The 72,089-nt window shown below is 40.3% G+C and overlaps 1 protein-coding gene across 6 annotated transcripts; it reads left to right on the top strand.

Annotated features, from left to right (window-relative positions):
- The first annotated feature begins 22,882 nt into the window (after nucleotides 1-22,882).
- Nucleotides 22,883-60,079, top strand: LOC126324871 (uncharacterized). Of its 6 annotated transcripts, none has more exons than XM_049995124.1 (3): nucleotides 22,883-23,163; nucleotides 29,433-29,658; nucleotides 59,382-60,079. In XM_049995124.1, exons 2-3 carry the CDS (start codon nucleotides 29,459-29,461, stop codon nucleotides 59,641-59,643), a joined length of 462 nt encoding a protein of 153 aa, XP_049851081.1. In that variant the 5' UTR covers nucleotides 22,883-23,163; nucleotides 29,433-29,458; the 3' UTR covers nucleotides 59,644-60,079. The 6 variants fall into 6 exon arrangements, with proteins under 6 accessions (XP_049851081.1, XP_049851083.1, XP_049851087.1 ...); XM_049995126.1 differs by lacking the exon at nucleotides 22,883-23,163 and adding an exon at nucleotides 24,708-25,009; XM_049995130.1 differs by lacking the exon at nucleotides 22,883-23,163 and adding an exon at nucleotides 25,001-25,054.
- The last annotated feature ends 12,010 nt before the right edge of the window (nucleotides 60,080-72,089 follow it).

The following is a 72,089-nucleotide window of genomic DNA, read 5'->3' as shown; positions in this document are numbered from 1 at the left end:
GTGCGCCGCAACTGTATTTGGAGAAATAGAGTTGGTTGGTCGTTGGTTCCTGCTGCTGTCACCAAGCTTCCGAAGTAGCGACCACGTATTTCTGCTTGATTTTGTGAAGTCCATTTCCTCAACAGTCTCTATCCATTTAGTGCGCCTGGCAGCGCCCAGACTGTGCAATAAGTCACCTGCAGTCTCGCTATTCCCATGCTCTAGGAACTGTTTATAGAGGCGTTCAGCGCTCACTCTCTTCGTTCCATCCCGGCACGTATTCTTTTCTAAATCCCCGGTGAATGCTGTTCTTAGCTGAGCTGATGAATGCTCCCGCAAATCTTTTGTAATTTTTATAAGTTGTAGGTATACATCCAAGGCGTTTATCAAGTTTTTCTGAGAAAGTAGCCCAGTCCGCTTTCCCAAAGTTCCATCTGGGCCGTGGATACGAGGAAATGAGGGGGATAGTAAGGTCTATTTCTATGAGCATAGGATGATGTTGGTAGTGAGGGAGGTCCCCAAGTATTCTGTGGGAGGCTGGTATAGGTTTGTTATTAGTGTCAGCTGGGACAAACATTTCGAAGAAATCTCGAAACTATACAGAGCAACTTAAAGGAAAAAGAACCATACCAGATTTTAATAAATGCTATAGAAGCCGCAGCGGATATCAGCATTCCTAAGAAAGAAGTGTTTACTGTAATGAAGCAACATTCCCCTCCTTGGTGTAATTCCGAATGCTCTAGAGAAGTTGCAAAACGCCGTCTTACTCTGGAAACCTATCGCCAGAATCTTAACTTCGCTAATTACTTGGAAATGAGAAAAATAAATGCGCCTGTAAACAAATTCCTAAGAAAAAAGAAAACTGGATTAAATTTTGTTTTCCACCAAATAAAGCAACCAATATGTCCAACATTTGGTATAAAACAAAGGCTATTAGAAACAGCCATCTGCCACCCACCCTTCCTACTACGTCTTGGATAGAGGGATTTACTGATACGCTCGCTCCCCCAACGGACCCATTCCAACATTATGCACCTCCAGTTGAAGATGACTATCATCATATCTGGCTTCGTCCATTCTCTAAAGAAGAACTAAACGATGATATTAAAACACCGTGTGATAGTATTGATTCCATACATTATAATACGTTCGAGAATCTGCCACTGAAAACAAAAGATTTACTATCGTTCATTTTTTATCATTACTGGATGAAACAGGACCTGTTTGGTACCCTGAAGACGCAAGTTGTAATTCTAGTTCTGAAAAATGGTTAAGATCTAAATGTCTCGTCTATCTACCGATCGCTTTGTCGTCTTGTGTAGGAAAAATGCTGGAACGATTGGTCAAAATAAGATTGTAATGGCGGCTTGAAAAGTGAAATTTATTGCCTCGGAGGCAATATTGATTCAGAAAATGCAAAGGGACTACTGACAACTTGTATTCGCTTCTTGTGGACATCATCTCATCTTTCCATACGAACAAAACGGTCGTCGCCGTTTTTCTTGACGTTAAGGGAGCTTATGATGACCTGCAGATACCGACTCTATTGAACAAGCTGACGGACGACGGTATCCCTTCGAGGATGATACATGGTATCGCTCAAAGAACGGTCTATATCAGATTTAAGGGAAACATGATCGATCCGTTTCTTGTCTCTCAGGCCCTGCACCAAGGTGCAATTTTAAGCCCCGTCTTGCATACGATGTATACTTATGATTTAGAATGAACAACCGTTCTCTCGACAAACATTTCACAATATGCAGACGATGTTTGTAATTATTCAACTGCATACTCATTACATTCAGGCTAAAACAGAGTAACTCACTTCTATAGACGACATCGATGAATGGCTGTCTAATAATGGGTTGGAGAAATCGGTGACCGTACCTTTTTATAAACCGAACACTGCTAGCATTGTTTATCACGCCACATGTGGAAAGTATACTTTACAGATAAAGTCTCACACTCGATTCCTCGCTATGATATTTGACTCTCAGCTCAGCTGGGCGCCTAACATGCAACCTATTGTTGATAAAAACGAGGAAGGATTAAATGTAATTGGGTCTCTCACTCGTGTATGGTGAGGATCACATCAAAGTATTCTACTCATGAAGTGTCGACGGATTACTCAATGTGGACAGGACTATGGTTGTATACTGTATCACAATGCGCCTAAGATTACTCTTCAGTTCGGAGGCATTCGTATCTGCCTTGGTGTCATAAGTTCGGCGCCTACAAATGCTCTTTTGGTGGAGGCAGGAGAAAGGCCTTTAACCATTAGAAGTCAGATGCTGTGAGATAAATTTTTCATTCAAGGAATGGCCTTTATGGGAAGTCTTGTCTACAAAAGTAGAGACCGCATTTACCAACTAGGGAATGCGTCTGACAGAAGATCTGAAATTCCGGCCGCCTGCGTAAGCTTTGACTAGGTATGCCGCCACACATTCTATGCGATGTTCTTCATATTTGCTTTTATTTCAATATGATCTTGACACTCACGGTTGCCGTATTCCAATCTATTATTATAATATGACAACCTCGCCGAGTGTGAACGAAAATTTTACATATCATTGTCTCACTGAAGCTCAGTGGCCTGATTATATCTGTCTATGTATTGATGGACCCAAAATTCCACAATACGAGTATACAGGTTGCGCTTTTTTATGCCTTCAGATCCAAATTAATAAAGCATGCAAACTGTCTAAATGTGATCCAAGTTTTACGGCGGAGACTGTGGCAGTTTTAGAAGCAATTAAGTTTGTATCGTCAACTCCCTTCTCGAAGATATTAATCGTGTCCAACTCCCAAAGTGTTCTTTAAAGCATTCAACGCGGAGGATGAAATATATTCGCTGTTAACAGGGAAGGCAATCATTCACTGTGGGTGCCTTTCCATGCTGGTATCCGCTATAAAGAAGAAGTTGGCATCTTTGTGAAGCATCTGCTGGAACTGTTCTCGATGTGAAATTACCGTATACGGACTACTTACCTGAAGTCAAGAGCCACGAAAAACAGCAGTGGCAAGACATGTGGAATGTGTCCCCAAAAACGAAAGGTGGATACAACGCTACATTACAACCTCAAATTATTACAACGCCGTGGCTTATGAGAAGGCATTTGGACCACTCTACGATTTCCACCATCTCTCGATTCCGTTTTAACCCTGCCTCGTTTCCTTTACATTGTAGAGAATCAACATTTGGGATTTCCCTGTATGTGAGTGTGATTCCGAGTCAGAAGCTGATGTAGACCATATTTTGTTTTCGTGTTCCAAATTTGACAATGAACGATCGAAATTTCTGAGTGCTTTGGTGGTTATGGGTTACCTTCACCCTCAATCAGCGTCTTCTCCTTTGGTATTTAAAGACATTCGTCTGTATAAAGTGGTTGTCAATTTACTTAAGAGTATAGCGAAAAATCTCTAGGATTCATATTTTCATTTATCGGTATCAGTTATTGTTAAATTTAAGAAGTAATGTGAATTGATTACATCATTCTCCGCAAGCCACCTAATGGAGTATGACGAAGGTTACTTTTTGTACCACTAACTGAGCCCTCCAACTCTGTTCCACTAGTGAACGGCGCATGTGAAGAATGATAATCGGCAAGCCTCTGTAATGGCTCTAATTTCTCGAATTTTCTCCTAGTGGTCATTACGCGAGACGTATGTGGGGGCAAAGTAATACGTTGTTCGACTCTTCCCGAAAAGTACTCTCTCGAAATTTCCATAAAAAATCTCTCCGTGACGCACAACGCCCCTCTTGTAACGTCTGCCAATGCAGTTTGTCGAGCATCCACGTAACGCTTTCGCGCTGGCTAAACGATTCCTTGTCGAAACACGCCGCTCTGCGTTCCCACCGATGTACGCCAGAGTCTTCCTTCCGAAAGATTTACTGACGATTGTTGTGACAGCTAAAAGTATGAATCCTTTCTATGTAATTCTATTGTGCACGACTGACTTCTTTGATTTTTAAGATATTACTGAAATATTTTTGTCAACGCAGATGTGTAAGATCTCCAAAGCAATATGATCAAAGTGTCTGCTACTCCACCAGCTGAAATAGCTATTAAAAAATCTTACTGTGGAACAAAAGAATGCACATATTTTAATGAATTCAAACGAGGAAAGACCAAGACAGGTGAAGGTGGACACTTGTTACAAAACATGCTTCTCCTGCATTACTCCTTTTCATTGCGGCACTTTCTTGATCTGTGCACTGCAATCGCATTTATAATCGACCAAGTTAAAATGTGTGCACTATACTTCTGTTCGGAAATCACTTGATTGCTGCTCTCCTTATTTCTGAACTGGCAGAAATTGGAAGACTTCGGACTCTTTATGTTTTGTGTCTGGCCAAAACCACTAATAGTAATAATAACGATAATAATAATAACACTGTGTACAGCACTATGGTAGGCCTTATGTAGTTACTGCAACGTTGTGCTGTCAATTAACTGATTTACCTCTTTCGAAGCAAGTAATGAAACAATTTCTTGACTACTGCAGATACTATGTACAACTTGGAGATGTTTTTTGAGATATTTAGCATTTGTCAGGTATATGTCTCACCTTTATCATCAGCGATGTACATGACAAAGCAAAACAGATGTTTGTAGTGGGTGGACTATGTGAGGAACCTGTAACCTCCACCGCATTAATGCTACTAAGTGAGAAAATGTGACTATCGATAACTTACGTAATCAGAACTAGAGAGCCGACCGCGGTGGTCTCGCGGTTCTAGGCGCGCAGTCCGGAAACGTGCGACTGCTACAGTCGCAGGTTCGAATCCTGCCTCGGGCATGGATGTGTGTGATGTCCTTAGGTTAGTTAGGTTTAAGTAGTTCTAAGTTCTAGGGGACTGATGACCACAGCAGTTGAGTCCCATAGTGCTCCGAGCCATTTGAACCAGAACTAGAGTCTTACAAAATTGTGATAGTAGTAATGCTCTTTTGAAAATAGTTCAGCTTCGTGACTGAAACAGAACTGAATCGTTTTGTTTTCATCCCTCAGAAAATTTCGTTTCACCCCTCAGTGTGTCCCAGGATTGGAGCCGCTGGTCTACGAGGTATATAATCTGCACCCTAAAGGCTGGGAAAACTCTTAGAGATTTTCGAGTGCTGCATCCCATCAACGTTTCTCATAAATATATAAGTATATCCACTCTACAAAAAATAAAAATTAAAAATAAAAAAAACTCCCCGACGGACTTGTACAAATTGGTCACAAACTGATGTTCACACAGATATCGACGGGAAATGCAAAATTGTAAACTATGACGGCCAATGGATGAATGTGTGACGCTGCAGCACAATTTTACCGCGCAGCTGGCAAGGATAGTCGACGCCAGGGCAGAAAGTCTCGGCGAATTTCATTCCGCGTTCGCAGTTGGACAGCAACTATGCCTTGCAGACAGGAGCTTGAACAATATACGCAGATGCCAGCATTTGAGGGAGGACGTGCAGTTGGGCTCAAAGAAGTCGGTTGGAGTAATCGGCGAAACGCTCGACATTTGAATAGGAGCGATGCCACTATTCTACGATGTCGGCAGGACTGGGTGAGCCGTGGCCGAACACAGCGTCTAGAACGACGCGGTCGACCTGGAGAGACGACAGTACGTGAGGAGCGAGCAGTAGTTAGACAGGCACTCACAGCCCCGGATTCATCATTATCATCGATCCGATGTGCAATTGGTGCTTCGGTGACCACAAAGGCCATTAACAGGCGGCTCACAGAAGGGGGCTGAGCTCACGGCGCCCCTTGCACGACTACAACTGACCTCTGTACTACCCACCAACAAGTCCGTTTACAGTGGTGGGATACCAAACTGCCGGCTACCAGGAATGATGGTCTAGGGAGTCATTTCATTTCATAGCACGGCCCCTTTGCTCATCTGCGGTACCCTTACAGCACAGCGATACGTCGACGATATTCTACGTTCCGTTTTCTTGCCCTTCATGGCAAACCACCCTGGGATTACATTTCAGCAAGATAAAGCCCGACCGCAAACGGCAACAAGAGTTTCTACTGATGGTCTTCGTGCTGACAATCCCTACCTTGGTCAGCAAGGTCGCGCCATCTCTCCTCAAATGAGAACGTTTGAAGCGTTATGGCAGGTCCATCCAACCAGCTCGTGATTTCGATCTAAAGCGCCAATTGGACAGAATTTGGCGCGATATCCCTCAGGAGAGCATCCAACAACTCTGTCAGTCAGTGCCAAGCCGAATAACTGCTTGCACAAGGACCAGAGGTGGGTCATCGCGTTATTTACTTCCTCAGCATGTGATGGTCTTTCTCTTGAATAAAGAATCCAATTTTTCTGAAGTTTTAATCGTTTACTTGTCTGTACATATACATCACTTCAACCGTTTCTCGTCCCATTCGGGTAATTCCTTCGTGGTGCATCGTTTTTTTTTCTATCTTAGAGTGCACAATATTGGCTGCGATCTGCAGAACTTGAGTGGCGCCGCTTGTATGCTTGGTTTACAGAGGCACCAGTGAATGCCGCGCTGCGTGCTGTCGTTCTCGGCGTTATCGCAGTCGTAACGTCGCAGTTCCTGTACCGATAAGTGGGAAATAAGTAGGGTTCGCGCGCCAGACAAAGCATCACTCCACTCCGTGGCAGCAAGCTGCTCATGTTCAGGTTACACCAGAGCCCGCACTAGGTTTCACTCTTCACCATCTCTCACATTCGACCACAACAGCATCTACAACGACGACTTAGATTAAAAAAAAAAAAATGTTCAAATGTGTGTGAAATCTTATGGGACTTAACTGCTAAGGGCATCAGTCCCTAAGCTTACACACTACTTAACCTAAATTATCCTAAGGACAAACACACACACCCATGCCCGAGTGAGGGCTCGAACTTTCGCCGGGACCAGTCGCACAGTCCATGACTGCAGCACCTTAGACCGTTCGGCTAATCCCGCGCTTCTAGATTTTAAAGACGAGATTCACACTTAACGAAAATAACATGCAACTATGCGTGAATTAACAAATCTATCGAAGTTAAGTAGCTGATATTCCTTTAAGGTCTTCTGTAAATAAAGCCGCTTGACTTTTGTACCGGGATAACCTCCTAGAAACACTAAAAGAAACGTCAATTACAGTAATGCAGGAATCAAGAAACCGGAGTGCGTAATGATGCATTGCATCTATTAAAGAATTATTGTTGACGAACAGACAGTCAAAGTAAGACAACGGTGTATGTGAGCTAATGTAAGGTGTTGTCCTTAACAGGCGATCAGAGAAAATTACCAGAGAGGAGGAGCGTATAGAATAAGTAAAGCATAATAGCGCTACGGCATTAGAAATTCGGTTACAGAAAGAGGGACGGGGGTGGGGGGTTGTTGCCGGGGATCGGCGTACCCTGGGACTGCAGCCTAGTTTTTTCGATCGCTATTAATATTGATGTTGTCAAGAATTAGTTTACCTGGAGTTTTCACTGCTGAATTACGAGGGAAGCCAATCATTCTGATTACGCGGGTTGTGGGACTGAGATTATCCATGTTATGCCAGCAACGAAGCATGAAAGAGAGCACAGTATCAGATCAAAAGTAGCGGGACACCTCCTGTGTAACGCGCATTTAACACCTAGATCTCAACAGACGCCGGCCCGTCAGTATAAAAGAGGGAGGGGTATTGCGTTGTCGGTAGAGAAGTTGTAAGAAATGGGTCAAAGTCGATCAGGAGAGTTCAGTGACTTCGAACGTGGGCTGGACGTTACCTGAGCAACAAATCCGCCAGAGATATTTTAACCCTTCTTAAGCTGCCTACGTCGGCTGATGGAGATGTGATGTGAAATGGAAACCACAGATAAACCAACACCAGGCAGGCCTCGTGTATTGACGGACAGAGACTGTCGAGCATTGCGCAGGCTGGGTGTAAAGAATCGAATGAAATCAGCGTAAGGAAACACTCGTTGTCCTAAAGTGCTACCAGCAGTCAGCTAGCAAAATGAGCCTGCGTAGGGAGTTAAAAATAATCGGGTACAAATGTCGAGAAGATCTTCATAAGTCACGTATTTCTGTAGTCAGTGCTACGTGGCGCTTGCGATGGTGTGATGGGCGACGTCAGCGAACACTGGACGACTGGAAGCAAGTAATTCCGAGTGACGAATCACGTTATATCCTGTGGCAATCCGGTGGAATAGTCTGGGTTTGGCGAATGCCTGGAGAACATTACCTGTCGTCATGTCTAGTGTCGGCAGTGAAGGTCGTATAAGGTGCGTGAGTATCGCATTATTGTGCTTCATAAAACGCTACAAGCGGCAGTAACTGGTTGGAGACGATGATTGTTTGTATCAGCTCGACAGAGCACCCTGTCATATAGCAGTAGCTGTGACGCAGTGGTTTGTGGACAATAACATTCTTGAACTGGACTGGCACGGCCAGGGTGTCGGCATGAGCCCAGTGGAACACCTGCTTTTTGGACGAGTTAAAACGTACACTCCAGCGTCCAACATCACGTTCTTCTGTGGTTTCGGATCTTGAGGAAGAATGGGCTGCCATTCCTCCACAAACATTCAAACAGCACATCTAAAGTGTCACCAGCAGAGTTCAAGCCATCTTAAAGGAAAAGAATGGACACACACTCTTGTAGATGTCCGAAAACTTTTGATCTGACGCTCTGGAATGTGCAAAAGACCTAGATTACTGCTAACTGAAGGCAATATACGACCTACGTGACAATCACCAAGCGAGTTTGTTTACAAGCATGTAAAACTGCGCACCATGTAACTAAATAAATGTAAATGTCGTGTGACTAGGGCCTCCCGTCGGGTAGACTGTTCGCCGGGTGCAAGTCTTGTTTTGACGCCACTTCGGTTACTTGCGCGTCGATGAGAATGAAATAATGATGATTAGGACAACACAACACCCAGTCACAGAGCGGAGAAAAATCTCGGACCCAGCGGGGAATCGACACCGGGCCCTTACGATTGACATGTCGCCCTGACCACTCAGCTACCGGCGGCGGGACCATGCAACTCTATGCAGTGTAAATATAGATAAATCAGAACTTGCCTTCGTAGATCAGTATTTATTTTGTAAACAGCTCACAGAAATCACACATAACAGATGTTGCACATGTTCATCACTGTCGCCAGCCGACATCCGGTTGCCATTCACCAAAACTAAAAGTACTGCCGGTGAACGTGTGGCCTACCACATCAACTCACTCTCAGATCACTCCTGCCGTCAACGCAGAATACGTTTAAAGGCAACACTCTTGCTACCTATTTAAGAAATGTTGAACTATACCAATACAGACTTCATAAAGAATCATTAAATCAGGATCTGTGATCAGGAAGCGGGCACAGTGAACCAGGCACATTTCAAATATGTAAATATCATACACAGAAATGTAAATAACAATCGTGATCCATAGGCGGATCAGTGGACGAGTGCACCAACCTAGGTGAAAAAGAAACATAACCTAGGTCCCGTGATCACGGTTAAAAGCAAACCGCGTTTAAAATGTGTCTGCGGGGCATCAACATTATTTGCCCGTCAGCAAACCATCGTCAGTCGACCTTGCGTTTGGCTTCGGTTAACTCCGTGGACTGCATTGGAAGGCGCCCTGGAGATGCAAGGATGTTAATAAGGATATGAATTTGCACACAGCTGTCTTTATACACCAGTCTTCTAGACAATCGCTTATCAGAGACGTCATTGTCACATGCTCTCACTTTCGTCAATAAGCAGAGCCTCCCTATCTGTCCGTTCGTTTACGTTTCGTGAAGTGGAAAACAAAAGGAGTACATCAAATTGTTGGAAGTACGAGATGGATATACTTTCCTCATTGGCCAGTACGAATGCATCAGTTCTTGAAAATAAAAGAAGTCACTATTGTAATATAAAAACAGTGTCTCGTTTCGGTCATTATTTTTCTCGTTTTTTCCGTTCAGTTCGAATACCTACGTCACTTAAATATAAAATTAATCAAATACATGCTAATTAACACATCTAATTGTCATTTTTATGAAAAATGCACGTCTTCTTATTCCTAATAATATACTACATTCAACAATCCAGTTCTCACTGCAAACAAAAATTCTTAGTTTCGATATTTTATTAAAGTATTTTACGCTTCATGTAAATGCTCATACAACATCCACCTTTGTTTAAAAACGTAAACCCACCTGGAATCGACTAGCATCGTCCTTATTCAAACGATTCTCATTTTATCTCGTTAAGTATCGCCATTACAGAGGATGGGCAAAAGTGTGGAAACACCAAACACACAACACATTACCACGTCTAATATGGTGTAGGGAAACAGTTTCCAGGCGCCTCGGAATGGGTAATTAATGTGCTGCATGGTTTTCAATGGAGTCTTAAACCATTCTTCCTGCAAAATAGTGGCAGGTTTAAGTATCAATGATGGAGGTGGATAGCGACCACGCACCTGTCTTTCCAAAGTCGATCACAAAATAATACGTTGTCCATGTACCAAACAACACCTGAGGAACTGCCTAAAATTATAACGGCATTACCTACAAAATATTCAGTAAGTGCTATCATTCAAGCCAGTACGACTCAAAACTGCAAAAGTAACACCTCTGCATAACAAGGGTGCAAGATATGAAACTGACAATTATAGGCGTGTTTCAGTTTTGTTAGGCTTCAGCGACATTATGGAGAAACGTTTCTTAGAAGATTAAGAACAATGTTAAACAAATATAGGCCGATAAATGACTCACAACATGGAGCAGTGAGGGTACTCCTGTCAGCAATTTCTGCCTTTTAAAAGGAAATATTAACAGCAGTATGTGATAAGCAACGTGTATTGGAATATTTACTGATCTTAGTAAACGCTTTGATGTTACTGCTCATGACACTCTCTTGCATAAGTTAAGCAGTTTTGCGGCCAGTCTGAAAGGTGGATCCAATCATACCTCAACAATTGTCAACAGGTTATGGAAATAAAACACAAAGTGAGTGAAATCTAGTTTTTGCAGCAATTAACAAAAAAAAGTATGGTGTACCACAAGGGTCTATTCTGAGACCCGTCCTATCGCTCCTGTATGGAAATGACTTGGTTGCAAAAAACATGATGAAACCTCAGTACTTTTTGCAGATGATACTAATATTATAACTGAATCACACAGTGAAGAGAATCTACAGGAAATGCGACATCAGTTATGCATAGTTTAGCACAGTGGTTCAGTAACAATAGTCTCACAATAAATTCTGGAAAAAGCTGTGGCAGCTTAATTTCACACCACACAAAACCTCTATCCTGCAAAGCCTGTTTTCACAGTTTAAGGAAAAATGTCTCAAATATGAGTCATAAAAAGTTTTAGGAGGATCTGAAGTGAGAGATGCACCTTAGCACTCTACATGAAAAACTGAATATGCGCCACTAGGATTCCCACTCAAAATGCAAGCTGCTCATTGGTGATGGCAATGTACTATGGTAATATACAGCCACTACTGCATTATAGAATAATTTTTGGGGGAATTCAACAGTTAAAAAAATTAAAATAGCAGAAAAGATTTTCAGGATGATAAAGAAAAGTAAATGTAGGGATTCCCGAAGACCTCTTTTTAAAAGTTTGAAAATACTGCCTCTTCTTTTATATATATGTAAAGGAGCATATAAAAAAAAGAAAACATCTTCAAACGTAGCCCTGATTTACACACATATGAGACTAGACAGAAGCTTAACCTATATGTAAACACAGTAAATAAAAACTTACGCAAAAGAAGAGTGTACCATACTGTACTGCAATTATATAATCATATGCCACCTAACTTAAAATGCATAGCGTCATTAAATACATTTAGTGTAAAGGTGAAACAGTTCTTGCTTGAACACTGCTTCTACTCTGTCTCTGAATTCCTGAAACATCACAATCATTCATCAAATATTTGTAATTATGTATTATGCCACTTAATGCTATAATTTAATTCGACTATGTTGACCATGTAGTCTCACTTAACAACTGTTGCTATCAATGTACAAGCAATGTAGTACTTCAATTTATATAATTAGGAGCATTGACTGTGTTGATTATGTAGTCACAAAGGCTACTGAAATCAAAAATTAATTATACTTACATCTTGTCCTATATGATATGTACGAACAATGTATTAACAATGATTTCCTACACCAAGAAAAGAAATCTAAGCATTCGCATTCCCGCTAGTCATATCTAATTCTGCTCTGCTTTGCTGTCACTACTTCATCGTTTTATAAATCATTTTGCTGAAAATTTATATTTTTATGTATGGTATACAGATTCTGGTCCGTTGTTTATAATACGAGGGGTGTTCAATAAGTAAAGCAAAACCATTTTCCTCCTGCCAATCTCGGTTTAAAAAATGCCAAATTTGTTGTGGGAGATCGAGAAATATTTCTGCTTCAGCCCGTGAAGTTTCATTAAGTTCCGATAGGTGACGGCACTGTACATAACCTTCAAAATGGTGCTGTAACGGAAGTGCGTTCCACACAGAGCGCCGCCACTAAGTTTTTTCTTTTGCCGCAAAGTCAGAGCATCACAGATATCCAGAGGCACTTGCAGATTGCCTACGGAGATCTGGAAATCAACAAAAGCTCAGTAAGTCGTTGGGTGACTCATCTGTCATCATCGGAAGTTTGCGCAAATCTTTTAGATCTCCCGCGCGCCGGCCGGCCGCACACGCTGTGACTCCTGTAATGCTGGAACGTGCAGACACTCTTATTCGAGATGATCGACAGATCACAGACAAACACCTCGCTGCTCAGATGCAATTTCCTGTTGGTAGTTCTGACATCCGCTGGGTTCCACACCACTTAAGAGAAGACCATAAAGAGCAACAATGGAGCATCTGTGCGGAATTGCTTGCACGTATGAGGCCGATTATGGCAATTTTTGCCGAACATCGTCAAGAGCAATGAAACATAGGTTCATCACTTTGAACCGGATACAAAACGGCAATCCATGGAGTGGCGCCACACAACCTCTCCCCCAAAGAAAACTTTCAAAGCTGCACCCTCAGCCAGTAAAGTCATGGTGATGGCCCACTGGGACCCCTAAGGGTTATTCTGTTTGATGTGTTCCCTCATGGTGCAACAATCAACTCTAACGTGTACTGTGCTACCCTCAGGAAATTGAAGAAACAACTTCAGCGTGTTTGTCGCCACAAAAAAGGCAAACGAACTTCTCCTTCACCATGACAACGAAAGGCGTCATATTAAGTCTTCACAGCCGACAGGAGCTCACGAAACTTCACTGGACCATTGCTTCTCATCCGCATTAGTAGGCAGAGCTTGCACCTTCCATCTGTTTGGGCCAAGGACGTCGCACAGAATGGAAATTATGTCGAAAAAAAGGGGTTTGTAGCTAGAAGAGTTGGGAATGATATAGTGTATTGAAATCCTGAATCAGACCAACGTGCTTTCAGAAAAAAAAAGTTTTGCATTACTTATTGAACACCACTCGCACACAGTGTTTACAAAAACTCAACTATTATGTTCTGATACAACTCCATGAGATCTGTCTGTGGACATTAGTTTATGAAAATCACAAAAGGCTTTATGGAGATATTAATTTTCAAAGTTTATTTTAGATGTAAAATCTTTATCATCGAATAACTTAAAAACTACCTGCTTGATAGAGGGCGCGGCGCGTTTTCACCTACGCACTCATCTTATTTTTTCTCTTTGTAACGGTGTTACTGGCTTTTCTGTACCTATTCTCGACTAGTTTTTATTGAATTTATGTTTCTTTAGTGTCTGCACTGGTTATTGAGCTTAGCCACATCAGTTACCTCTTCAGTATTTTTCGCCAAACGCCTGGGTTTATCCCAGACCACGAGGCCGGAGCGTGAGTTCACTACCCCTCACCCCTCCACCCTCATGCAGCTGCAGTATTTCTCATAGCCTCAGTGTCGGCCACTCACTGAAACTGGAAGTTGCCGCCGCCTACTCACGACGCTTTGACACTCGCTCAGCGATCTCACAGTCCAGCCTACCATGGACGGCACACCTTCTTAACTGTCGAAACATACGCGAACATATCCGTCCTTAACTCTCCTGTCACAGTAAGATGCGCTACACAACCGCGTCTGCTGTTGGAAGTTTGCAGGCCCACATTTTGCCAAGATTGTTCGACTACGCTGCAGAAGTTTCACAGGGAAGCCCTTACACATCCTTCATACAGCCCCCATCTCTCCCCACACGATTTACATATTTTTGGAGCCCTGAAGAACGACTTTCGTGACCCCTGATTTGTTTCTCACGAAGAGGAGCACGCCTGGGTACAGTCATGGTTCCGTAGGGAATTGCAACCATTTTTCCACGAAAACATTGACTGTCTTGTCTCACAGTGAGATAAATGTGTTAAGAGCTATGGAAGAGTTATGGCTATTATTTTTGAAATAATGAGTAGTTTACTTACTTTTTCCATCCGCCTCGTTTATATCTGAATACTTCTAAATAAAGAAAAATTTAAAAAAAGAAGCGCACAACGAAGCAGTTATCGGAATGGGGTGGAATGATTTACATGTACAGACAAACAAATGATTACAATTTCAGAAAAATTGGGTGATATATTTAGAGAAAGAACGTATTGAGCAAATGAACAACGCGTTGGTCCAGCTCTGGTATTTATGCAACCAGTTATTCGGTGTGGCATTGATTGATAGAGTTACTGGAGGTCCTCCTGAGGCATATCGTACCTAATTCTGTCCAAGTGGCGCTTTAAATGTTCAAAATCCGGAGCTGGTTGTAGGGCTCTGCCCATAATGCTGCAAACATTTTTGATTAGGTAGAGATCTGGCGGCTTTACTGGCCAAGGTGGGGGACTGGCAGGCACGAAGAAACTCTCGCCGTGTGCAGGCGGGCGTTATCTTTTTGAAATGCAAGATCAGGGTGGCCTGCATGAAGGGTAACATAACGGGACGTAGAATATCGTCTATGAACCACTGTGGTGTAAGGGTGCTGCTGATGACAACCAAAGGAGACGTGCTATGAAAAGAAATGGCAGCCCAGACCATTACTCCCGGCTGTAGGGCCGTTTGGCGGACGACAGTTCAGACACGCCTTCACTGGTCATCTAGGCTCTGCTCGCAGCAGACTGAAGACTATTCTACTCCCGTCAATGAGATTACACGTCGAAGACGTTTCTGAAGATGCCCCAGACAGCACTGGAATATGAGCCTAACTGTTGCCCTCCATACGGGCCAACGACCAGGAGTGATGGTATGGGGTGCCATTTCTTTTCATTGCCATAAGGGCGTAAATTTCAGAACCCGCCAGGGTAGCAGAGCGCGCTAAAGCGCTGCTTCCTGGACTCGAGTAGGCGCGCCGGTCCCGGATCGAATCCGCCCGGCGGACTAACGACGAGGGCCGTTGTGCCGGCAGGCCTGGATGTCGTTTTTAGGCGGTTTTCCACATCCCGCTAGGTGAATACCAGGATGCCCCCCCCCCCCCCCCCCCGTTCCGCCTCAGTTACACGACTCGCAGACATCTCAACACGCTCGCACTATTCCATTAATTACACTCGCCGCATACTGTAGGGGTACACTAATTCCATCAGCGGGGGTATGGAGTGGCGGTAGGAAGGGCATCCGGGCACCCCTTTCCACTAACATTGCCAAATCCGTTCCTAACAACGCCGACCCTGCGTCAGCGCCGTACAAGGCACCAGTGAAAGAAAGAATGGGCATAATTTTCAGCAAGATAATGCACGCTCGAGCACGGGGAGAGTCTCTACTGCTCTTCTTCGTGCTTGCTAAATCCTGCATTAGCCAGAAAGATCGCCGGATCTCTACCCAGTCGATAACGTTTGGAGCATTATGGTCAGTGCCCTCCAACCATCTTGGAATTTTGACGATCTAATGTGCAATTGGAGAGAATTTGTCACCATATCCCTGAGGAGAACGTTCGACAACTCTATCATTCAATGAGAAGCAGAATAACTGCTTGCACAAGAGCCAGAGGTAGAACAATGTGTTACTCACTTGCTCAATTTGTGGCTCATTAAAGTAAACGTCAACAAGTGCGAGGCAGTTCCGTTCACTCGCAAGCCGAAATTGCTGCGCAAACACCAAAATTGCAGACCAATAACACTACATGCAAGACCAATACGCTTCACTGCGAAAGTCAGATACCTCGGGGTTTAGCTCAACCCGAAGCTTACATGGGAGGACCACATATAAAACATAACCAACAGGGCAAACGCGAGGCTCAAACAACTCTATCCTATGCTCAACAGGAATAGTACACTGAATAGGAGGGCGTCTAGGACATTATACATGAAACTGATTAAACCGCTAATGACATACGCAGCTCGTCTGGGGATACGCAACGTCCACATACCTGGACAGCCTCCAGAAAATACAGAACAAGGTATAACGTATCATAAGCAATGCTCCCCGATACACACGGACAGCGGACCTTCACCGAGAATACCGACTGGAGACTCTCCAGAAGGTATTCAAAAAACTCGCCACAAGACTGTACAAGAAATCAAGTCACTCGAACAATCCTCACACCCTACACCTGGGAAACTACGATCACAACCGTAGATGGAAACAGAAGCGCCCAAAGACACTCCTTAGGGACTAACCATGTATGGTAACTTCGTAACTACGCAAACGACGCAATGAGGCGAGCCCCTGCACATCAGCCACAGACTAGCTTGCTAGCTGAGCCTCTGCCATTAGAACTGGCAATCGCAGGGAAGCCAACACGACTCACAAACAAACCCCCAACACATACCACACGGTCAGTTCCTTCAGGACCATCGAACTAACAAACCTTAAACGACATGTCTATGTTACAGGAGAAGCAGATGGCCCAGGAGACATCGTCGGCCCAGCAGCAGCAGCGCTCACCTCCTCGACAGGCCTGATCATTCCATGACAATCTGGCATCGCTTCTATGGTACTGATGCGTGATACCCAACCGCTAACATAACCTTACCTTGCACGATCTGTCGCAGATAGCAAGAAACCGCTACTGCCCTTACTACACAACCTGACACTGTCGCAGAGGTTTTTCCCTTGGCACTTGCCTTGGCACTTTTTTCCGTCTGCCCTTCAAACCGCTCTTCTTTCAAGCTTGATTCTGTCGAGCTTTTTCGACCACTTCTATCACCCAGATGCGCCCGTATTAATGGGTAATCATACCCAGACGTACGGATAACATCGCATTTCCTCGCTCCTACGATCTCATCAATTCTAAATACTAACAATGCAGAGGTGAAAGTAGACCTTTTGAGTTGGTCACCACGCTTGTGCGAGCGTGAAGGGGCTCACACCTTAAAAAAAAAAAAAATCTCAATTTGTGAAGCACTTTCTCTTGAATAAATCATTCAGTTGTTCTGAAACTATAATCATTCCTTTGTGTGTACATATACAGCACATCTACCGATTTCCGCCCCATTCGAACTATTTCTGCGTGGTACGTCTTTTTTGTCTTAAGAGTGTGTAATGAAGTACTTCCTGAAAGAAGCTGAACAAGTATTCAGTCAGATCTCACCAAGATTTCATATAGGTGCAAAGATTGGCAACCTACTTTAAAGGTTCAGTGATGTTAAGTTTTACACTTCACAGAAAAAAAATGTATTCTGTGACTAAGAGGAGTCACAGCTGGAATCAGTCACCTGTAACAAATACCTGGATGTCCGCCCCGATAGCTGAGTCGTCAGCCTGACGGATTGCCGTCCTTTGGGCCCGGGTTCGTTTCCCGGCTGAGTCGGAGATTTTCTCCGCTCAGGGGCTGGGTGTTGTGTTGTCTTCATCGTCATTTCATCCCCATCCGGCGCGCAGGTCGCCCAATGTGGCGTCGAAATGTAATAAGACATGCACCAAGGCGGCCGGACCTGCCCCGCGAGGAGAATCCCGGCTAATGACGTCAAACGCTCGTTTCCAGTACCTGAATGTTACAATTTGTAGCGATGTGAAGCGTAACGATAACACAAGCCCAGTCGTACGAAAATCAGGTGACAGACTTCTGTTCATTGATAGAAAGCTAGGGGAATGCGATCGGTCTACACAGAAGATATCTTACCAAACACTCGTTTGGCCTATATTGGAATATTTCTCATCTATGTGAAACCCGTACCAAACAGGACTAACAGGAGATACTGAAAGAATACAAAGAGGGGAGCACGAAATGTTACAGGCTTGTTTGACCCATGGGAAATCGTCACGGACGTGCTGAAAGAAATAAACTGACAGACGTTTCAAGATAGACGATAACTATCCAGCAAAAGCCTACTTTAGTTTCACGAACTAACATTAAGTGATAAATCTCGCAATATACAACCCCCTAGAGATCACGATTAGGCTGGTTACAGTGCGCGCAGAGGTCATTGTTCCCGCGCTCCATACGTCAAATGGTCGGGAACAAGTCCTAATAACTGGTACGATGGAAAATACTCTCTGCCACGCTCTTCACACTCTTGCACGTTAATGATGTTGATGTAAATGTAGACTCGCCTCTTTACTCTTACGCAAGTGGGGATGCAATGGAAAAAAGCACATGCGCAAAAGTCAGTGTAAAAGAAAAAGAAAACATACTGTTCTCAAGCGTTTCTTCGTGCCCACAAGACACCTCGTCGTTCAAGCAGTCTCCCACTCATCCACTTCTTAGCTCGGCAATTTGTGCTGCGTTTATTGCGATGAAATGCTACAGAAAAAGAAAGCGCAAAGTTAGCTTTGGGTTAAACAGCACCCGAATAACAGAGGTGCTGTAAGCGAGAAAAAGAAAGAGACGGTGACGTTTAGTTTTCACATTCAAGAGAACTTTACATCAATATTTTGATTTTCAGCTTGGGAAACTTAGAACTTTTCTTTTTGGGCAAGGAAAAAAGCACATGCGCAAAAGTCAGTGTAAAAGAAAAAGAAAAGAAAACATACTGTTCTCAAGCGTTTCTTCGTGCCCACAAGACACCTCGTCGTTCAAGCAGTCTCCCACGCATCCACTTCTTAGCTCGGCAATTTGTGCTGCGTTTATTGTGATGAAATGCTACAGAAAAAGAAAGCGCAAAGTTAGCTTTGGGTTAAACAGCACCCGAATAACAGAGGTGCTGTAAGCGAGAAAAAGAAAGAGACGGTGACGTTTAGTTTTCACATTCAAGAGAACTTTACATCAATATTTTGATTTTCAGCTTGGGAAACTTAGAACTTTTCTTTTTGGGCAAGGAGAGCGATGTCAGTAGTGATAAGGCTAGCAATAACATTTCGTTATCTGGCAGCCGGTGACTCATGAACCTGTTTGATCTATTTATCTTGGAATTCAAAACAAAGCACCTCTGCGATTATACCTGAAACTGGATAATACTTAGGGGATATTCTCAGTGGTGTTGTGAAGGTTAGTTGATCTTCATTACGTATTTGTTTGTTTAATGTTTACAAAACTGCACTGAAAAAAGATTATACATTATCCTTCTCGGAATCCATTACAACGGAGGCTGTGCTTTGGAAATTTGTATTTTTTGTGTCTTCGATGTGCTTCAATTGTATTTTCAGTAGTTTGTTGAGTAGCTCCTACTGTCCCATCTTCCTCAATTGCTCAGATATCGATCTCCTTATTTGCTGCACTGCTTAGTCGCCAAATCTAGAATATTCGTCTATAGTTTTCACATCCATTTTTCATGAACTTATAGGTTGTTTTTCCTCTGTTTCTCTACTTCGAGACTCGTATTATTCTTTATAGTAATATGGCCGGAGACTTTCTCTCTTATTTTTAATTTCTGACAGGGCAAGGCCATATTTGCTACTCACAGCATTGAATCACAAATTTATGTTTGTTTAACTTTTAGAAGCGAAATAGCATATTACTTCTCTCCCTTTGTAATCATCTACAAATAACAGCGCGCTTTCTTTGGAGTCAACGAACATCAGTGGCACATAAATCGACTGAAAACATAGCCACCACGGTGTACACAACTAAAATCACATAGCCGCGAGCTGCCTGTCGCCTGGTGAGTAGCGCAAGAGATTCCCACTAAATAGGGGCAGCGATGACACACGCTCTCCAATTCCGATTCGAACAAATTACGCATGCACAAACACGCATGGGTGCATGCGCTGTGGGGAACGTTAAGCGCATGCGCAAAGTTGAACAGAAACAAGGCATTGTGCGGACGCGTTTTTTATATCGCCAACGAACCCTCTTGCTTTTCAGACTTGAAGCGTGCGCGGGAACACGATGGCACCCCAACTTTTCCGTTGTGTGTGTGTGTGTGTGTGTGTGTGTGTGTGTGTGTGTGTGGCTGGCGCTGGTGTGGGGAGGGGGTAGAAGGGAGAACCTCCTTAGAAGGCTCACCGCACCAGGGAGAAAGATTGGTTGCTCCCTCAAGCGTTACGAGACCTGCAGTGCAGTAGCTTCCGCCCATTGTTCTTCCTGATGGCACTGACGGCACTTCGAGAGTAGAGGCACGTTCGCACTGTGATGGTAGAGCAGCCCTGCAGCAGCACAGGGCGACTAGCCTAACTCGTGGAGTTACAGAGAAAATACTGGCAGCGAAAATTTTCCTCCTTAGAGGATTCGAACCGGCTTACGTTCGAGAAGAGCATCACTGCACAGGCGTGCGTCAATGACCTAGAGGTGGGGAAAACCGACCGGTTAAAACAGATATCGGTATTTTAGTTCTGAATAACTAGTATTTTTGGTGTTTGGTCTCGGTTTTGAGAGGTGTAAAAAATAACGAAATATCAATTAACCATAACAGCAGTGCAAAAATACTTGGTTTTTAAGCAAACTTTTTTAAAGAACGAGTAATTTTTATTCGTAAAATTTGTATTGGTTTGAAATGTTGCGTCATTATAGAAAGTAGGGAAAAGCGATCAAAAAATGGATTAAATGGCTCTGAGCACTATGGGACTTAACATCTGAAGTCATCAGTGCCCTAGACTTAGAACTACTTAAACCTAACTAACATAAGGACAGCACACACATCCATGCCCCAGGCAGGATTCGAACCTACGACCGTAGCAGCAGCGCGGTTCCGGACTGAAGCGCCTAGAATCGCTCGTCCACAACGGTCGGCCGAAAAGCGATCAGTGATAATTTAATAACGGTGTCGACATTAACGAGCAACAAACACATGACAAAAGAATTGGTACAGCATTGCTGAGACAATAACGTGCCTGTTACCATGTGGTATGACCTGTTAGATCCTATGCTTGTACATGCAGTGTGTAAGACTTGTGTCGCCTGTGGTAGTTTATGACTGTCGTCATCGGAAACCACTTGGTTTACAGAATAGCACCATGCCTAGCCTGGAAATATTATACGGAAGTGTGGTATCATTGAAGTACAATGTTCCATTTGCTTTAAAAGATTAGAAACGATAGGAGCCACAACACGTTTGCGACATAATATAAGGAGAAAACGTAAAACTTAACAGTTCATTCATAGTTTACGATAAAAATAGAAAGCAGCTGATCAGCTACCTGTCTCTACGTCAACATACCTTTATCTCTTTTAGTCCTTTGAAACGGACAAATTGACACGAAAACTAGAGCTCTCCAAACTCAGTTTTCACCCTTTAACACTGTTTGCAATGTCGGAATAGTGGTATGACCGACGATACAACATGGTTTTTGAGTAGAGTTTCAAAAAATTAGAATCAATAGGAGAATACTGGTGACTATTTGTAATAGTCAGCAAGTTATCACTTTTCGTGAAAAGCAGCGAATGGAGACCGGACTGTTTTCTTTTACTTGCCTATTTCATTTAATACTTCGGTTCTCTTCATCTTGAAACTGACAGAGTCGAAATTTTTCAACTTTTGTTCGATTTCTACGTTTATTGCAGGATATAATGGGAATGAAAAACCGAAAATCGGTTGTTTCAGCAACCAGTTATTTTCAGCGGTTTTAACTATCTGGTTAACTAGTGTTGAAAAATAATAACGATATAACCGAAAGCCTATTATTTCATTCCTATAGCTACCTCGGCTAAAGAGGTGCTTTGGAATTAAGACTAAGTCAGTTCAAATGAAATAATTGTATCTTTCGCGCTGCATACCTTTTATTTTCAATTTTAAACTGTACTTGGAACTTTTTTTTTTCAAGAAACATTTTCTTCTAGTCGCTAAATACTCCTTAAGCCTACAAAAAAAAGCAAAAGGAAAGAAAACTTGATACCCAAGAGTGTCTGGATGTGGGAGTAGATTTCAGTCCTCATACCTCAAGTAAAACCACCAAGTGTATAAGTATTGTGTCCCAAATCACACAGCTTTATGACCGTACCTTCTCTTCAGTGAGACGATCCCTAATGTTCCTTGAAACTGCCGCCAGCAGACACTGATGGTGCCCAACTCCAAGTCTGCTGTAAGTGAGGTGCGGAAAATTGGTTTTATGACCGGTCAGTTGTTCACAAGGCATGCATTACAAAAACATTTTATGTACACACAACGGGTGTCTCCTCAAGTAGCGAAACTGAGCGGGATAGCTCATTGGTTTAAGGTAATGGATTCGCTAACGGGTTACAAATTCCAGTCCAGCAGTGAAGATTAAGATGTCTTGTTTCTTCATTGAAGTAAATGATGCAGGTCGTTCCTCTGAAAAAGCCAGGTCTATTTTCTTCCTCAGCCCTACCGAAACGCCGTTGGGACGTTCGATGCTGACCATTCCTTTTCAAGAGTTGAGAGTTTGGTGGAGTTTAGCTCGTGGACAAATCTAAATATACCGGTATCACATTTATATAATGGTTTGCAAACACTGATAGTATCTACAAGCCTACTTTGAAGTTGAGAGCGTTACAGTGTTTCGTAGCGGCAAGACAGCAACAAGGTGCGTTGGCATTTACCATTACAACGGAACAGGATTTCCCCTCTTCCAGCATCTGCTAAGAACGCTAGGCAGACGTAAGCGCGAGGGCGCCGCCGACAGTATCCGAAATAGCGCGACGGAAATAGCCGAGGGCTGCCACACTGTTGAGAAGCAGATGCACAGACGCGCAGGAAGTAGTACGCTCCGAGCCTCACGTGTGAAATGTTGTTCGTGCTGTTTGTGTGGCTACACGGCGTGCTCCTCCCGTGATTCTCCACTTCATCCGTTATTGTTTTCCTCTCCAGTGTGCTCTTCAACCAGTCAGTTGTGCTAACGATAGATACATGCATGTCCCTACTTTAGTGCTTTCAGTATCATTTGCCACTAGCAATAGAACCATTCATAACTTGTACTGTTTACGAAGAATACAATTTTAGTTGTCAGCTGCTTTTCTTCAACCAAGAGACAGGTAAACAAACATTAAAACTATTTTCCAATAAATGAAATGGGGTGACCGTGGTTACTGGCTATATTGTAAGATAGTAGGTGTCAACAAGTGGAGGAAACATTTAAATAAATTTAGTCTTTTATTGCTGTATGGCTTTCGAGCAGTCATGTCATCAGATGGCTGCATCACACGTTTAAGAGAAGTAGCAGTGATTGCCAGCTACAAGTTTTTCATGCTACTGCACCCTACAGAAAAAAAGTTTGACGACTATTTCAAGCGTAATTAATTCTTCTCTCGCAGTAAATCGACAAAATAAATATGTAATCCAGTTTTTATAGAGGTTCTGTGTACCATGTGTATATCTTAACAATAAAATAATGATATTCAGTGATGTATCATAGAATTATCTGGTCGGAGAAGCACAATCGCAGAATTTTTCAGCTACAGAATAAAACGCTGCTTGGTTTCCGAATGTAAACGAGCCCTTACTGTTTTTGCTTACTAACAGAGTCACTACAGTTTAAGCCCTTGCTATATAAAATTATTTTTTACCGTAGAGCAATTTCACACTATGAGCTACTTCTTATACCAGTTAATGTTGCAGACATTTAATGTTATTGGCAGCAAATAATACACTAGTTCAACAATTTCATCAGTTTAATGACTTGTAGCTGTTTTACAATAATTTATATCGATGGAAGAAAATAAACAAAATGGTTAAAAAGGCTCTGAGCACTATGGGACTTAACTTCTGAGGTCATCAGTCCCCTAGAACTTAGAACTACTTAAACCTAACCAACCTCAGGACATCACACACATCCATGCCCGAGGCAGGATTCAAACCTGCGACCGTAGCGGTCGCGCGGTTCCAGACTGTAGCGCCTAGAACCGCTTGGCCACCCCGGCCGGCTGATGAAAAATGCATTTTACTTTACCTTGCTTGCTATCCCTGCAGTCGGCCTACATCACCCATTACTGTGTTTCATTACAGAATAGTAACTGAGTATTACTGTTGGATTAATTAATTTCGTTAAGCTTTGCGAGCACTTTACTTTACAAACATGTCTGACTTTTCATTCTTCTGTATTTAACCACGGGTTAATAGTGTATTTAAATATAAATGCTCATATAACGATGTTTGCTGTGATTGTTTCCACGGTTCATTTTTAGAAGTCTTTAGTTCGTTCGGTGCAATTTCTTTTGCCATCCCATATCAGTTGTCTTCCTAGCAGGGTCGATGCAGCTAAATCGGTGGTATCGTAAAGGTTTAAAACAATACTTCAAACCAAGATTTCAGTGAGTTTCAGTTACCGGTAGGCCTATGTCACTTTTTAATGTTTTAATCGGTTTTTCTCGTGATGGTTCGGATTATCGTACTTATCTAGAATGTTGCAAATTGTACAATCTGTTACCCTTAGAACACCCAATGGGTCATAATTAGCTGGGAAAATAATTATCTTAAATTGATAACTTGAATAAATAACAAAGTGGTATTTTTTTGTTGAAAGTCATCGAAACATGTCTTCTGCATGCTACTGTATTGTTGGGCAGATTTAGGCACAGATGTTATTCTGGCTCCAACATATTTTTCCAAATGAAACTCAGTTGCGCGAAAAACTCTGGTGCTAATCACAAAATACAATTTGTATAAAAATTTACGTAACAACACGCGCGACTGACGACTGTAATTCTGATACAACTTGGAAATTTTAAATGTTTGCCACCGACATTTCGAAAATCGCGCTCAAAACAGGCGTCGTCCAGGCACCGCGAGAGCTGCCACTGCATATCGATCAAACTGTTGGCACGCAGTTATTCCCAAGCTGCTGCACGCACAAACGCGACTCGCTGGTGCTGCCCTCAAGAGGTACGTAATTACAAGGGTTGTTAGGAACTCTTGCTAGGCTGTGAGGTTTGTAATAGTTTTAGTGCACAATGCGTAGCCTCTTGGTTTCCGTCACTTTCCGAACTTTGCCCATCGGCGTAGTGCTAACTCTGTGATAACGACCTGCACACGCTTGCCGGCAAGGACCAGGCTCACTGTGTTCGGCTCTTCTCACGCTCGCAGATTCTCACGATACACCAGCTTGGTGAATTACGACGGCCTTGGCCTGCGTTGATTTTTTTTAACGTGTGGTGGCAGGTCAGTGCATGCCACTTTTTACATTTCTCAGTACGATGTCTGATGTACTGACAGTTTAATGCAACAATCGCTGTCTACGCGTATGCTGCGACAACATGGACTTCAGTTAACACGGTATTTTAATTATACATAAATCGCAAGACGTACTGAAGTAACGCCACTGACGCTAACAAGCACGACTTTTAATCAGAAGTTACATTAAAATTTAGAACGGAACGCATTGATTCGCAGTAGACGCCAGACTTGAATGTTTTGTGGTGTTATCGATTGTTACGTTTGTGGGCTGAATGACACCAGTAGGAAAATGTATTACGATTTGACGGTAACAATAATTTGTGTCAATTAAAAACTAATCTCGTACTAAATATGTATCTACTGTTGATGTTACCACTCATCAGACTGATAGATAATTATATTTGCTAATTTACACAACAAAAATTAGCGTGTTATGAACAAATTGGTTTACTCGCAGCCAATCAGTTGAATCTTTAATGCAAGTTATCTGAATAAGATAGTGCTGTGAATATCGTTGACGAACATTAGAATGCATTATGTACCGTGCCGGTATTTCAATCGAGAGCAACGTTGCAGCAGTTGGGCGTAAGAAACTATCATCCTTAGTAAGTTTGATGTTGGAACTACCACGTTTGGTGTTAACAATAGTTGGGAGAGTACAACGTACACAAACTGCTGCTGAAATCAGTACATGTAAAACGAGAATGAAATACCAGTATATTAATTTTGCAATAAAAACGTAAAATAATTGGCATTAAACAATTTCACACTCAGTCACACTGATGTAGTAGGTACTGTACTGTCACTTTCGTTTTTCACATGATCATTCAGTACCGGTATATTTAATTTGGTAAAGTAGTTACAAATGTATCGTAAAGGCTACAATTTGAAATTGTTTGTGGGTATATTTTGCGTGGGTATGTAAGGTCTTTGTTTATTAACATTACATGGTACATATCCTTCTCCACACCATGTCATCATCGTATTTCCTCCCCTCCCCTCCCCTCCCCCCTCCCCTTAAACATTACATGGTACATATCCTTCTCCACGCCATGTCATCATCGTATCGCCTTACCCCCCCCCCCCCCCCCCCCCCCAACAAACACACACACACACAAATTGTTTTTTCGCATCAGAACAAGAGTTATCATTTTGTAAAGGAATATGTTATAACATGTAAGACTTACTTTTTCCGTTGATTTATTTATTTAATACACCAGGGCAAGTGTATTGAAATGTCCAGTATCTATGATACATGTTGTTGTCGTTAGCCCAAAGACTGGTTTGATGGAGCTCTTCATCTCAGAACAATTATTTCAACCTGCATCTATGTGAACATTAGGGTTCATACCTAGGTCTCCTGTATATTCTAATCCTCCCCCCCCCCCCCCCCCCACACACACACACGTCACCCCCTTATCAAATTTACAGATTGACTATGACACTAAATTCTAAAAGCATTTATTGTTTTCGCATATCAAATAACAATTATCAATGTCTCCCTTCTGTACAAGGCTACATTCCAAACCCCCTAAGAAAAGTCTGCCAAGCACTTAAATATATAATAGATGTCAACATTCTGCAGGGTGATGATTCTTCTGAAAAACCTGGAATTCTCAGGGAATTAAATTTTACATGGAAAAGCCAGGGATTTCAAAGTCTCAGGGAATTTTGCATTTTAACTGAGCATTCCAACTGAATTTTATTGAGTTTAATAAGCAACAAATTTTAAAATACTTAATGTCTCAAAGTGTATTAATTATGTGAAAATTGTTCCATATAAATTACTAATGTTCTGAAAACTGCAGATAAATTACAGCTTATGGCTGGTATATAGCTCAGTTGAGAAGGAAGAGAAGTCATTGTGGTTTGCTGCTCCTTCCCCCAGTTTTTGTATCTCATTTCATAATCAAATTTCCTCAGCATTACATAGGCCTGTTGCTAAAATTGCATATCACCAATCTAAACACACCAGTCAGTAATTGCTTTTACAGTGTTGATACACACTATACTGATTGGTATAAAAGTTTGGCCGGACTATACACAAATCACTACTGTCGTAAAGCCCTAAACCTTCAACTGATTCAGAGCTAAAAAGTGCAGATGCTGAGATAGTGCACTTTGAACAAAATTCATTGTTTCTATGCATCCACCATTGATCCTTATGCTACAGCAATTTAAATGTTCTGTACAGTAGTACTCATATGCTATGTCCACAATATTTTGGAGAGATGTGGCTTTTAGTACCTTTTACTATTAAATTTTTACCATGCTCACTAATGAAGACTTTTTTAAGTGTGTGCAGAGGACTTCCTTGCAATTAATTGTGTAGGATTATTCTTAACTGCCACATACACATATAAGAAAACATTGAAGCAGGAAGTATTTATGGTACTGTACCATCTGCTAATAAGTCTCACTTTGATCAATTCAGTCATTATCTGAAAACCCTCTCAAAACTGAAAAAAAAACCTCTGATCCTTTGGCTAAAATTCAGAGGTCACTGAGGCACTTGCAGCTCTTGTGACTGATACATAACGGTTTTGGGTACTTGACAGTGTGGTGAACATTGTTTTCACAGAACAACAAAAGCTATGTATGTGTTTGTGCAGTATATTGAGCCATTTGAGATCCACTGCTGGATAAAAACCACTTCTAGTTAGTGATGTGTCAGGCAAATTCCCAGTGACCAGAACATGTATAAATGGGCATTTGCCTGAGAATTTGCTCAAAGCAGCTTTAAATACCCAAAATCTGTGAATTAAAAAAAAAAGGACTTTTTAAAGTTTTTACTCCTAGAATGCATAACGTACAAACTAAAGCGAACGCATGCGCGCGCGCACGCGCGTGCACACACACACACACACACACACACACACACACACACACACACACACACACACACACACACACTCTCTCTCTCTCTCTCTCTCTCTCTCTCTCTCTCTCTCTCTCTCTCTCTGTGTTTATATATACTTACGACATCACTTTGCAATGTAACACACTTTATAATGTGTGTCAAATTGCTGAATACTACTGAAATTGATAGCAAAATTATTACTGAATGTATTCAACAGCTGGCGTGTGTTTCTTGATAATAAATGTATACTTAAAAGTGAAACTTTTTTCAGTGAAATAGAAAGCTTTACTGTTAGATGTAGTGACATTTGAGACTATAGTTTTCCATTTACCTACTTTTTCTATCTACTTTCGTACAACTGTACTACTGTGGAGATAAAATGAGGACACTTACATATAAAAGATTTAATAATAAAGAATCAATGCTCAGTATCCTGGAATCATTCTATTTTGATACTAATAGATCCCTAGAGAATCGACAGTTCTTGGGTTGATGGAATTGGAACATGACTCATCCGTAATTAAAATCATTATGGAACAACCTTTTTTGTACTCTAATTTTTTTGTGGTAGCATAGTATAAGTAAAAATACTACTGACAGGTTACTTACTTAGTACAAACTATCTTTAGGTCAATAATTACATTTAAATTTGAGTTTTGTTTTCTTTCTTTTTACTATGTACCACTCCAAGAATTGACCTCATTAAAAACTTATGGTTGCATGTATAGTATAATTTATTTCCCCTAATAACTTTAAGCAGCTTTTTACCAACTACTACAGAAGCAATGTTTCAAAACACCTTTTCCAGTACAAAACATCGGTTAATTTTTTTTTTTTACTATGTGCCACTTATCAATTAATCTTTAAAATGCATAAATCTATTTGCCCAGATATTTATCTTGGGCCCTTGCCCCAACTTATAAGTGTCCATGCATTTTACATCACCACCTCTAGTGCATAGAAAAGTCTAAAGCAGACCTTTCTTCAGCAAATAGCTCCTTATGGATACTAACAATTCATAATCTTTTCACAGTCAGTAGTTTTAGATTTTTCTTTTTATGAATGAGTCATTTTCCTGCTCTTGTGCGGGCATCACAGTTTATAAAATTCTCATTTGTTTATTATGCTCTCTCTCTCTCTCTCTCTCTCTCTCTCTCTCTCTCTCTCTCTCTCTCTCTATATATATATATATATATATATATATATATATACTCAGTTACAGAGGAATGTTATTTCTTGTTCTCCTTTGATTGAATGTGTAAAATGTTACAGATGAAGGTGTTTGACGAATATATTCCATGGCATCATGCAGAGGTGTTGGCTGCAAGGGCAATGTATCACCCAGAACACTAATCCGCAATCCATTGGCAACAGAAGCTACACGGGAACGTTTGCGGCAGTTTTTTGAAGATTGTTCATTAGACTCTGCTTTAGATGAGCTGGCGTTTTGGGAAATGTGTACTGATGTTGTTGCAAAGTCTGATAACTTTTCTAATGGGTGAGTACTAGTTTTGTTGTGAGGTTCTTTTTTCTTATTAGTTGATCTCATGGTGACATTAATCTGTGTTAACAGTAGAAGTAATTGTGGCAAAAGTTCTCCTTCCGTTTATTGATTGACCAGTCTATTACATAAGTACAAGGATTTTCGTGTATTAGAGGTTATTACACAATGATGTGGTACGGCATAGCATGTTGACAGATAATGCTAACAAAGGAAGAGTTTATATGTAACCTGTATAATTGTTCAGTTTGGCGTATTAAGTGATGTCAACTCAGTCTAATGTGTGGTCATGAAAGCAAGTAGAATAAAACTTGGCTTCACATATAACAGTAATTGGTACAGGGAAGTTTAAAACTTAAACCTCAGGTAAATATTTTGATGAAACAAAATCACCATCCGATGGAAACAGAGTGAACAACTGCCTTGAAATGATTGAACTGCTCTGATTGTTTCCCAGCAGGCTTATGACAACTGAATGTGCACTGTGTTTCTTATAATTCAGCTTTCCACTCTTGAACCCTCTATTTTAAAATAAACTCATAATTGGAAGAAACAAGTCAGTCATAACTATTGGAAGTAGAGTTTGTCTGCATCTACGTCTACACCCTGCAAACCATTGTTAAGTGCGTAGTAGAGTGCAAGTCCCATTGTGCAAGTTATTGGGACGTTCTTGTGTTCCATTCATGTGTGGATCGTGGTAAGAACTTTTGCTTAAATACAACTGTGCATCCCTTAATTAGTCTAATCTTGTCTTTGTGATCACTAATGGAGCAATAGGTAGGTGATTGTACCACATAGCTAGAGTTATCATTTGAAGTTGGTTCTAGATGCTTCCTAAGCAGGTTTTCACAGGAAAGTTTGTGTCCAATGCCTGCCAGTTCATTTCTTTCAGTATCTTGATTATACTCTCCCATGGGTAGAACAGACCTGGAACCATTCATGCTGCACTTCTTTGTACATATTCAATATCACATGTTCCTTCTGTTTGGTATGGCTCCCACACATTTTAGTAGTCTTCTTGCATTTTCCTAGTATTCTGTCAATAAACTACAGTTTGACACCTGCTTTTTATCTATGACTAGGAATAGAGGTGATTGCTCCATTTCATTTCCCTAAGAAGCGTTACCCCAATGTATAAAGCAAGCTACTAATACTGGCAGTACTATCAAATCTTATCAATGTCTGACTGAATATTTGCGTAGCTTCTTTCAGACAGTACTTCATTATAGACAACTGCTTCATCTGTAAATGTTAATGTTGTTTGCAAGGTTGTTAATATAAAACATGAACAGCAAGGGTTCCAACACATTTATCTGGGACCCATCAAACGTTACTTCTACATCTGTCAGTTACTCACCAACCAAGGTAACTTGCTGTGTACTCCCTCCCAAAAAAATCCACAATCAAGTCACAAATTTTGCTTGGTACTACTTACAGTTGTACTTTAGATAGTAAGCTCAGATGTGTATTTACAAGTAAGATGTGGAAGTGGTCACTCCAACACAGTGTAAACTTTACTTTGTGAAAGAAGTGAAGAAAATAAAAGGCCACACATTTTGTCTAAAGTGCCAACATGCAATAGTTATTGAGAAAATGACATTCAAAATTTTAGTGCTATTGCATCAGTTCACATGCATTCTGTTATGCCAAGCGTGTTGGTAGCATAGTTGCTAAGAGTAGGGTTTTGAATTTTTGTGTTCCTTATTCAATTCTAATATTATGTCATTATTTTTTCTTTTTGTTGTTGTGGAAGTTTGTGACCCCAGTCTCATCAATCTTTTTGGGTCATTGAGAAATACAGTGGAATTATTTGCAAAATAAATAATCATTTCACATGTTATTAAAATAAAATCTTACAGTGTTCTTTGTGCAGGGTCCTACAGCTGTCGCTGCATCCCACATTTCCGCCACCGAATGCCTCAGTCTTCCAATTCTTCAACGTCTTTTATTCATCTTGTCTCTGCTGCTTGTTGGATATCACTTTATGTGGTCTTCCTCTTCTTCTCCTTACAGGATATCTGCATGAAAATACTCCCTTGGGCCATCTGTCTTGACCATCCTTTTGACACACCTAAACCATCTTAGCTGTCTTTCTTCTGTTCTGTCCACAATACTGTAATTAATCTGCCTCCTTTCTCTTATTTCCTCATTTCTTATGAGGTTAAGTCACAAAATTCTACATGCTGTTCTCAAGTGGTCCATTTCCAAAGCTCCAGTCTCTTTTTATTCCTTTCTGTGAATTACCAGCACTCTCTCCCATAGCTTTTTATTGGTTCCACAATGGATTTATACAAATGCATTTTAACCCTTAAATTTATTTTTGGGGACCTAAGTACAGGATTTAATGTGTGGATGGCTGTCCTTCCCTCCAAGATCCGTTGTTGAATCTCTTTGTCACACTTGCATCACGTGGTCAGGGACTATCCAGGTACTTAAACTCTTTGCACACTAAGATGTCCATCAGTGTCAAGTTACTTTCCTGCCCTCCATAAACATTGATATTCTGTCTTCTCAAAATTAATTTTCAAACCCACATTTTTTACTCTTCCATCAACTTCCTAAGCGTGCGAGATATATCCTCTTCATCATTTGCTGCAACGATGTGATCATCAGCATAAAAAGCATGTACATATGCTGGATCCCCAATCCAGTTCCCATGCCCATGCCCGTTCTGCACCATTGATCCAATGTCTTCTGCACATTCAAGAGTGTGGAAGGGAGATAGCATCCTTACTGCAGTCCTTTATTCTCAAAGCCCCTCTTGAAATTTCTTTCTACACTTTGAAAAATTTGGTGACTTGGAGATGTTTGACACCTCTTAAATATTTTTTTGGCATTTTTTCTAGTGGCAGCACCTTGAACAATAGCTTTAGCAAAACTGTGTCATACGCTTTCTCAAGAGCTGTGAAGGCCAAATGATCATTTAGATTTTGTTCCAGTTGCTCCTCCATTAAATGTCATAGGGTCAAGATATTATTTACACATGACCTGCTTCTTCTAAAGCCACTTTGTTCTTCCACTTCATTTACAGACTACTACAATCTTGATTTTAAAAGTGCTAATTGAACTTGACACTTATGCCATGATAACTGCTACACACTTCCTTGCTTCTTTATCTGCAGGTCTTAGATACAGTAAATTCCACTCTGCTGGAATTTCCTCCCCATACCACGTACATTTATTGAATAACTTGCTTAGATGTTCATACAAAATGCTTGGATCATTCGTCATTAATTCTAATGGTACTTTTCCAGGACCTGCAGATATTCCCAAATTTCATTTGTGTAGCCACATTCTGTACCTCTTTTGTAGTTATCTTCTATACATCCTCACTGTCCTGATTTTCCTGTATTTCTCACTTTATTTCCTTGTACACCTTCCTTTCTTCTGTTGGCAAGCCTTTAAAATGCTTCTGCCACATTATCAGACTGATAAATGACAGGTTTGCTCTTTCTTTTACTTCTCTTTTGAGCCCTGCAACCATTTTCCATGCTACTGCCAATTTTGTCCCCTCCACACATCGATCAGATTCCTCACATTTGTCCTCACACATTTCATATTTCCTTTTGCAGATGTCCTTTTCTACTTCTCTATTCATTCTGACGTATAAGGCTCTACCATGTTTGTCCTGTGTTCTCATTCAATTACTGTTTAACATCTTTTTTAGGTTTACTTTTTCATCTTTGCATTGAGTCCACCATTGTGGGGGCTGCTTCCTTTTTTTCTCCTTGATGCCCCTGTGTTACAGATGCTGCTTCATATATGCATTTTGTAATTCCTTGGTATACATACTTAGAATAAGTGCCTCAATTGGTTTGACAACCATAATTTACAAAGAGATTGTACCAAATCTTGTTTCTAGCTCGCTGAATTGTTTCACAGCATCCACTATCCTTGTTGGAATATTTGCCTCTTTAATTTGTCTTTGGCCCACAGATGTTACTGTCATCTTTGCAGCTAACAGGAAGTGGTCTGAGTCACATTCCACACAATATTTGTTTTTATGTTGGAATGTTTATTTTGAATAGAATACTTTGCTATTGATCTGGTGTTTCTGGAAGGGCTCTCCCTGGTACACTTTTGGATCTGCTTCTGAGGAAAGAAACAATTTAAAATTTGCAAGGACAATATGTCACACATACTCACTAACCTTTTCCTATTGCCATTTACTGTGCCATCACCATATCTTCCCACTACTTCACTATCAGTGGCCAGCCCTACTTTTCCATTAAAATCTCGCATTAAAATAATTTCTTTCCAGGCACGTGTGCACTCTAGCACACTTGCCAATTTTTCATAAAACTTATCTTTGACTTTGCTGTTACCATCGTTTGTAAGTTCATAAGACCCCACAATAACTTCATGGCCATATTTTGAGATTTCTGCTGTCATCTTCTCACCAGTTTCCTGATTTCCTACCAGCAGTTGATCTCTCTTCTATGCTTCGTATGGGCAGCTATTGAAGTTCCTGTCTTGTCCCTTTTCGACACCACTGTGAAAATGAATGTGAACTACTATATTTTCATTTCCCTTTTTTTATCAGAAGATACACACATCTACTTTCAACCTTCCAACCTTCCTTGTTCCTGGTATAAAGGCTACCTTGAAAAAAAAAAATAATTATTTTGTTTACTACTACTACTACTACTACTACTACTACGAGGCTAATTACTGTTTAGCTCTACAGGATCTTTATACTAAAATATTTCCCACACCACCTTGTATTGTCTTTCTATGTGTGTGAGTAACTGTATGCTCACTGTTGTGGGTAAATACAGTGTACACAGGGCGGTGTGTGAAACTGAGAGCGATTACATGCTTCCACTGTTGTAGAAATCTGCTCCAGATGCTGCAGATACCGTGTTGAGCTGAAAGTGGTAACCAAAGCACAGAGAAATATTCTTCGAGGCTCTGTTGCATAGCAACCAGATTGCTTTCAGTTCTGAGTAATGTCCAGGTACTATTGTGGATTTGAAATGATCCATGAAGTGACTTCTTTTCTGAAGAAAACATTGAACTGTTTCACTAGAACTGAACGCTCCCGTCGGAACTGTTCTCAAGCTGGTATTTATTATTAAATCACAATAGAAGTATACACTGGGTGTAGAATAACACGTACCTTCGTAAAATGAACACTATTTTATTGTTCTATTAACTGATTTCCTTCCATATAGACATATATTTTACAATGTGAATCAAAAACTCGCAATGGCGTCCATTTTTACTTCACAAGAATGGCTCTCTTCTAGTAAAAATTACTCTTAAGAAGAAGAAAAGCTCTATAACCTAAGAATAATTATGTGAGCACTTACCACCACAGAGTAATAAACAATACCTCTCTCTCTCTGTCTCACACTGTCACAGCAAGTTGCACTGCCTGATACATCATACTGGATACTTCTCTCATCTTTGTATCCACACCCTGCATGTTCCACATGATTGTAACGAAGTCCTTTTCCATAGCCATTTTAGTCTCTGTGATGCAATCCCATTGTTTTACTGAGGCATATAAATTTTTGTATATCAGTCTTTGTTTTTATTTTTACTTATATGCTTAGAGAGAACCATTGTATTACCCGGGATGATATCTATCATAAAAACTTTCGATGACAAAAAATCAAAGGACCACCAGTTTCATGCAAGTACATATATACCACAGTTACATTCATTAATGTGAATATCATTAGGAGAAGTAATTTTTTTAGTGTTCTAAATACTTTGCGATCTGGCGATAATTTCATACCAACCAAGCATATCGAAGCATTTACTTGAAAGCTGATGCCTGCAATTGATTACAGACGTGTGTGTATATTTTATTAATTCATTACATCTACTTGTGATTTCTGTTTGCTGTCTCATGAGCATGTAATGGACAAATGTAATTCTTCACCTGTCACTAAAAATACACGTTGTAGGGTTGACAACATGGCATAAGTTTTGACGAAATTACTTTTAATGAAAGTGTCGATATTCGAAATTCATAAACAACCAGACCATTGTAGAAGGAGGGATAACATTGCACTCCCTATGACTCAGTTTCATGCAGAAACATTCCAATTTTTGCATAAGGTCACAAACCTTTGTCCAATTCTGACAAAATATTTCTTTGTTTCAATTGCCTGACAGCTATTTATGAAACTTTCTCACATCAAAATGATAACATTCTCTTACTAGAGCTGTGATAGAATATGTTTAATCCATAGTCATAGTGAAATCAGGGTTACACTCACGAATTATAGTGGAGGTTTGAAGTTTTAAAGAATCTTGCTGTTTCCAATAATTCACCAAACATAATTTCTCATTGGTGCTGATGTAGTTGATGACACGACAGTGCAAACTTCAGTGTTTGCCCTTGAATGAATCGCACCAAATTTATGAGGCTTAAAGTTCAAAACTTTTTGACAGCAATGAGGCTGCCATAGCCATTACCCACTGCCATAAAGCTTGTCTAGTAACCTCTGTGAAGCAAACACACACCTACAAATCAATCACTTTATACCTATGTTTAGTTGATCCTCTTTGCGTATATATATACTGTTACTAAATATTATAACAGATTTTGTTTGTCCTAAAGAAGTCTGTAGCTAATTTGGTCTTAGAGTCCAACAAGGCATAGAGTCCAGTCAAATTGCAAAAATACCATGCGAAAGGTGGGGTAGAAGAATTTATTTTGTCGACTCGTTCATATGGTTGAAAAAATTAGAAAACCGAGTTTTGCCAACAAAATTTTGCTTGGGAAAACTTTCTGCAGTCAAAAAACTTGGAAAATTTCGGCCTTTTTTCCGTTTTTTCAAAATATCTGTTTCATTTGCTTCTATCGCTTTAACGTCTAGTTTCTTTTTCAAAGAGCACAAAATTCTCTACAAGTTTGATTATTGCCATTTTTTCTATTCCCAATATCTAAGGCGCTACAGCGCCTCAAAAAATACCAATTTTTCAAATTTTGAACATAGTGGTAAGATACCTTATCTTTGAACACTATTTTTTCAGTTTCTGTTTGTGTAGTATAAATACATTATACATCATGTTATATGCTGGAATTTACTACCTCACTTTCAAGTATTCAATTTCTCTGTATGCAATATGAGGATTGCTGGGCACCCAACTATTGTGATTCTTACATCACTACCTGAAGTTCACTATGGACCACCTCAGCCCTGGTATTTGTAAAACTATAAATATAAAAATACATCATTAACACACACACACACACACACACACACACAAAATAAATTGTCTCGGGAAACTGAACTATTATTAGCTGCAATAGGCAACTTAATTAGATAGGTAATTATTCTTGTATATAAAAGCCACACAGTTGACATTGAAAATAAGTAGCTTTATTACAATTAAAATGCATTGTCAGTTACTAAAAAATGTTCACAATTCTGGGTGTGTAATACTTGTAATATTGCACATTAGCGCACTTGAGACAGATATGAGCATCACTTCCAACGTTTTGATGGGGCAGGTTCCTCAGTGTCACCAGAAATACCTTGAGTTATGGATTCAGGGTCTGTACCTAGAGTTGATCCCAGATTGACCTCTTCTTTCAACAGTGAGTCAGCCTCAGCAAATTTGTTGATTTCGTCAGCAGTTCCCCCAACATCCTCCATAACATCTTCTTCACTGTCTTCATATAAAAATTTTGGCACGTTTTTACAGTTGACCTCAATACATTTCTTGCAAATTGAAGAACATTTCAAATGCACTTTTCTGAAGGAGCATGCTCCGCCACAGTTCAGCTTCCATGAGCAAGAAACAATGCGAAGAAGTGCTTCATGTGCTGGATCTTGGCTCATTATAATAGGTATTGGATCGTGGTCATTGTGATTCCAGCCCCATTTCTCAGGAGGTTTCCAGTTTCCTATCCAACTTTGGACTTGTTGGTAAGTCTGCAACGAATGATGTTGTGCAGCATCTAGTGTAGGTGGCAACCGTGCAAGATTCAGTTTGCTTTTTGTGGCAGACTTGGCGAATAGCTGGTATCGCAAATGGTCTAGTGTGTGGGAACTGCTGACACCTCCACTATACAATGCGATAGAAATCTGTTTTGTTGCTCTTATTATTTCTTCACGGGTAGCATGAGGTTTATTGAACGTGCAAAGCGCTGAGGTTAGGTGTTCATATTTTGCAACAATATTGCAGCACTTAATTTTTCCTTGACCAAAAAAAGCGGATGTTGTATCACATCCGCTAAAGGCGTGAGTGAACAGAATATATTCACTATAAAACTTGTAAGATGCAGTGGAAAACCACTTGTCTTCCTGGCTTTAATAAAAATAAGTTTTCAATGCCTTGCCCCAAACTAGTCATGAGCACAAGCAGGTCAACATCTTCTCCTACAATGAAAACACTTCCAAAATCTTTGGTTCTTGAAATGACAGATGTTACAATCATAACGACAACATCTTCTTGTGGCTGGTGCACTTCAACGCTACACTCCAGAAATTCCTTTTTAAGAAGTGTGATCAAACGCATCTTGTTTCGTTCGTTGTACAAGAACTTGTCCTGAGGGACTTCGTTCACCATTTCTGATTCAATCAGAATGTCAACCGAAGAATGTTTTTTGGACCTACGAATCCTCTCAGCACTCTTTGTGCTACATTTGTCTCCCTCACATGGATGCCCATCAAGTATAATAGCAAATTGAGATCCAAATTGACGTTGCAGGTAAGAAACATAGCTTTGGGCTATTGACTTGAAGCAAACATTTCGAGTCCAAGTCACTTTGTGGATAAGGTACCCTCCATCAAAATTTCGTTTGGCATATGGCAGTCTTAACTGCTTGGTTAAAAAGTCATCAGAATTCCCTTTTGCACATAAGAAGCATTTCTCTTTGAACTTTAACTGACCTTTTTCCTACGACTGACGTAGCACGCCTGTTGGTTCCTGAGGATGTTGAAGGCTAGCTACTATCATTCTCTCATTAATGTACTTCGTGTAGCATGCATCATGCACCATCACTTCACTGAGCATATTCAAAAAACGGAGCAGACTCCCTGTGTTTAGCACTACAATCGATAAATGTGATCAGTCCTTTCTTTTTCACATTGCATCCACCACTCACCACAGTTTTTTCGCAAATGAAACACAAATTCATGTCAGACATACTCATTTTCAGCACCACAACATATACTGAATGGAAGCGACTCCAATCTGTAGGACCCTTATTGATGTGTACTAATAGCTGTCGGCGCACTGTGAACAATTACTAGAGATAATTGCCTCCCGCCCGCCAAAGAATAAATGCGCTTTTGTCCAATAAAGAACAATTCTTACATACCTTTTTTTATAACTGATCATTAATGTCAATCAACTGTAGAAAATGTATGGCACCTGCATGCAATCGTATTACATACTGTAACACAAAAAAACTTCACGCAATCCAACGTGAATGTGTTCGTAGTTACTGAATATGATGCTGTTTGTCCTGGCCCTGCAGCAGAGTGAGATGGTAAATTCCAATGAATAACATGATGAGTAATATGTTTATACCACATAAATGGAAACTGAAATAAGTGTTCAAAAATTAGGTAATTTGCTACTTTGCTCGAAATCTGAAAAATTGGTATTTTTTGATGCACTGTAGCGCCTTAGACATTGGGAGTAGAAAAAAATGGTAAAAATCAAATTTGTAGAGAATTTTGTGCTCTTTAAAAGAGAAAATAGACATCAAAGTGATAGGAGCAAATGAAAGTGAGATATTTTGAAAAAAAAAACTGGAAAAAGTCCGAAATTTTTGAAGTTTTTTGACTGCAGAAAGTTTTCCCAAGGGCAATTTTGTTGGCAAAACTTGGTTTTCTAACCTTTCCAACAATACGAACGAGTTAAAAAATAAAATCTTCTACCCCACCTTTTGCAAGGTACAGCCTTTTTTCTGACAGTTTCACTGGACTAATAAACCAGTCAGTGGAACAGCGCCCTAATGAGTACACAACAGCCACAAAATCTGGAAAACTAACCTACTATCAGCCCTTGTATGTAATTTTGTGATCTTACGTAAAAATTGAACCGTTTCTGTGCATTATTGTCTCGTTTGATGGGTGACGCTATCCCTTACCCAATGGCTTGGTTTTCGATGAAATCAGAATGTTGATGTGTTAAAAGTAATTCCATCAAGGTGTGTGCTGTTTCAATCGTATGATGTGTACTTTTGCTGACATATGAAGAAATGAATTTGCCCATTACAGAAGTACACTATTTTCATCACGCAGCAAATGGAAATTGCAAGTAGGAGTGATGCAATTAATAAAATACAGACCTGGATCTGCAGTCAATTTCAGGCTGCACCTGTCAAGAAAATGCTTTGATGTGCTTGGTTTGCTGTGAAATTATCATCAGATCATGATGTATTTAGCAATGTTTATGAGGTTGTATTCCCTAATGATATTCACACTAAAATATGTGACTGTGGCATACGTGCCACCCCATGTTGCTTGTGGTGCTCTGATTTTCTATACATTGAATGTCTTTATGGCATATAGGAATGCACTGGTTCTCTTGAAGCAGAAAAAGCAAAAAGTGAAATACTAGAATTTATATGTTATTCGTATAGAGTTAAGATTTGTGATGATAAAATCTGTTTTTAATGAAATGCTTATTTCTTTTCTCATTAATTCTATTGTATTTCTTGATGTCACAAACAATACCGCTGTCATTGAAGTCACATACCGTACTTACTTGAATTTAAGCCGCACCTGAATCTAAGCCGCACCTGAAAAATGAGACTCGAAATTGAGGAAAAAAATTTTTCCTGAATCTAAGCCGCACCAGAAATCTGAGACTCGAAATTCAAGGGGAGAGAAAGTTTTAGGCCGCACCTCCAAATCGAAACAAAGTTGGTCCATTGTAATATGAGACACAATTTAGGTCGAATGAATGACGATACAGCTATAGTAGTTTGGTTCGAGTCGTAAGCTTAGCAGTTAAGCTTTACCAGGTAGCCGTTTGCTATGCGTCAGGCGCTCCGTCCATATTTATACGGGTACCCTTCGTTTTTCACATGCTTCGTTTGGTTTGAATTGATTGCTTATTTTTCTTTGATCTGATAAGTGCCGTTCTCTTTGTTATAGGTGTTTACGTCACTCAAACCTGAAAATGCATTACTGTACTGTGTCATACATTGTTTGTCGCATTCTGATAATGAGTGTTTACAACCTGTCACCGCTCACGGCATGGCTTGCTTTGTGCGCGCTACAGCCGCTTTAAAAAAGAGAGAGAGAGAGAGAGAGAGAGAGAGAGAGAGAGAGAGAGAGAGAGAGAGAGATATAATAGACTGCATATGATAGATGTTCTGAATGAGAGTTTAGCGAAAAATTTTCTCCGTTTGAAAATCTTTGCAGACACCTCTTTAGTACATTACATTCTGCACAGAAATTATAGTCATCGTAGATTTAAAAATCTAATCAATTCCCGTGCTTCATTTCTGACTGTATCACTATTCAGCCTAAGAATATAAACATGACATGTTATGTATATTCTTCCAAGTTTGCTGTTGTCTCACTCTAGTTTCGTAGTTTATTAGGCAGACAGGATTAAATGAAATAGCAGCAAACAAGAAAGAATACATGGCAAAATGTTTATATTTGTATTATTATTATGGTGAAGAGAATACTACATGTGATTAACAATTCATAAAAGTTCCTATTAGCAACCATCTCTTCTCACAGGTAGGAAAGAATTCAGAACGCAGAGTTGGCCGTATTGACAAACATCCCAAACAGTCTTGCCAGTCGGATTTTTGTAGTACATTGAAATGCTGCTACATTCGAAGATGAAAAATACGGAATTTGTATTTACTTCGTTAGATAATGTATGAAAATGCAGTGGTCGAAGCTCAGGGTGGTGAAAAAAAGCTCATCTTCCACCTTTTTTTTTTAAATTTATTTACTGACGCAGAGGTTTTGTTGCCAGTATTTATCTTTGTGCTTGCGAAGCGCTACATATATTTGACGACAGAAGTTAGTTGTGGCGGCACCTACCAACATTTTTCAGAACTTCCGCTTTGCACTCGATTGTAAGCCGCAGGCGGTTTTTTGGATTACAAAAACCAGAAATAAAGTGTGGCTTAGATTCGAGTAAATTTGGTACTTCAGTGGAAACCAAAACAGCTTAAGATTGGATCTAAACACAGAACAAAAAAAATTTGGAACTGTGCTATTAGCCACTATATCACAGACTTATTTAGTTTAATGATGGTTTTGCTGATGAAGTACCATAAAAAGTCATTTTCTGGGAAACTATTGAGTGTTGGCACTTAAGACAAAGCAAGTGTCCCTTTATTTTTGTCCTTCTTTTACCAGGCAAAGTTTACACTATGTCAGAGTGTGATACATTGCATGTCCCTCTTGTGAATTAAGTGCTTTCCAGAAATTAAACAATACTGCATCTACCTGACTGCCTCGATTCATGACTTTCAGTATTTTATCTGAAAAAAAGTGAGTTGGGTCTCACAGATCTGGTTGGCATGGAGGAAGTTATTCTGTGTGAAATGCCTCATTTCATTTGATTCTACAACAAATGAACGAGAAGGATTATGAAAGGTAGTTCTGTGGAATCACTTCTGCTACCACCTCCAGGTGCTCAACATTCATTTGCTGGGTACAGGCTTGGCGACCCCAGGGTTCCTGAGCTGTGGGGGACTCCTAAGCGCGGCCAGTCCCCTGTCACTGTAAGCTCTTGGCATGCTTCAGTGACCAACGTACAGTGCAGCGGTGGAATGTTCTCTCAGGAAATGGGGACCTTGGCTTCACCACCCGGATGGCGAGGATGGAATAAAAGTCTATAAAAAAAACCTCTATCTCAAGGTGTGTTGCGTGCTGGTGAGATGCATGGCTGTTGAGGTGGAACAGTCATTAGCAGGCAACGTTTGGGTAACCTACTGCACCTCAGTTGTAAAAGGCTTACCTAGGCATGCGGGGCTCTGTCTAGGTGACTTCTAGTTCCGTAGCTGCTTGTGGGACCGAGATGGATCCTCCAAAATCTTCTTTGCATCCTCCCAGCGGAAAGGGTGGGCCGCTGGTAGGTTCCAACATCCAATCCAACAAGGGGGCTCCTGTAGCCAGCCCTCCTGACTCAGGAGCGAAATCTGAGAGTATCATGACTATTAACAGAACATATGTTGTGTTTTTAATCATTAAAAGTAAAGAGGGCAGCTTTGGGATAGTTTACCCATTGTATATTCAAAAAGGGCTCAAGTTTGGCAGTTTTAAATCTGTTAAGTGATTGCATAATGGGATGCTGTTGGTGAAAACCGATAGTTCCCAACAAGCTAAGAATCTCCAGAATCCACACTCCCTCGGGAATATACCATGTAAACTGAGCTGCACATCACCTTGTTGTGACGTATAGGGATCTGGTGGACATTCTTAAAGAGGAACTGAAAGGTGAGTGGGCTACAACAGGAATAGTTGATGTGCAAAATATCATGAAGAGGGTTTGCGGGGTTCTTGTTAAGTTGACTCCTTTATCCTGACAGTTAATAGCACGAAACTCCCTGAGCATACTAAGGCAGGTTTCCTTTGCTTAAGTGTGCGGCATTGTGTACCTAACCCAATGCAGTGTTTCAAATGCCAGCACTTTGGGAATACTATTCTTGGGTGTCGTGGAGAAGCTACTTGTGGCAAGTGTGGTCAGGCCACCCGTAAAAGTGTGCATTGTTTGTCTCCACTGAAGTGAATTGCTCTAGACCTCATCCTATCTAGAGTCGGAACTGCAGCGTGTACCTGGAAGAACGGAAGACACAGGAGCTTAAAACAATTAAGTGCATCCCGTATACAGAGGCAAAAAAGCTCTATAAAGCCATGCTGCCCCCGTGTTTTGCTACCTCCTTCACTTCAGTTCTTAAGCAGCCCACATGGAAAGCTGATGCTGCTACACAAACGGAGGTTGCTAGTGTCGGCACTAATACCTGCATGTGTCCATGTACTTGTGCTGCTGCAGTCATTTGTATGCCTGTCCCTCCCCCGAGAACTTCAGAGAAAGCTGTGGTTGCTGACATTGTAAAGCTCCCTGCCCATCCAAAGGTTCCATCTGGTACACTGTCCAATGTTGTCACACCCGCAACCACAATTGTGGCTGCAAAGTTTACCCAGGGAAAAAATGCAAGGCAAAATGTCAACCACTGGTAGAATTTGGCAGAAAACAGCCTGATGATATGAACATTGACCTCTCTGATGTCTCTGTCGATTTTTCTTCAGAGGCTATGGATCTTGATGTGCTCCAAATCTGAACCTCTACCCATTGTGGGTTCCCCGCCCCTGACAGTCAGTCAAGATGAAAGTTCTACCACCCCTGATAAATGGCTCCCATTATACAGTGGAACATGAATGGATTCAGGGCGCGCTGGCCGGAGTGGCCGAACGGTTGTAGGCGCTACAGTCTGGAACCCCGCGACCGCTATGGTTGCAGGTTCGAATCCTGCCTCGGGCATGGATGTGTGTGACGTCCTTAGGTTAGTTAAGTTTAAGTAGTTCTAAGTTCTAGGGGACTGATGACCTCAGAAGTTAAGACCCATAGTGCTCAGAGCCATTTGAACCATTTTTTTGATTAAGGGCACACATGAAGGAACTGAAACTCCTGGTGCAGCAACACCCTCTGTGCTTGTGTTTGCAGGAAACACATTTTGAAGCATCTGATGCCCCTGCACTATGGGGATATACCCTATATCGCAAGGATGACCTGACTGGAGAAAGAGACAAAGGAGGGGTTGCAGTGTTTGTCAATAATGAGCACCACTTCTCTGCTCTTCCCCATACCGACCTGCAGGCAGTTGCAGTTGAAATTTCTGCCCATCAGTGGCTTACTGCTTTTCCTCTCTGTTTACCTCCACTGGATGCATTAAGACTCTGAGGTTCTCAAAGATCTCATCGCACAACTCCCCTGACCATTTCTCCTTCTGGGCGACTTCAGTGCCCACCATGTCCTGTGGGGCTCAACGTCTACTTGCTCTCGGGATTGAGTTTTGAAGAGCCTCCTGACATTTTCAGTGCTGTACCTTGTAAACTCTGGTGCTCCGACCCATTTCTGTGCTGCTACTGGGTCATTCTCAACAATCAACCTATCTTTCTGCTCTCCAGCCCTCGTTGACTGTACACTAGGTCATTGACGACCTACATTCCAGCAACGACATCCTGATCTGCCTTCAACTTCTTGATGGTGTGTTGCTGGAACAGAAGCCACCAACATGGATGACTGGCAAGGCTAACTGGACGCTGTTCAGCCAGTTGGCTGTGTTTGAACACTGTGTCAGCGACCAGAAATGGATGGTCACATTACGTATGTGATCCATCATGCTGCTGATCTAACCATACAAGAGTCTTTCGGCCCTCTTCAGACGTGACCTGTCCCTTGGTGGACAGAAGGGTGCCATTTGGCTATCTGAGACAGGCGTGTGGCTCTTAGACGGTTTAAATGTCTCCCGACAACAGACAATCTCACAACATTTTGAATTGAGGGCCAAGGCTCACCATGTCATTAAAAAGCGGTCATGGCATGAGGTCCTGAACTCCATCAGTTGTTCCACATGTTGCTCTAAAGTATGGGAAGCCATCCGGAAGATTTCCAGTAAGCACAGCCGTTTACTGATAGCTGCAGTGCTGAACCAGGGGTGCCTTCAAACAACACCTAGAAACATTGCTCAGACGCTGGCCAAGTATTAGGCACCAACTACTGCCACTGCGAGCCAGGATCCATTGTTTCATCATTACCGTGTGATTATCGAGAGTCAAACAGTTCTGAGACCTAAAACTCCCCTTTCTCCATGTGGGAGCTCGAATCAGCACTGAATGAGACTTCTGACACAGCACCTGGTCATGAACACATCTGGTACTACATGCTTAGACATCTGCCAGTGGTGTCAAAGGAAATCCTCCTCGAATGTTTTAATCTAATATGGCAGACAGGTGTCTTCCCCAACTCGTCGAGGGAGGCAATTCTCATCCCTCTCTGAAAATCAGGAAAGGACTGCACATGTCCCAGAAGTTATCGGAGTATCACCTTGACTAGCTGTGTCAGAAAGACCTTGGAACGGATGGTTAACCGTTGTCTGGTATGGCTGTTAGAGACCAGGACACTCGGTGGCCGCTCTCTGTGTGGATTACAAAATTTTGGTCTATGGTTGACAATCTGACCCTCCTAGAGGTAGCTATTCAGCGGGCTTTCCTCCACCAGCATCAGTGTATCACCATATTCTTTGATATCAGTAAGGCACACGATACTACTTGGAGACACTGTATTTTCACACAACTGCATCAATGGGGCTTTTGTGGTCACCTCCCCATTTTGATTTGGTCTTTCTTGTCTCAGCGGTTTTTTTGGACCCCGAGTTGGTGACACATTGTCTGATCGATTTGAGCAGGAGAATGTTGTCCCCCGGGGCAGTGTTTTAAGTGTTACCCTCTTTGCCATAGCCATCAACAGTATAACATCTACAGTAAGGACTCCTGTACAGTGCTCCTTATTTGTGGATGACTTTGCTGTTTTCCGTTCCTCCTCCAGTGTTACGATGGTGAACGGTCAGTTGCAACTTACAGTGCGGTCGTTGGAGGAGTAGGCTGCAAAGACAGGTTTTCAGTTTTCTGCCGATAAGAGTGTGTGTGTGTGTGTGTGTGTGTGTGTGTGTGTGTGTGTGTGTGTGTGTGTGTGTGTGTTGATTTTAATCGTCCTTGTTGTCCTTTTAATCTGCGTGCCTTGCATATAGGGGACACTATCCTACATTTTAGCGATACAGTATGGTTTCTGGGCCTCATTTTTGACCCCAGATTGTTGTGGTTGCCACACCTGTGAGACTTGAAAGCCAGAACCCTGAAGGCACTGAACATAAAGTGCCTCAGCTACAGGTCTTGGGGAGCGGACAGGGCTTTTGTGCACGGTGTATGGGTCAGTGAGGCCCTCTTATTTGTGGATCCTTGATGCTGTCCACCATGCAGGGATTCGACTGGCCACAGGTGCTTATCAGACCAGTCTCATACTCAGCTTCTGTGCTGAGGCTAGGGAACCACCACTTACCACCTCGTGGCTGCTCCTGCTGGTGCGCCAGACTTGTAAGTTTTTTGCAGCTCCAACCTCACCCGCTCACCGTATTGTTGCTCATCCACCTTGGGGGGGGGGGGGGGGGGGCATCTTTTTTCCCACCGTCCCCGAGCCACGATGCTGTTTGGGATCTGTGTGCAGTGTGTCTTGGAGTCCTTTGGTGAGGAGCCCGTACAGCCCCAAATCCAGGGTTTTAATCACCTGCCTCCCTGGTTACTGGAGAGGCCCAGAGCGATTTTAGATTTGGTGCAGTACAAGAGATTGCACTCCTGCCACTGTCTTTTAGGCAACATTTTCCGCCATTTTATCTGAGCAACATGACTATGTAGCTGTTTTTACGGATGGGTCGAAACACGGGTTCTGTTGGCTGCTCTGTTGTTTTTCTGGATCGTTTCCTCAAGGTCCGACTGGCTCAAGCATTTACTGTCTTTGATGCAGAATTGTCTGCGATCTTGCGGGCACTGGAGCAGATGAGACGTTCTTCCCATCCTAACTTTCTTGTCTGTTCCAACTCACTAAGTGACCTTCACTCATTGCAACATTTGTATCCTGCAGATAAAATAGTCCAGACCATCCAGGACGCCCTCCTCCAACTAAAAAGACTGGGGAAAGAGGTAGCTTTCTGCTGGGTTCCAGGGCATGTTGGCATTGCCCATTGTTCATTTTATTTTGTAAATAATTTTTTACTCACCCTTTTGTAATGTGACTTGTCAAAACAATCACCTGAAAACTGTGGACTGATTGTGGTACCTCAACTAAAAAGTAAGCAACAATTAATCTCTGTTGTGTTAACACGTAAGGATCATATGAAATGTGCTTTGCAAAAGCTAGTGAACGCAGCAGTAACCTGAACAGTGTGTTTGGCCTAGATGAGTTACACATTTGGGGTAGTGAAAGGGTTAAATAGAATCCAGTTGTCCTATGTGGGTCTTACGTGTGCCGACTGCCTAGACTACAACCATCACATGCCTCACTTGGCGTGAACAGGTCAGTTTCAAAATAAAGTACATAAAAATGACTCTGAAAGGTGTACTCTATTAATCAAAGTGGGGAAAATCTTTGAAATAATTTGATAGTCCATCGTAGCATTCTGATCACAATCCATTATAACGATCCACACATGTAACATACATTTGCTGGTCATACACCAGCCTGCTGTATATGAGTTTTTAGTGGAATGCTAATCATACACAAAAAATAGAAACTGTGTGAGGTGACACATGAAGAAGAATAACAACAGCATATCATTTTAAAGCTTGTTTTTCCATTGACATGAATTTTTCTGTGTGGCAGTATAATTTTATGTTTCCAATATATGTTGTCATCAGTGTTAAACAAGGCCAATGTAAGTTCCTTTCCAAGTACATTAAAAATACGCATGTGATATATTTCTGATAATGTTCAAAAGGCATTAACATAGTATGTGGACACTTTTGTATAGAGATGAAAATGTGTTTAAGGTCATATTGAAAGCAGAATACCTACTGTCTTGATCTAAAAAAGAAATGAATTTTTGAAAATGTAATTCAGTGGATAGAAAATCTACTCACCCAGTGGTGGCAGGAGAAAACATGGGTAAAAGTTAAGTACTTGCTGAATGGGATAAGGAACGACTGATTATTGGGGACTGCGCTGTATGAGATTTGAAAACCTGAGAGCTTAAAGGTGAAAGATACGGCACTATGCAAGATGGGGATTACTGAGAAAATATTGTGCAAGTCTTAATATGAGCAGAAAGCTAAGTGCACTGTAAATGATAGTTGGGTGGGGTTTAGTTCTGCGAAACTGATGTCAGTGTGGAGAATTCACATGGCACATGTGTTGAAACAGGCAACAGGGTTACAACTGTCATATTTTATAGCATGCTCTGCAACAGGATATTGTGTGTTGCCAGTATACACCCTCTGTCTGCACCCATTCATCCTAACTGATAACTTAGTGGTAGTCTTACCAATGTAAAAGACAAAACAGCATTCTCAATTTTGAAATGATACATGTTGAGAACCAGTTGTTACATAAACACTGTTTGGCCTTCTATGGTGGTATAACTATCACCAAGGTATCAAATAGAATGAATGGGCATAGACAGAGAATGTATCCTGGCAACACACAATATCGTGTTGCAGAGTGTACTGTTCAACATGACAGTTGTGTGACCTCATTGTCTGTTTCACCATATGTGCAGTTGTTAGAGAGTTTAACTAAGGTGTAGATAAAGGAAATTATGTATAATACATTGCAGAAATATGGCACATAGTTCCACAGAATGTATTGCTGACATTAATATTGAGGAGAAATGATCTCATTTTCTCCATTTTGTAGGAGGTGCAATACAATTAAAATAGTGTCTACTTTTCAACTCTTTTAAGGAATTCATTTTGTAGCCATTGACAACTATATCCAAAATTTCCATATAAGGCAAAAGTGGGGAAGTTGACTTCCATGAATTTTCACTCTCTTTGCTGAGCAAGTGTTCTTGAAAGCGTGTCTTAAATGTTTCTTCTGCCTGTCCTATTTAAAAGTATATATGTCAGCTTTTGCAGAACATTTCAAAATCAAGAAACGCACACTTCCTCCTCCATCTTTCCTTAATATAGAAATTTTGCATATACTGAGAAGTGCACAAAATGGAAGTAAAATAAAGAGTTTGAAAAACATAAAAGTGTATGGCCTAGTTATAATGGTTTGAAATATCTCAAATTTTGTAGGCTTCTTGGGGATGACAGGTTAATCTCTGGAAATGCCAAATCAAAATAAATTTCCTAATTGTTCAACTGATAGCTGAACTTTATTTTGGAAGAAAAGAAAGAACTACCCAGAATATGTAACATTCTCTCTGAAGGTAGGATGGAGGGGCACTTACACTAGACTCTTGCTAATCTGGCCATTCCTGGCACATATGGGCGCCAGATTAGCGGACGTGGCGGAGGATTATTGGGTATCTGAAATTTATTTTATTCATTTTTTTTATTTTGAAAATGTAGGGGACATGGTGTACTCTACTTTATTAAACCAAGGATACAATTTTAAAATATAGAGAATATACTTTATTAAATCCAAAAATACATTAATTTTCAAAGAAAACTTAGTTCTTGGGTGTAAAATATACTGCACATAATTACCCAGTCATGTCACTCACAATGAAACATGTCCCTAATTTTTAACTTTCACAATGATGATACGCGACAGTAGCATGCTTTACTACGCATCCGCTTTACAAGCATTACATTGGTACTGCATGTATCTGGTTGGCTCAGAATGTACTCCAGGAAGACCTCGGCAGCTTCAGCTCTGGCAGTGTGAGAAATCTTCATGCTGTGTCCTCCTGTATCCTATTCTTCATCACTTTCATCATTACTTTCTTGCACACTTTTGGTTATTTCTTCATCTGTTAAAGTTTGGTCCGTATTACAGTTTTCCTCATTCAGCCACTTAGTAACTTCATCATCAATTTCTTCTCCTCCTGGGAAGGTTGTGGAACATGTCAGTGTACAAAGTAATTGATAATTCCGAATTGACTGGCTTATTGCTGTCACTCACTACTGGATCCAACTCAGCATCAATGGATACCCACAATTTTCTCCAGCTCTTCATTATGGTAGTGCTCTCCACCTTATCCCATGCTTCGGCTGTTTGGAAAACATCATCACGTATGTTAATAGCTTTCCATGCCTTCAGCATAGTCTCAATAGAGTTGTTTTCACTTTCGTTCAGCAAGGAGATAAGCGAATGTCAGTAATGATGTTTAATTGATTTAATGATGTTTAATTGATTCCAAAATTCCCTGGTCCATGAACTGAATTAAGGCTGTCACATTGGGTTGGAGAAAGAGTGCTTGTATACCATTGGGCTTTAGAGAAACATCTGAAGGATGACTGGGAGCATTGTCAATTATAAGGATATCTGACAGTGGAAGCTTTTTCTTCGTAGCTCTTTTCTCACTGCTGGTACAGACGTTTCATGGAACCACCGAGAGAATATTTGCCTGTCCACCCATGCTTTCTTCTGAGTGCAATAGTGTGTTGGTAGAGTATTTATGACAATGTGTTGAAAACAATGTTGATGTTGGGATTTTCTGATCACCATGAGCGGTAGTTTATAACTCCCATTTGCATTACAGCATTTGCATTGATGCTAGGCGCTGTTTCTGTTGCTTGTAACCATGAACTTCCTTCTCATTGTTGGCAGCTAATGTTTTTGAAGGAAGCATCTTGTAAAAGAGTCCTTATTCATCAGTATTGTACAAGATATCAGCATTTAAATCTTCTACCTCTATTATCTTTCGTATCCTGCTTACAAACTCATCAGCATCTTTACCGTTAACTGAGCGACTTTCCCTGGTGACTGTTTTTATTTATTTATTATTACTTTTTTTTCAATTTCCATGGATCCTTGATGCGAATGTATTGCTAGGATGCTGTGATGTATGGTACATACATCAGGCTAATTTTTCTCTGCACTGCTTTTTGTAGAAGGTTCATGGCTTCATCCATAGACCCTTTACATCTAGTTTGATCTGCTGCTGTCAGAAAATGATTGTTGAAGATAGTGGCATATATTTCCCCTTCATCTACCATGCTTTCATTGTGACAGACTTGGATACTGTCTGTATCCTCTGAAACTTTTCCTGTCTCTCTTTTTACCACCATCCAGATTGTTTTTATTTTATTATTGGATCTGTCATTTCAGATTTGATAAACATACTCTTGGATTTTTAACAATATTCTTTAGGATGTTACAGTACAATCTGTAGTGTTCCCTATCCTGAGGTTTATCAGAATTCTGAGTGAAATGTAAAGCATTCTCTTTTTTTTCTACATGAAGTTTTTATTCCCTCAGTGAGCCACTGTCTCCTACAATCATTCCGGTTTGTGCTTTTTGAAATTCTCTCAGGAAATACAGCTTCAAAAAGGATAACAAATTCATTTAGGAAAAGGTTCAATTTACCATTTACATTTTTAACCTTATCTACTGCCTCCAAATGTAACTGCTCCAAATGCCTACTGAAGGTTTCCAGATTCTCACTGTTGATTAACCTGTATGGTTTACTGATAGAACTGCTCTTGTTAGCAGGGCTTGCATAGTGTATTTCCAACAGCTGCCCATCATGGTCAGAGAGACCATTTAAGATTTTTGCTACAAATATTTTTTCGATTCTATTATTATAAAAAAAATTGTCAATCAGACTTGTACAGTTCTTTGTTACCCTATTGGGAAAGTCAACAACTGTTCTCAGATTGAAAGAATTCATTACATTCTCAAACTCTATTCTATCATTGTTACAGGTAAGAAAATGTACATTAAAATCACCAACCATTGTTATTTCTTTGGTCTTTGAATACAAGTAAGTTAAAAGTGATTCTACTTGTTTGAGGAATACAGTGACCTTTCCTGAGGGAGCTCTGTAGACTGCAATAACATAAATAGGCAGTGCATTGACAAGGACTTCAATGCAACAAGCCTCAAAATTCTGGTCAACACAATATTTTTTTTAATCTATAGATTTGTACACTATATTACATTATCACTCCTCCTTTGTCCATTTTACTTCTAATATAAAAAGTTGCTAAAGTGTACTTGTCTAGTTGCAGCATTTCAACCTTTTCCTTCATATGATGTTCAGTAAAACATAAAACATGGGCATTGTTTGTTGCATCACTGTCATAAATGCAGACAGACATCTGGTCCAGTTTGTTCCGTAGACCCATTATATATTGATGAAATAAGCAAAGTTTGTCATTTCTTAAACTCTTTGATTCAATGGCACTTATTTGTTGTGAACTGCAATTAGAGATTATAACAGGTCTACCTGAAGGTTTCTGCCTTATGTTAGTCTTGGAAATGAGACCGGGTACCAAAAATCCTTTAGATTACATTAGATTAGATTAATTATTCATTCCATAGACCGATAAGAGGGAATGTCAGATAAACACATTGCAAAAATGTAATTAGAATGTCAGCTGCTGAACACCATGTTGTTTTTTCCAGTTTGATAGCCAGCCTTTGCTCGCTGCAAATAAGTTACTACCACCGTGTTCTTTGTCAAATGCAGCTGCTTTTTCCCTTACAATCAGGCCACTGACTGGAATTCCTTTACTGCACTGTGGTATGAACCATCTATAAACTGCTGCCTCCAGTTGTACATTCTCACTCTTTCGCATAACCTTCCGTTTTACCAACTCACTATCCATTTGTGTTGAGTACTGTTGAATAACATCTTTTTTTTTTGTGTGTCATAAATATTTGCTTGTCCAACAATGAACTCAGCAGCAATGGCTTTCTGTGAAGAACCTTGATTTAACTTTTCTAAAATTCTGAGTTTCTGCTTTAGGTCTAGCGTAATGTGTTTACTTTTAGGAGACATGATTCCGAACTTTAAAGAAATCTTAAATTTCTCATACAGTATACAAAGCATTCTGCGCACGATAATTCATTGTGCATGTGTTTATGGATGTCTGCCGGATTACTGAGAGGCCAGACTACTGAGGGCCACTTTAGGGAGAGTCTAGAGTAGGTCAGTATATGTAACTGAAAATATGATCACTTGTGTTTATGGAGCCTTTGCTTTCATCCATGGTAAAATTTACATAGAAACACAAAAAGCCATGAACCCATAACACTTGTTCCTTTTAAGAGAGTGAACAATATCTTCTATTAGTTGAGGGACATATCTGCGTACCATTGTAACTTGTTTCACATTCCAACATTAAATTGATATTGAAACAGCAACTCTTTCTCTGTGGTCTTAAATGGTATAGGCTTAACTACAATGTCAGTACAATAAAATTACAGAAATTTTATTTAGTGTTCTGTAAATAAATAAAAATAGATCTATCATGGAATGGGACTCTGAGAAGATACAAGAAATGTGTGGTAACATAGTCTGAAAATTTTCAGAAACAACATCCAATTAGAATCTGAATTTTTTTGTGCACATCCAGTGTTCATTAATAATTTTTCACTCCCACCTGGTATTTTAATATTAAAATTGTGAACATGATGGAATGAAATATTCATAGTGATGGAACAATACTAGTACAAAACAGAAGTTACAATTTCATTTTAATCTGTTTTATTTTGGAAACAGAGGTTTCTAACATGAACAAATAAACAAATTTTAGATTTAGCAAAAAATACATCAGCCTATGAAACAAAATTGAACTCCAAACCAGGGGATGAAAATCTTTGTTGTTGGTCAGTATCACTTTGGTACCCTAGCAGTATCGTCAGCTTTAAATTTAAATGTTTGCAGCAACAACAAAGCAACCCACATGAATATCATCCCTTTCATCACCCATTTGACAGTTGACTTCATTATTTGGAATGTAATCAGGAATCATAGTTTTAATTATTCCCGAGACAAGGTTAAATTCAAAAGCATTTCTGGCGATAGCATGGTCTTTTTAAATTATTGTGTAAGGGTACAAGGCTTTCACACAGTGTCAGGTATTGCATGGATCAGTGACAAATCTAAAGTGTGCAGTGAGAAAAATTTACACGTGCAACAATAAGAATGCAGTGGGTATGTATTCACATCCATTGCATGAATGTTATGAAAACAAACACTCCTAACTGACATTTCACGACAAGTAATCTGTAAAAAAACACACAACGTGTTATAAGGAAATCGTGTAAACCGTCTGACGATGAATTACGATGATTCGAAACCGGTAACGGCACCCTTTGAATAAAGGAACTGAAAGTAAATTTGTGGCTGGTTGCTGTCCCAACACAACCAACATTTGTACTAAAGAATTTATGAAAATTAAAAGCACAAGAAACTAATCACAGCATAATGTAGAAATCACCTCTTATGAAACTGTTGTTAAAGAGCTGTCTTTCTTATTGGTAGATTCCTAGATTAGCATTGACAATTTTAAAGAAATTAGGGTGTTACAATGTGTACTTCGTACCATGTACACAACTTTGAACTTCACTGCAACAAATTTACCCACATTAATCAAGGATTTTTTTTAAAAAAAATGAAAGTTCTGTTTGATCTTTGGTTATATGGCCCATAACATGTCTCTGAAGAGGTAGTAAAGTTAAAGAATGGCTTAGAATTTCCCTATGTAACTACAGTAAATGGTTTAGACAAAATGTGATTAGTCTCAATTTTGATGATCCCAGCAGAGACGGTGTTTCATAATATCTGAAAAAAAAAAAAAATAGCATGAAAAAGTGGAAAAATACACCTCGGAATTTTCCAAAAAGCACGGAGAGGTAATGCTGTAGATATCTGCTCGTTATCAAGAATGAACTGCAATGCCGTGAGGCAGTAATCATTCTGCCACAGTTCATGAGGATACTGTTAGTAGGAATAAAACTTTTGATTGAATCATTTCTTTCCCTACTGAACTTTTTGTCACTTGGAAATGTGTATTTTTGAAACTGGAAGAGGAACAGCAACACACACACACACACACACACACACACACACACACACACACACACACACACACACAGAGAGAGAGAGAGAGAGAGAGAGAGAGAGAGAGAGAGAGAGAGAGAGAGAGGGGGGGGGGGGGGTGCATGGCCGACTTCCTTCTGAATCCCGAGATATTGCTTAATATTTTTGGGAACTGCATTTTTTTGTCTTCACCATTATTACAGCAAATAATCAATAACAAGAGTAGTTAACATTTCCACAAGTAAGTGGTAAAGGCATATCTCGATATCAACATACTTTCGATCGTGGCTACATTGGGCAGGAATAATGAACAGCCTTGGGAAGTTCACTTTCACCAGTAGTCACCAACATACTGTATATATGAACATTTAGAGGAGGACGCTCAGTATGCAGCCCATTTATTTCAATTGCCAATTTATTTCAGTATGTAGATGGCACCTTTGTCATATGGGCACTTGGAAAATGCAAAATGAATGACATAAATCTCAATTCCATACATGAGAACATCTGTTTTACTATGGAAGACAAACTGGGTGGAGTGCTCCCCTTTCTGGATGTCATGGTAAAAAGCAGAGTGAACAGCATATTGGGTCACAGTGTGCACTGGAAGAAGGTACATGCCTACCTACGAGGTGTCTTCAAAATGTTTCGGTACTTTGTCCACAAAATTTTTCTGTGCTTACCTTTTACTTGTTGTACATGATCTCCTTCGAAATACTCTCCTCCAAAGTTGATACACTGCTCCAATGCCAGTAACACTTCTGAAAGCAGTCGTGGTACACCTCTGGCTAGATTTCACAAAGCATCACCTGCGAATTGTCTTTTATCTCATCTAAAGTTGCAAGTCTCTTTCTTTTCAGTGGAGTTTTCAACTTTGGAAATTAAAAAAAGTCTCAGAAGTGAGGTCTGGAGAGTATGGAGGATGAGGCCGCACAGTGATTTCATTTTATGTTCAGTAGTCACGTACCAACAGGGATGAATGTGCGGGTACATTATCATGATGCAACAGCCATGAAGTGAAGTGTCTTGCCCACATTTCAGGCTGTTTCCTTCTCACATTTTCTTGCAACACTTCCTGATAGTACCATCAATTAACAATTTGCCCCTGTGGCATGAATTCCTGACAAACTAACCTTTCAAAGTCAAAGAAAACTCTCATGGCTTTCACATTTGACATTACCTGATAAGCTTTTTTTGTCTTGGAGAACCCTTCCTGACCCATTGTGAAGATCGAATCTTGGTCTCAGCATCATAATCCTAAATCCATGTCTCATCACCAGTTATGATTCTTTTAAGGAACATCTCATTCGCATTTGCACAGTCCAGAAACTCTTCACAGATTTCGAGGCGAGAAGGACTTTCTGGTCTTGACTTGAGAATTGTGGGATGAACTTGTCAGTGATAAGATGCAGTCCAAGATGCTGTGTCAGGATTTGAAGGCATGGTCCAACTGAAATATTATATTCTTGCACAGTCTCTCTGACAGTCAGTCTTGGACTGGGATGCACATCATTGATGTTTCTGACATGAGGGTCGTCGGTAGACAAGGAAGGATGTCCTCAACAAGGATCATCTTAACTTCCATCTGGCCTTTTTTAAACACGGTGAACCATTCATAACACAGAGTAAGGCTTAAGCACTCGTCACTGTAGGCTTCTTGCATCATTTGGTGTGTTTACATACAACAATGAAACTGCCAGTAGTTACATATTAAACACAGGCATGTGCAGTGTTGCCAACTGCATTTCGCTCGCTCCAACACACCATTGACGTGAAAGTATGAATGTTCTGGAGCTTTTTGAACAGACCTCATATACTGATATACAAACAGTTGCCACCACTTAGAGCAAAGGAATGGTGTGCTCAGAACCTCGGTACATAGGGCTTATGTCCTCTCTGCAATGAAAGTCTCAATTGAGGACTTGAACACCTAGAATGACATTGTAAAACAGCTACAAGGAATGGCAGATTCGGAGAAACTTATCCTACACCCACTGTACAACTGTTGGTGCATTATCCGGGAAGATAGGACAAATCTATGTCTACACTACTCTGCAATTCACACTTAAGCGCTTGGCAGAGGGTTCTGCGAGCCACCTTCAGACTATCTCTCTACTATTACATTCTCAAACACTGCATGGGATAAATGAAGACTAAAATCTTTCTGTATCTGAGCTCTGATTTCTCTTATTTTAGTATGATGATAGTTTCTCCTCATGTAGGTTGGCAATAGTTAAATATTTTTTACATTTAGTGGAGAAAGATGGTGATTGAAACCTCAGGAAAAGATCTTGCAGCAATGAAAAACAACTTGCTTACCATATCTGTGACATCCTCCCCTATTTCGCGACATCACAAGAAGAGTTACACTTCTCTGGCCTTCTTTGATGTCCTCCATCAGTCCTATCTGGTAAGGACCCCACACCTCACAGCAGTACTCTACCAGAGGACAAACAAGCATAGTGTAGGCAGTCTTTTTAGTAGACCTGTTGCTGCATCTTCTAAGTGTTCTGCCAGTAAAGCAAAATCTTTGCTTTGCCTTCCCTACAACATTATCTATGTGATTGTTCCAATTTAATTTTTGTATTTGTAATTGTTAGGTATTTAGTTGAATTGACAGGATTTAAATTTGCATGGTTTATTGTGTAACCAAAATTCAGTGGTCTTCTTTCTGTATTCATGTCGATGACCTCATACTTCTCCTTGTTCAGAAACAGTTGGCACTTTTCACACCATACAGATATTGTCTCAATCAGTTTGCAATTGTTTTTGGTCTTCTGATGACTTAACTAGATGGTAAATGACAGCACCATCTCCAAACAATCTGAGGGCACCTCAGATGGCCTCCTAAATCATTCATGAAGATTATATACAGTATAGTGCCTGTAATACTTCCTTGGGGAATGCCAGATATCATCTCTTCTCTCTAGATGATTTTCTGCCGATTGCTACATACTGTAACCTTCCTGACAGGACATCGTAAATCCAGTGTACAACTAAAGCAATACCCATAGGTACATAATTTGATTAGAAGTCTCCTGTGAGGAACATTGTCAAAACTCGTGAAATCTAGAATTATGGAATCAGTTTGATCCCTGTCAGTAGTACTCACTATTTCATGTGAATAAAGAGCTAGATGTGTTTCACAAGAATATTTTCTGAATACATTGCTGACCATGTATCAGTAGACCATTAGCTTAGAGGTAACTCATAATAGAATTCTCTAGAAACACAAAGTGAAGACAATCTTGCACCCACCAGCTAAAACATGGGCGTTGCTTGGTAGTGCCGAAGACTACCCTGATCTATATATATCAAAAGTCAGTCAGATACCCTGCTAATGCGGCAAAACATATAGATCAGACTCTGCATACTGTTGAAGATTGTATTGCGGAGAACACCAGCAGCACACCGAATTGCAGCAGCATAACAAATTGGCAATAATGGAAACTTACCTGGTGAATTACACTGAATGAATTAAGAGTGTATTAAGGTTCTGACACAGACATGTAACTTCTGGGCTGTGTCATTAGAGAATTTATCAAGAAGCAAGTTAGGGGACTGTTGATCAATTGCAATAATGGCTACATCCGTAGTAAGGCATGGGGACCTGCCAGGGACAGACGGAGGAAAAGCGGACGTGCCATTCACACACATATCTGGGTGCAAAACCTAGAATAGTGTTTCAGCTGGAGGAATTTGGGGCGAGATCCTGGGCGCGTTCAGCAGATAGAATGACAGATTGGAGGAAGAGGGGAAGAGAGAAAAGTGTTGCATGTTCCGAGCTGCTAGAGACGGTCATGTGCGTGTGAGATGTGCTTGTTGGGGTGTGTGTGTGTGTGTGTGTGTGTGTGTGTGTGTGTGTGTGTGTGTGTGTGTGTGTGTGTGTGTGTGTGTGTGTGTGTGTGTGTCTCCTTCCTTTCCTTTTTATAATGCATCATGTTTCTTATTCATCACTACTCCCGGACACACTTTCTTTTTAACCCACATTACATTTCCAGAAGCTGTACTGCATGACAACTTTGCAGTTAATATTGTTGTTCTATTTTTTAAAAGAAGATATTAGCTTAATATGGAAGCTGACTAATTTAGTGTTTGTTCTCATTTTTTGTCTGCAGTGTCATTCACTCTTTGCTGAGACTTCATTTCCTGTTTTCTGTGTTCTTAAGTAAATCTTCTGTCAGCTAAATGTATGCTTTCTACTAACTAATTATTGTTTCACAAATTCCTACAGCAGCATCACATACTAATACATACATATGTAATGTTGTTTTAGGTGGCTGTCTCGTTTGAGGGGTGCTGGCTACCGTAGGCGAGACTTAATGAGAGATGTCAACGTGCTGGTGCGCTTTGCGCAGGACCATGCTCTCAACTTTGATATGGGCCAATTAGATGATTTGGAACAAGCAGCAAACTCTGCCCGTTTACCTGAAACAGTAAAAGTTGTTGAGTCTTCTCGTCGGCATGTTGAAGTTTTGCTGGAGCCAAAGCTGGAAGCATTTCGGAAAGAAATGAGACGTCAACATAATATGACCTAATTGGTTCAGCCAGAAGATATATTCTTACTGGAATAACGCCACCCATGTTCCTATGACAGTCATGTATTTCGAATGAAGACATTACATGTTGGACTGCTACAAATTGTCTGTGATATTAACCACAATGGAGAAAAAAGTGACGAGTTGGACAAGTTTAATTAACTCATGTATAAGATGTTATTTGAGTGACACATTACCACTCAAAACCATGTTTTGAATATGTTGCTTCATTTGTAGCTGATTGTAGTGTGCTGTGATCTACAATTTGCTCTTAAATTTTATTGTGCCTTTTTATACGAGTATGTACATCATAAAACATAGTCTAATGCACAGCAAATGACAAATCCTACAAGATATTACTTTTGAGAAAAAATTTAACTGTTAAATTACGTTGGATTACAAACTATTACAGAAATAAATTTTTTTGTGCTGTTAATTCCAGGTACCTACGTTAGACTTTTGAGAAGCTTTCTTGATTTGTAAATCACACTCACATGCATTCAATCCATTCATTTTATATTGAAGGTTGTGTACCCAGGACTGCATTGCCTAGTGGTGCATATGAGTTTCACCCAGTCTCTTAATTTTTTAATGCGATTGGTCATACCATTTAGGAGGTTCAAGTTAGTGATGATTGATAAGTTTTTGCAACAGCATTGTCTGCTAAGACAGGTCATATTGTGAAATATATCTTGTGATATCATACCGTAAAGTACATGTAATAATAATACCTGCACAGGTAATTTGTTATGCACACAACACCCCAGAAACTCTGGAATCAACTTATACTCTACCTGGTCTCACACGCAAGTTAATTTTGAAAGACATAAATCACTGCTGTTAGTACCTTGTGCCCTGTTAAAGAAGCCAGCACTCAATAACTGTGTGCTTGCTGAGAATTTATGTGAAACAGATTTGTGGTGTCGGTTCATGAACTTCATGTAGACCATTGTTCAGGTATCTCTAAATTCTAAGTCTGCTGTCTTTCACATCTGTTCCATTATGGGATTTGTTGTTGACAGCACTGACTCATTCAGTGAAAACTCAATGGAAAAAATGATATTTCCTTGGATGACACTAATGGCGCATTGTGCAAAAAGGTGTGTGCTATCTTTTTAACATGCTTCCAACTGCACAGAAAAAAAATTTAGTAATAAATATTCATATCCAGATTGAAAGGTTTACCTGTGGCATATTACTATCCTGCACAGGAGTCCTCTCAGTAGTTGGAGACTTTCGTCTGTAACATGTCCTTCATTTGCATATTTTCTGAAGTTTTTTCTTGTTCTATCAGTTCGTTCATTTATAAATTTTCTTATCAGTGTGGGGGGGGGGGGGGGTGCTCAGTTGGTAAATATCAGGACTGCTGTTGTAAAATAAATTTTCTCTCATGTAATTAATTACACATAAAAACAACAACAACAATGTAGATAGCAACAGCTGTGAAACATTAGTATAATTTGGTAGGACTGCCAACAACATTCAAAGATAAAGGCATTACTGAGTCCATCACAAGGTGATTTTACACAAAATATACAGAAAATATTTTGCATTCAAGAGTAAGCACAAAATAAAATATACTTCTGCACACAGTAGTCCAGAAAAAATCATAAAAATGAAATGCCACGAAAGAGATCCAGAGACCACGCTGATTGCTTGTAAGTGGAGGTTATATTTTGTTCATCCATAGAACAGTCAACTTACATGGAAGCTCTTGTGTTACTTCATGTGACTTTTTGGTGAAAGAAGCTTGGCCTTCAGAGGTTCATCTCACAGACTGGAGATCGAAATAATGGAAAACGTCTCAGATCATTGGAGCATTTGAGTCGTCATGCTTGCAAAACCCATTAGCGAGGTGAGGGACAGACAAGAAGCTGGAAAGTGTTTACAACAAGTGCATTATCTGTCAAGTGATACTTGCAATGAATTTATTTCTAGTTGTGTCCATGATGTAAGAAGTGCACCTTGGAACAGATAGAAAATACAAAGTATTATTCAATTATTGTTGGTGCAACTCGTGATTCAATTCATGTTGAACAAACAACATCCATCCTGCATTAGCTTATTTCATTAAAGACATTGATAAATATGAAATAAGTGAACAGTTTTTGGAATTCATAGATTGCAATCAAAAAACAGGAGTTGTATATTTAATTAAATCAGTGCTTATGAAACATTCATTCAGTTCTTATCAGTGAATTTTGTGGACATAATTATGGTAATGGGAGTAATATGAGAGGATCTTATAAAGGAGTTTATACACATTTTCTTCAGTAGAATCCACTTGCAAAATTTTCTGTATGTATTTGTCCTAGCCTTATGTAGAGAACATGCAGCTGATGGTCTTTTGGAACAATTCTACTTCTTTACAACCTGTTCAGTTTCAGTCCACAGTGATGGAAAATTCTGAAAAGTGTCTTGGAAGTTCTTTGTATTCCATGTCTGATAGCTATCAGAGCACGCCAGTTAATGGTGTAAGACCAGTTGCAGCTCACTTGGATATAACTGACTTTGCTGTTGACGTTCTCAGTAAGTTAAACTTGTCAGTTGAAACATGTTCTGTGGTACACATATTATGTAAGATGTTTCAATTGTTTAATTATGGCATCAGTTTGGCAAAAGTTAAGAGTACCAGTTGACTAAAGAAGCAAAGGACCATAAGCTTGAAATACTGTTGTTGGTGTTGAGGTAAGGCACTTTGAAACCTCATTAAATGACTTTGAATATCTTCGCAATTAATATTGATTGTAAATCTCTGGAGGCGCTCACTAAGAAGAAATAATTTCATGGTGAAACCAGAAGTAAATGGAGATGAATAGAGATGACTTATTCAAGATAAATGTTTTTATATCATCATTCACAATGTAGTGTCTAATTTGAAAACCTGATATGAAAGATTTCAGTAAAGAATTTGGGTTTTTATGAAAATAATCAAAGATGACTGATAATCAGGTTGCTGAGTAATGCAAGTTATTTGTCATAGAATACCATAATATTCACATTAAATACTTGAAAACAATTCATACTTAAATCTTTGAATAAATTGCTTTGGAACCATTAGACCTCTTGAATAAGATGCTTGAGCTTAAAATTTCAGAGTTATTTCCAAATGTATGTGGAGCTATGTACACTCTTTCAGTACCAGGTGAACATTACACAGAAGTCAGAGCCCCGAACTGCAACAAGGCCACATACTTGAGTCAGGCAGGCACTGGTCAGTAACCATCGAGCTGAGTGGATGTCTATGACTTCGATATCACTGCTGTCCGCGTGATGAAACCAGGCCGGTAACCAGGAAGAACTGCAGTTCAACTCAATGCCAGTTACGACAGACAATCATTGTCTTCACTCCAGATGATTTGGTGTGACACATTGTCACACTTCAGCAAGTTTCAATGCATGGAAGCAGTATTTAACCATGGATGTACCAGCTAATCATTTTTTGGCCAGCTGGGCAGTGCATGGTGCATAGTCTGTGTGTGTCTGCGTATTGTCATAACTCTGCTGTGACTGAGGGACTTCTGCATATCTGCCTAGCCCAGGTAACCAACACCACTCCATCTGCTGCCTCCCCGGGATTGCTGGCTGTCGATAGCAGTTTGGAGTCAGATTCTGGGCAGCACTGTGACCTTCTGCTATGCCGGGTGATGTCACCTGGTGCATGCTTTGTGCTGCAATTGGATCATGTACGGTGGCTGTGCCATTGCCACCGAGTCAGTGCCCTCTGTCAAATTTCCTCCAAGCAAGCTGCTTGCATCCTTGCACTTCTGGCAGTTACCCTGCTGGTGCCCTATAGTACCAGAATATTATGTAAAGAAGAAAATGCACATGATTAATGTAGTAGCGGGATAGAATAATTAAAGACTTGTTCATGTTAATGGAGGAATAAAGTTGAATGACAGGATAAAGAATGATGTATATGTCCACCACTGATTTGTCTGCAGCTTTCCCACATGCCACACCTGTCTCTCAAATCATCTGTGCACCTTACCATGCCCAGAGTAAGACTTGAATCCATTGTGGCAAGCAAGAACTGATCATATTTCACTCAAGTTTCTCTGCAGCTATCATGGTCTGCTCTATTTTGGCACCCAACAAAGGCGCCAGTTATATTTGGTATCAGTATCGAGATGGTTTGGAACATCGGTGGATCAATGACGACCAAGAAGATACATAAAATGTTGATGACAGAAGACTGCTAACAGTGAATAAACAGGTGCAGCAGAAGATGTTTACTTTCACTCCTGGGATTCTGTACATTCTTTGGTTTGACGTCCTCCCAGCTTCTTACCAACATGTCGGGGTTAGATACTGCTGTAGTGTTTGGTGAGGAAGTGAGGGCTGAGCTGTTAACTCCAGTAATATGCAACAAGTGTAATTTACCTGGATAGTCCACCCCATGCACTGAGTCAGATCCTGTTGCATACCAGCCAGTGCATAGTGTGTGTCTGGCTCAGTTGTGGAAAACCTCTGGTATCCTGACAAGTTCAGTAATTTCATAAGGATAAGTCGGAAGAGGAATAAGGAGTTTTGCTGTCATTAAGGAATTGTATAAAACAAAAGTTCCAGGATAAGAAAGAATGATATCAGGGTTGCCACAAGTTACAGAAATTAGAGAATTTCAAACACAACAGGAAAATCAGGGAAATTTGAAAAAAGATTGGAAAAATCTCATTTTTGCCTCAGTAGATGAAACGGTTTGTTTACTGAGGTGTCATGCATCGTCACAGGCTGGGTGCAGCTGAGTATGTGTGCCGCTTCCCTACTCCCTCAGTCCTACTGCTTCTCCTAACCCTACTGTTCCCCTCAGCTTGCAGTAAGTGCCACCACTTCTTGCCACTAGCCTAGTAGCTACCGAAGAGAGGCAGGGACGCATGAGGAGTGGTTTGTTTGGATCTGATTCTGAGACAGTAGATGCTGCGGCTGGAGATGGCGGTCATGTGTGCATGAGCTGTGTCAGAGTGATTGTGCGAATGTGTGTGCGCTCCTGTTTTCTGACAAAAGCTATGGCTGAAGAGTGTGATTGTCTTTCCTACATGCCTGTGTGTGGCTCAGCAGTCATCTTTATGGTGAGTAGCTTCTACCTATCCTCATTATTATTGATTCTCAGAGTATTTGAACAAGTTATCTGTTGCATGGATTGATCACTGTGGTCTCATTTCATCAACATGCTGTCTGTGGCTTATGAATAGTTGGCCACACGAGTGGATTTCAACGACGGGCTAAAACCGGAGGCCTTTCTGCGGGTATCTGTAATGGATCGAGCCTGCTGATCTGAAGCCATTTGGTTCCCGCCAAAGTGCAGGCCCTGCCCGTTTGATCCAGTCTCACCAATCTGCCCACAGGCCATGTCTGTTTGTGTGTGACGTGATGGAGTAAATTTTCGTGGTTTATCCATGGACCTAGGACTGTGGTATTCCTCAACAGGCCAGAGACCATGGATGATAGATTTCAGGAATTGCAAATGTCTCACTGCAACTATGTTGTACAATGTGGCGTTTTGTAGACATTTTATTTGTTCTGGTACATTTTGGTACTTCAAAAGTAGTTTATATGTTAGAAAGTATAGATGGTAAGAAGTAGTAAATTGTTTCAGTTGCTGGCAGTTTGTACACTACATACGCATATATTTCTCGAAAGAAAAATCACGCAATACCTGTAAAATAATAGCTATAACACAATGGGTAATAACAGACAATAGCGAACATAGTAGAACTGACATTTTATTGGCAGCCACCTACAGTGTTGGTTTACCCAATTCTTCCCTGCCTTTTACACTCCTTTCAAGAGGACTACTTTCTTTCTGAGGCTTTTTCTGAAATCAGTAAAGGTATTTTAAATCAGTCTTGCGACTCCAAGGAAATGCATATTTTTGTCACCAATTGTTTCGTTTTATTGAAATAAAATAACATCAGTGGTCTTAATGAAACATCCATCTGGTTTGATTTCTCCATCTGAAGAACAGTTCATTACAAAAGATGTTGGTGTTAGAGTACTTAAGATTTTTTGCTCACATCAGGAAACACTATCTGCTTGCAAGTTTCATTAGATATTTCTTCGTTTGCGCTATTGTTTCTTGTACCTTAGCTGCAAAGACAGATTGTCAACTTAAGATTTTAAGTTACCCTTGAGATCTCAAAATTTGTCAGAGGAAAAATGCTAAAACTTGTCTGGAAATCAGGGAAATATCAGGGAATTTCACTTGGGGGAACTTGTGGCAACTCTAAACATGTATATCAGTAATTAGAGATGGGCATAATGCAGGATTTAGGGCTATGGGTACGCCTGGAATACTGGGAAATGTAATCTAGAGAATGTGACGCCCAAGGAAAATAGTTAACAGGTATCACTTATTTTGTTAAGATAGGTTTAAACCATGGTACAATGATGATAAGGTAGAACAGAGAAAAAGGGGTTGCAGTGGTATTGTTGGCTAGATTTTACTGCCTTCACATCATGTGGTATTGTCTCGAAACAGTCAAAGCACCTGGATACCACACGGATGTGAGACGCAGCACTAACTGAGATGTCATCAAACTGCTCCCATTCTCTCAAGAACTGGTGGAACCACCAGCAATAGACAACCAAGCAAAAGAAGTGACTTAACAGGAAAATCTATGAGGTGTTGCAAGAGGTGTGACTGGAAGGGAATTAAAGGGACTTTATTTTAATTGTACAGCACAGGTGGGGTTGATTAGTGCATGTGGCTGGGAAAATCTTTCGGTTTTCTTCGGAAAGATAGCCAAGTAAAGTTTTTGTTCTCTTTTTGTATTTTTCTATTAATGGCTCAGTGCTTCTGCTAGTTGGTGAGTGAACTGCTTTACTCCTAAATACTTGTGAAACATTGACACGTGAGGGCATAATTTGGATAGAGAAAGTTGATTGTTCTGGTAGTGCAGTGATATATTCTTTTTTTCCCTTGTGAACAGTGATGAGGTTAAAGTGCTGGAACAGATTTTGTATCACAGAGAGCAGAGCAAAATTGTGAATGTAACACATCACAAAGCCAAAAGAAAAATCTCACAAATTGTTAGATAAGTCAGTAAAGCAGTTTCAGGGGTGCTCAGTGGCTTGATTATTACCTCCCAATGATTGGTAGAGTATGGTCAGTGTGTTAAAAGTAATCAGAAACTGTTATAAAATAAAAAAAGGAAATGATATGACAAAGTGCACAAAAAATGTGAAAAGAAATCTGAAGATATTGCAAGTGAAAATGGTTTGTTCAATGAACCAACTTTAGGATCAGGCTTTAAAGTGTGAAAAACTGAAAGATAAACAAACTTTTTGGTAAGTGTTGTTGACATTTTATGTGCTGTTGCCTAAAATAGGGAATGAGATAGTGGAGTACCCTATCATGTGCAAATTGAGTGCACTATACTGAGGCATACACTAGTCTGTGGATTCCCTCACCAGAGATGAAATCCAAACTATAAAGGACTCTGCTCAATCCAGAGATGTGTTAGGAGCATCTTGTGTCACCACTTTGTATGCAAGGAACTTTGTCATAGACTGGAAGTAGCTTTCAGTGATCACATTTTGTTCTCTCTTCTTTCCAGACCCTTTTCCTCCCAACGGCACATTGCTTTGTGCTTCACCGGGAAGGACATTGCACACTGGGGGATGAAACATTGGGATACCACCGATATTGGCTGCTGTATTAGCTAATTTGTTTCCTCTGATTTCCATGTACCTTAGTATGAGCAGAATATTACCTCCTCTTCTGGCTATTGTAGCAGAGGGAAAGTGTCCTGGATGGAACGGATTGATTTCTCTGTTAGACACAAACACTGGATGGCTTGCAGTGTATGAAAGGGATAGGAGCACATGAGGAATTTTGTAGAATTACCCCAAGGTCACATGCACTTTATTGTTATATACAGTTAATCAATTAGGTAAATGGCTCTCACGATAAGGAGAACTGCTACATCTCAATTGATACAATGGCAAATATGCACTCTGGCAGGTGCCACGGTGCACGGTTAAATGTCTCTGGGCAAAAGACTGAGGTTTACAGTGGCTAGTTTTCAAGCCTGAACCCGTGAGGAAGCTGTTAATGAGGAGTATAGATGTGATCAGTCCTGAATTCCTTGCCATAGAAACCCAAGAGGCATATTGGATTTTCTGATGACATGTCTGAAGAATGTTGAACAGTAATTGGCACACAGGGGATGTTATCCAAGATTGAGTCATTTATGGAAGTTGAACTTTTTTTGTTTTTAAATCTCATGGTGTGATTTTATTGCTGTGATCCAATAACACTTTTGGCAAAGGGTATAATAAATGAATAGTGATACCTCAGCCTATTGTGCTTAGTGAACTTCACCTATCCAATCATTAAATAATATTAGTGATGAAAATGGGTCACTGACAAGGAGAAGATATTCAACAAAGGGGGCTTTGTGAGGAAGAACCTTACACTTCATACTATTTATGAATACACACTGCAAAATTAGGTCAAGTTGTACCCTTATCAGTCATCTGAAATGGCTTCACCCCTATGTTACCATTCCAATGCTGAGGAAAGCCGACCACATCACAAATGGGGTTAACACATAGCTGATAAATAATCTGTTCTTCCAGGAACATGAGGATAATAGCTCCAGATTGCCCACTGGGATGGCTCCAGCTCAGAGAACTTAACCTGTAGACAACTGCAGCCATGCTACCAACTTTCCATTCAGCCAGAGCTGCTTATGAGAGCTGGCTGCATGGAACTCTGATATGATGCTGTCAATAAATGTATTGGTTGAGTCTAATGTGGAGTTTGATTGTTGGACTCTGTTTGATGCCGCCACTGTGAAAGAGGCATGCAGTCCACTCGGGGCCCTCTGATGATGCAATCTATTGCCGATCACCTAGGTGAGGTAGGTAGGTGGCTGTCTTGACTACACTTACAGTCTCCTGAGCCATTATAATGTAGTCCAACTAAGGGTGCCACTTTGTTAGACCGGTGAGTGTCTGCAGGCATATGAATGAGTTATGGTTATAAAATGATGAACTGAAAAATGTTTATAGAGTGCTATATTTAGTATGCTCGAGTAAACTGAAAATTTAGCAAGCACATTGTTGTTTCCCACAACAGAGTTCAGTCAGCAAAATAATACAAAAATCAAAAAATAAGTCAGCAGGCATAGAAGAGGTTCCTGTCTCTGTTCTGAAGGTGTGCACATATAGTACACAAGCCTCATTAACAGATATAATAAATGTATTCTTAGATCAGGTATTTTTCTAGGGGACCTAACCGATGCACAAGTTGTGCCCTATTGGAGGAAGGTAATGCTGAAAGCATTGAAAACTAAAGGCTATTTTCACTGTCTTCATTCCCAAAAATAATTGAAACAGAGGCTAATGAATTACATGAATAGATACAGCCTTTTTTAATGAACCACAGCTTGGTTTCAAAATTGGGATGAATACAGTATTGGTCTTAGAGTTCACAAAAGTGATACTTGAAACTCTTGACAAGAATGACTGCGTTACAGGCAGCTTTTTAGACTTGGCCAAGGCTTTTGACACAGTTGACAATTAAGTACTAAGCTAGTTAGAAGCACTAGGTATGAGAGAAACGATGAAAGAGTGAGTACAGTCTTACCTGGAAAACAGCATGCAAAAGATAGACATAGTTCAGACCTCTGCTGATAATAAATTTTTATAAAAAGAATTATCAGACAAGAAAAATGTAAACATCAATATTCCTCGTGGTAGTGCATTGGGTCCAATCCTGTACTTAATATATCAATGACTTACCAGATAGTATAAAGCATAGAGAGAAAAAGTTCTTTTTGCAGGTGATAGCAGCATCATAGTCACTGTTGAAACATTAAAACTCCTTTTAGAGAAAACAAAGGAAACCATCAAGGATTTTTGTGATTTTGCAGTACATAATAAATTAATGTTGAACATAAAGAAAATAAACAGTAAACACTTCCGCAAAAAGTGGGGAAACAACTCTGTCTCATTAATCAGATGATAAATTTATAGACTGTGTAGCAAGCACAAAGTTTTTAGAACGAGCATTGTCAGATATCCTGAATTGATATCCCAAAGATACTGGGAGAAATAATGTAATCACCATGTTATGCTCTTAGGGTTTCAGTATCAGTTTGTAACAGCCAGTTGTGGTGACATATTATGTGTGTGTACCCTCAGTTCTTAGCTCTGGGATTATTTTCTGGGGACTGAAGGCACAAAACATGGACACAGTTTTTAAACTGCAGAAAAGGCCTGTAAGAACAATAGCTGTAAGTGGTAGTAAAGTTTACTGTTAAGAGCTTTTAAAAAAATTGGGCATCCTTACTGCAGCAAGTGAGTACATCTACCGATATGTGGTACATACCAGGGAAAACATTATACCACTACTAGATCTATTCATAATCATGGAACCAGAGATGGTCTGAACTTAAATTTACCACAGGAAAATAAACAACAAATGCAAAACACCATTTTTTGGGGGGGGGGGGGGGGATAAAATTATATAATAAAATTATATAATAAATTTCCAAGGGAAATGAAAAAGATTACTGAAATATAACTATTTAAAAATCAGCAAAACCATTCTTCATAAAAATTACTTACAGGATTCAGAGTAGTGGTTAATAATGAAGGGGGATAACTACAACACCCTGTCACATTTCCATACATGATCACTGTTTACTGCTGTCACAAGGAAACCATATGTCAGGATGTAAAATACATGGTAGTAATGTCTTGTCATTTTCCTGTGTTAAACATCTCACTCATCATAGGGGGATACTGTCTAAGTTTTTCTATAGAACAGGATCATAATTGAATGTGTGCAAACATGGACTCTGCTTTCTGAACATACTGTAGTTGGTATAAGGGACACTGCGACACTGCAGCATCATATCTCTCTCTCTCTCTCTCTCTCTCTCTCTCTCTCTCTCTCTCTCTCTCTCTCTCTCTCTCTCTGTGTGTGTGTGTGTGTGTGTGTGTGTGTGTGTGTGTGTGTGTGTGTGTGTGTGTGTGTGTGTGTGTGTGTCCGTTGATGGAGAACAGAACTGTGTTTTCATATTAAGAGACACCTGAAAAAATGTGTTTAAATCGAGGAATGTTGTACAAAATGTACCAAGTGAATGGGACAGTGCAGCTTTTAAGACACTGGCCACATATTCCCCATATTCAGAAGGATGTAGTTGTTCTGTCTGCCCATCCTGATTTCTGTTTTTCTTGGTTTTCTTAAGTCACTAAGGCAAATGTCATGATGGTTCCTCAATCAAGGCCATGGGCAACTGCCTACCCTATCTTCATAAACCACCTGTCTTGTTCTGATAAAGCTTGTTATGTAGTCTCTGTGTTGTATATTTTGAACTTTTGATTTAATAACAATATTATTGATTGTTAGACAATCCTTGGATGAATAAGAATAATAAAGAGAAATAATAATAATTCTTGGTCTCAGAATGAATCAGAGAGGCAGGCTGTTCCATCACTGGGTAAGGGCTGACACTTTGATTATATGATGGGCCAGTAAGTCATGCATGATGCAAATCTTGCATGATTCATGTGACTCCTACATCACTTTGTAGTGTGAGGACAACTGGAAAAATGCAGAATTTTTTTTAGTCAGATGGAATGCAGCTGACAGAGGATCATACAAGAACCTCCCCACTTAATACACACCGAGGAGTTGCCAATGCTAATCTGCTCGTCTTGTGAAGGATAATAATTTGGTTTTTAGTTGTTTTGGTCTTGCTCTCCATAAACTGCCATCAGTTGTGTATAAACAAATTAATCTACTTGGAACAAACACTTTTTTGCTAACCAAGATTATTTTTGGGCTACTACAGGATAGATAGTGTCATAGGATCTTAGCTCATTAAAGGCCTTAAATGTAGCAACCAAGTCAGCTTCTGTAATTGGAAGTGAGGCTTGTGTTATTGAGCTGAGAAGTGTGTTACACATTTTAAGTAGAAGTGTACATATGAAAAAGGTTTGTGTGAGCAGTAAAAACAGATGCACACTGTTTGTCTGAGGAGAATTTAATGCCAGCGCTCTCCACCTGCTCCTATAAATGCATTATCCCTAGTTGCAACTAATAATAGTCATTGCAAGGCTGGAAGAGGAACAGAAAACAGCAAAGATGTCTATGAACTACATTAGCAAGTAAATGTAATTAATGATGGATGGCTTGGTACTGAGCGCAATACGTTCAATGAGCATTTAACACTTATGACTTGATTACTGAGGGATCTTGTTTGTTATCTATGGGTGGAGTATTATTCTCTTGTTTGTATTGATGCCTGGAGTATCACATACTCATAACCCAAAAAGGAACATCTTGACAGAAAGGACTGTAGGGAGATGGGAAGGTGTGTCCAAGCTGCCTTAGTATGTATTGCCTCCAAATAGTTTGGCATGCCCCCTAAAAATAAATTTTTTTTTACTACAAGATGCTGTCTGCATAGGAATTCCTTTTAATGTGACAC

This window comes from Schistocerca gregaria, chromosome 2 (genome assembly GCF_023897955.1).
Source record: "Schistocerca gregaria isolate iqSchGreg1 chromosome 2, iqSchGreg1.2, whole genome shotgun sequence".
NCBI classification, from domain to species: domain Eukaryota; kingdom Metazoa; phylum Arthropoda; class Insecta; order Orthoptera; family Acrididae; genus Schistocerca; species Schistocerca gregaria.
The sequence above is the reverse complement of the archived record's forward strand: the minus strand, read 5'-3'. Positions and strand labels throughout refer to the sequence as shown.

Excerpts from the sequence above, each read along its gene's own strand:
- LOC126324871 (XM_049995124.1), top strand. The coding sequence starts at position 29,459 with ATGGCATCATGCAGAGGTGTTGGCTGCAAGGGCAATGTATCACCCAGA. Across the intron at positions 29,659-59,381 it reads TCTGATAACTTTTCTAATGG|GTGGCTGTCTCGTTTGAGGG; the intron begins GTGAGTACTAGT and ends ATGTTGTTTTAG.